Raw genomic sequence first — 72,089 nt, forward strand, 5'->3', positions numbered from 1 at the left:
ATAAAATTGCCTGTGAGAGAGTACAAGCTGCCCACACCTGACAGACATTTTGAATTAGTTGCAAAGGTGTGAGAACTAGCAGCTGTCTTTTGGAGAAATAAGTATGTAAACTTAATGACATACTGCTCTGCTCTGAGCTGTGGTTCATGGTGCATCAATGTGCCATGAAAAGAAATATGGCTAAGAGAAAAAAAAAAGTCATTATTTTCCCAAATCATTTTATTCATCACTCTGGCTCATAGGAAGACAGAACTGTTAACTATCAGACATAGAAGATCTTTTAAAAAGTCATTGAGACAAAAGTTTAATTCTATTTTCAAGGCATTATACAACAGTAGCTTGAATTCTCTGTGTTTTGTGTTTTCTTTCACATCCCTTTTGTTTTCAGCACAGGACTACAAGCTGTCTTACAATTCAATATTTGTTGATATACATTTTTACCCATCAGTAATACAGATTTTAAAATCAGTGCTAACTGTCAATTTCGTTGATGATGCACAAGACAGAATAAAGCACAGCTTGTGGTTTTACAGCTTTTTGTCAGCAGTATTGACAGCAGTAAAACCCTGAAGCAGAACCTACTCAGAAAGCAGATATGTGCACTAACAAGATGTTATTTTTAGAGTTTCTTTTCTAGCTCATAGCTTTTTACTGGCAATATTTTAATTGGTCCAATGCCAACATAAAAAAATATAACATTTTACAGCTGTAATCAAAGTACTCTTGGGAACTATCTGACCTAGTAATATAATTCCCCTTCTGTCTCAATACAAGTACACTTAATTAAATATACTTCAGTTTTGTCCCAATAAATGACATATTTCACCTCTGACCAGTCCATAGGCTGTACATTAAGTTCAGGCTTCTGACTATACAGCAAAAAACTAAAAAATAATGAGAGAAAAAATGGGGAGGTATTAATTTCTTTCTTCTCAAATTATATTTAAAAAGAAGTGTAGCAGTAGAAGAACACTTCATGAAGCTTTTCTTTTCTCTTATAAAATAACAGCTGCAACTTTCTTAACTTTTAACAAAAATACTGATGGTAATACCATTAAATTCTCATTACTGAAAACAGCAATTTTAAAGAATGAATGATGATGGCATCAGTTTTCACATACTTAATAACTGAATAACAGAAGTTTAAAAAGAAGGTATTTTGTGAATTATTAACAAATCTAACCTAGAAATTTTACCTTGTTGCTTGTGTCTGTTAAGCATTTGATCATACCTGGTTTAGCCAATATGAGAATAAAATAATACTTCATGATCTTGTCCATAACCCTGCTTTTCTCAAGGAGAAGGATCAGGCTCGTGACAAGTGTTGCACATTTTCGTGTTGTATTTCTAGGATTGCTTATGTGGGTGTGATAAGTCCTAGGATTCCTTAGTCAGCACTGCTGAGGCCACTCCAGGAGTGCTGTGCCCAGTTCTGAGCTTTTCAGTACAAGAGAGGCATGGATCTAGTGAAGGGAGTCCAAACAAGGGCCACAGAGAGAGTTAGGTGTATCTCTCCTGTGAGGAAAACCTGAGAGACCTGGAATTGTTCAGCCTGGAGAAGGGAATGGTCAGGAGGGAACTCATGAAGGTTTGTAAATACCTGAAAGGGAGGGTGTGAAGAGGATAGAGCCAGGTTCCTTTCAGGAGTTCCCAGTGTCAGGGAAGACACAACAGGCACAAAATATTCTGCAAAAGGTTTTCTCTGAACCTCGAGAGGCACTGCTTTACTGTGTGAGTGACTGAACTCTGGCACAGCTTGCTCAGGGAGATTGTGGGGATACTCAAAAGGACCTGGATGTGGTCCTAGGAATCAAGGTCTAGGAGACTTTGTTTGAGTGGGTGGGTTGGACAAGATGAAATACAGAGCTCCCTCCTTCTGCAGTTCTTTCCTCAACCATGCTGTGATTCTGAAGTTATAAATAAAGTTCTCTAATATCTCTCATTATAATTTCAATTATTTTTTCAAACCTCATGTATCAGGTGAAATTTTCCCTGTTGGGATATCTGTTCCTGAATAATGAATTTATAATAATAGTAACAACAATAATTACAACAAAAACTTATAACCTCAGCAGAAAAGGTTAAAGGAAAATATTCTGGCTTACACAGATGGGGAAAAAGAGAGAAACAAGGAGAGAGGGAGAGGAGGGAAAAAAGGGGGTAGGGAGGGAAGAAGAACTAATAATATAGTATAAGGAATCAGACAGAAAAACCCTTATCTTTTAGATTTCCTACAGGATAGAGGATAGAGCGTAATCTGAAAGAAACCCCAAGGGTTGCTTGGATGGCACAGAACAGGATGTAGCACTGTCTGATTTGTTAAACAGACAGATGGTGGCTGTTGAGAGCACACTCCAGAACAACTTGTACAGTACAGTAGCAAGGCAAACCACTAATCATATATTGCTCAGTTAATCAATCACTCACCTAAGAAAGAACAGATGGCACAATTCATAGAGTCAACTACAAGTGTACAAAAGGGCTCATCAGTATTTCTGTCCTACCCTTGTGATCTATAAAAGAGACTTGTTTGGTTTCTAGATTGGCTAGATATTCACTGTCAAATTGAATTCACTGGCATACTTATCTCTTCTGAAAGATAATTTTAAATGAATATATCACTAATAAATTAATTATCCATAAGCTTAGATGAGAATGAGAGTCAATAATTAACAATGTCAAGATAAATGAAATAAACTTTGGGAGTTTCTGTAAGAAATGGTGGTTCCAACAGCTCCTACAGTGATGGCACACAGTCAGTCAGAGCCTTAACTTTATATTACTGTCAGAGAGACAGCAAAGTGTAGTGCCTTGTGTGTGGTCCATCGAAGTCCTAGAAAAAGAATCAGGAGATTCTGGAATTTGTGTAGGTGCCTCAGTCCTAAGTGCACTCTTGTGAAACTTATTCAGACTCCTAAAGTCCTGGTTCCAAACATGTCCATAATCAATTCAGTTACACAAGGTACCCTATTACCTCTCTTTCCCTCATTATTATCATGTTTTACACCCTGCCTGTAGGTCTTGGTAAAACAAACAGTTAGGTTCCATAAAGTAAGCCCTCCAATAAAGTAGTGCCAAAGGTGTGACAGCAAGAAATGTTTGCCTTTAGTGTGACTAAGTGGTTGCTACTTCCCCTTGGGGAATTTTACATGAAGTAAACATTGGTTGAAACTTCAGAAATGAACAGGGAATCAACCACAAAGAGTGAAAGCTCAGTATTAATTAGGAAAGAGTTAATTCTTGTTCCTCCTCTTTATTTGGGAGAAGGAAAGCAGGATTAAGTTATTCTTCAAAGATTAATGAAGTTTTGCTGTGCAGAGAAAAAGAACAATCTTAGCTTTCTTTGTTAATGGCAATGGATCTGGACATCTCCTATTATTTTGCTGTATTTACTTAAGAAGAAGTATGGGTGGCACCAGTTACAGGGTAGATCAAGCCTTCAGGTTTAGAAAGAAATGTCCTGTGATATTCAGGAGATTATATGCAGCTTTACATCCTGCTAATGTCAATTAGCATAAAATCTGCCACTGACAGTCAAACTAGATTTAACCTGCTCCACTGCCTCATCTTGAACAGTGGCATATTAGCAAAAGTTGGTGGGATTTTTGTTTTCTTTTTAGTTTAGTTTAGTTTAGTTTGGTTAGTTTTCTTGTTTTGTGGTTTAAAGGCAAAGTCAATTAAATTGTCATGCTTCCCCTAGACTCAGAGATGCTCATGCTCTTTCAGCCCTGTGGTCCTATTAAGCCCATATGTCTTTCTCTGGACTTCAATGTATAACCTGCATTTCGGGTTATTACCTGAAATCTTTACAAGAAAGGTGGAAGGGGAGATTGAAACTTGAGCCATATAGTATAATCCTACTTCAGTACATGTTAGAGCAATTGCTCAAACCATATTACCTTCACTTTGGAAAAATTAGTTGAAAGGACTTCATCTAAAACCTGTGTCAAGAAGAACACAGACATATTTGCTTCATAAGTGGTTCATATTTCAACATATCTGCTCATGTAGTAAGTCTGGACTCAGTATCACTGAAACCTGAGTGAACCCATGTTTAGGAACCTAGTAATTCCAAATGTTATATGGAAACTACTAAGATGTGCCCTCCAGCTGTATATATTAAGACAAAAAGAGAGACAGAATATTTTAATATAATTTTTAAATTCATAAATTGCAAGGTTGCTTAATTCATATTCTCCTCCAAACAATTACCTCTAATTTGGGGATGCGAATAAATACAGTAGAGTAAAAAAAAGATGTTGACATTAACCCATAATGTAACTTCATGTGCCAAGTTATACTTAGATCAGGAATTTTTGTAGGCCATGTCTGAAAATATATTTTTCCAGAGCTTAACATTGCTCAAAAGTAATAATATCAAGGGGAAAAAAAGAAAGAAAAATAAAAGAATAAAAAATAATAAAAATAATAAAAAATAATTAAAGTGACTGTCGCCACCAGAAAAAAAGTAGCTAACTATTTTTGTGAATAGTTATTATATTAAAAACTGGTAGAAACTTACAATTAATGTTATTCAAATCAATGATTCAGCCAGGTAAAATTTGATTTGCAATAATAACTAATTTTGCAACGTTTGCTATTTCATGTAGCTCATTCACCTTAATGATCAATACTCTTAATGCTCATGAAACCTGTTAAGTTAAAAAAAAGATATTGCTGACATATCTTTGAGTGCATTTTAGTTGTAAGCATATAAAAGTAGAGAATGGAATTTTAAACTATTTTCCTTTTCTCATATTTTTACACTTCTTTCTTTTTCTAGGTGCAAGTACCTTCAATTGCGGATTTCCTCTTATGGCCTTAATGCATCTTCAAATCTCTCTCAATGAAAGCACAATTTTCAGTGGTTCTGTTACCAACTAAAATACCAATGGTCACTGAAGAAATTGATCAATAGTGTTGTTTCCTTCTGCCACATCAGTTCTGCTCACCAGGGTTTCTGCCCCAGAAAACTAAAGTGTTATGTCATTGCCCTAGTCCAAGGTCTTTACTGACTAGAGTAGAATAAATGGGCAATCACTCTTGTCAAATAGAAACAGATTTCTCATTCATTTTTAAACACTTGAACACTGGCCTACAGTGTTTCATTATGGCTTCAGGACTTAGGAAGACCAGCTTCTTTTGACTTCATACCCAGTAAGTTTTTAGGACTTGATCTGAAGTGGTTAGCCACAGTTCTAAATTTTTTAATACATTGTGGTGTATGAGTATGTGTTACTGTCCTTATGTGTGCTGCTGTAAAGTCAAATATTGGTAATTTAAAAAAAAAATGTTTACAACAGAAAAAAGATCAGCATAAAATTTTATTCTGGAATAAGATTCTGTTGTTTAACATTGACATTCAATTCAGGTTTTGCCTTACTGAAATTTACTGACATGGCCACTTGTGTTCTCTTTCTTCTGCATAGAGATGAATGAGAGCTACAAAATACTTGTAGAGAATTTACTCAATCCTTCTTAAGAAAAGTTGTCTCTCTTTTCCATTAAGGATGCAAGAAACGCTCTCTTGTGTTTCAAGCTTTGTTATAATATGAAACACATTTCAAAGAATGGTCTGGCCACTTTTTACCTCTCCTGTTTTAGGATGAGGGTCTGTACAGGCAAGAATACAAGTCTACTTATTCCAAATGATTTCAGGAATACAGTTTAGCAGTCGTGCTATAGATGCTATGTTCTTTTTAATTTCACATATCTCTGTCTCCTTTTTTTTCCCTGTATCTCTCTCCCCATTTTCCTCTGCCCAATGTAATTCTAATATCAATTGAATTCATGACATGCACTTTGATACAGCCATGAAATGTACTCTATTTCTGTCTTTTACCTCTACTTGTACTATATCTGAGTACAAACCTGGGAACCAGGAAAATCCACAGTCTGGACTAACCACCTGGAACATAGAAAGTGTTAAGCACGTAAGTACAGCCAAGATTTGGTCAGACTGGATTTTTCTCTCTAAGAAAGGTCAAGACATTTTCCATAGGAAGCTACATGGGAAAGATGCAGTGAATCATTCTGTTTCTTTATGGAACTGTTAATTATTGTCACTTCTATAGGAGATAAGAGACAACTTATTTACTTCACATTTACACAGTTTTTCTTTAGCTCCAAAGTACAAGTTAATGCACTCTAGCCATCATACTGTAACTCTTAACTGTCTTTTCAAGAAATACCTGTCTATTTTTCATTTGCTTTTCATAATGTGAACACCAGTTCAACTCATGGCAAAAACCTTTATAAGGCTCCAGGAAGTATGACATCTCTATCATGTTCCGTGTATCACTTTTTGTATTAAAACTTAATACAGTGTATATTTGAAAAACATACGCTATTGCTCACATATACATACATACATACATACATATAAATATATATATATACATGCTTTCTATTGAATGTGTTAGTTTACATATAAGACAGTGTAATACTTTAATAAACCTTTTTTATAGATACTTGCAAAAAAGGGTAGACAGTAATTCCCTATTTTAGAGGCCCTCTGATACTTCTTTTACCTTACAACTAGATGAATGAGAAGAATCCCAATTTTATTATTTCAGATTTTGTGCATCAGCTACCTTAAAGCAGAGAATGCAAGTATCCTAGACTGCTTCCTGCTCTCTAGTGCCTCCTGGGCTCTACATGACCATTTATGATGGTATTTTCCACATAATTTTTGCCTTAAAGTTAAAAAGATGTGTTTAATAAACACATAATAACTTAAAAAGTGACATTATCATTATTTGATGCAATACTGGTTTTGTCTATGTAGGCATATTTGCTCTGGGTGTAATTTTTTTTCTGTTAATTTTGCTCTTTTTTGAATTCTTTTAGTGATTTCTCAGCTTCTGCAGGTTGAATATCAACATCTACCACCCAAAAACCATAGCATCAGCATTTGACACCAGAACGCCAGAAACATGCTCTATGTGAAGGTGCTTCACTTTAAACTGTATTAAGAATGTAAAATATAAATTATATATTTTTGATGTTATTAAAATGGTTGTCTATTCTGACTAATGCATCTTCAGAAGGCTAAGAACATCATTCCTCCTCCAGTGTACCATAATAGAAGACACTTTTGCATGTTTAGTAGTGATAGACCAAGGTGCAAATGGTTCTTAATGCTTAAAGGCTATTTAGGTGAGGGAAAAAGTATCCTTAATACTAAGATCATCTATGTTTTCTTTTCACTGACTACTAACTAGTAGGTTTTTTTCTCTGTAGGCCATACTCAGTACAACATTCATATAAATCCTTCAGTTTTAGTGTGAAGATTTCAGAAAGGGTGTCCAAATTTCCTGATTTTTCAATTCATGTTTTGGCAAACATATTTATAAGGAGACTGAACTTAATTTCCTTAATGCCATGCATAAAGCAGAGTCTAAAATTAGCGTGATCTTACCCAGAAATGCACTTTAATAAAGAATGCTACTGAAATTCCAATTCATTTGAGATTTAATCAAGTAACACTCATTATATAGTTATTCATTATGTTGAAGTCACAATCCTCTCCTTATCTTCAATTGTTTTCTTCAGACTTTAAAAATTGTTTTAAAAATAATTCCCAAATTGCAGGTGTTGGGATATTTTCTTATACATGATTCCTTTTCTTAAATAGCTACCTTAGTGGAATTTTTTGTTTGTTTTTATTTTGGGTTTTTTGTTTTGTTTTGTTTTGTTTTGTTTTGTTTTCCCTGAATGTGAAAATTGCTTATTAAATACCAGTTAAGAAATCATAGATGTTGAAAACTGGTTGCACAACACACAATCCACCTTACAAATGCAGCTGTCCCTCAAGATATTTGACTTATGTTCCCAGTTCAAGAAATATATATACTGAAGGTTGCCTTTCTAACCACTGAATTAATCTGTAACCATAGAAACAGCAGAGCTGACCACTAACTGGGTATTCATCCTGATAAAGATCTCACATATTCTGCAGAGGCCTGGCTGCTTCAGGTTCAGCATTTCAAGTCCTCAGAAAATGTAATTGACACTCAATATTATAAGGTACTATGGGAAAGAAAATATATGTATCACCACACATTCTCATGAGATACACTCCTCCCATAATTGAGTTAAGTTTGATTTCTGCATTTTCACTTTCCTCAAGTATTCTTAAAGTACAACAAAGCAAAAAAGTACAAAGTTTGGATTATGAGAATTTGCAACAAAGGTTATATTCCAGAGTACTTAAGTTTGTGCTCAAAACTGTAAATTAATGTTTAATTAATTAATTTCTAGCAACATAGACATGCTTTCATTTTTCTAAGATCTTTTGCTGTTACCTAAGTGTCCTAGATACAGTATATGAGTGTATATCCATTTATATCTTCAGAACAAGTCACTTCTACATGTTCCATCACTTAGTGAGAGTTAAACATCTAGGTTTCTCCCCAAGTTTATAAAATTAAATTTGAACTTCTATTCAACTCAAAAATCAAAGAGTGCAATGCTAGGATAAAATCCCCAAAAGAATATCAACAATTTAAAATGCTGATTTTTTTTTTTTTTGGCCTCATACTTGGTTATCAAAAAAGGACTAAATTTTATCATGTGGCTTTACTCAGGGACCTTTGTTTTCACATCAAGGTAAAAGTCATGCACCTGATTAAGAAGCAAAAGATGTAAAATTAATTTGAGCATGAAGAAAATTTTGGAAAAAAAGCTTTAACCTGCCCATAAGACACAAGTTAATGAGGGACTAGTCCTCTGAAGCACAGATTTCTGTATATGTATATGCCTATGCCAGTAGATGTATAAAAAATATTGACTTCTTAAAGTAAGAATTTTTTACAAAAATTTGTTTGTTAAACAGGAATCATCAGTAGGGTTGAAGTACCCTAAACTGTCCGTGGTTTACAGAAAACTAACCAGTAGCTCTTCCCTGGGTATGTGTTTTTGAATGTGAATATGGGCACTTCTACAAATTCTGTTGGTTTGGGGATGAAGGAAAAAATTGGCAGAGGAACACCATGTTATTGAAAAAAGGAGTCCCCATAAATAATAAAAAATAAATACCAATGATATTTGATAATAAACTTGGTTTTGTCCTGAACTCTTAAGATCCCCAGAGTTATCTTGGTTACTACTATGAGATATAGAATTTGTGGGAAACTTCACTTTTGACATGAAGCTGTAAAAAAAGAATTACTAGGAGGCATTTGTTTTATCTGTGTGGGAGATATAAACCCTCACTGAATGATAGGCCTTAATTTGAGTTTGGCAATATGAAAGAATAGTCTCTAATACCAGAATGCATTCTTGAAATTTCTCACTCCCTTGAGTACTTTTGAAAGGGGTTCCATGAGATACAAAGCATCAGACTTGTTCTCTAAATCCGATCTTTAATTTGATGCTTTCTGTTTTTCTTATTCTTGTGATTTGTGATGCAAAATGAAGGCCCATGCAGGTCCTTTCCAAACATGTCACACCCTAATTGTCAGTCATAGGATGCTGGAGTTTGGGTTTTGGTTTGTTCTATTTTGTTTGCTTGTTTTTGTTTCTCTGTTTCTTTGCTTTGGTTTATCTATTTCTTCAGTAGAACCAAGAGAAAAATTTGCCCTTAAAAAAACAACCTGGAAAATATTTACTTAATGGTTTTATAATTGAAGTTATTAACTAAGGAAACAACCTGGTGTTTTTAATTTTCATGAAGTTAACAGTTCTATAATGTACAGAAACACAGAACATGAGGTCAAAGACTAAATTAAGTTCACCAGTTTCATACTGTATAATGGCTGGTCCTAAAATCAATCAGGACTGCCAAAGCTAAAGAAAGAAAAAATAAAAATAAAAAAAAATACAAGTGGAGCTGTTGTATAGGAACCTAACAACCATTCCACTAAAGATAGATATTGTTGGCTTATTGTGGTTGTTTGAAAGCTTCAGAATGCAAAGTGTGCAAAGAGCTCACCTGGTAAAAGAATGGAAATCCCACAGGATATATCCTCACAAGTAATGAACAGGAGAGCAGCCTAGACAGCCTCCCATGTCCAAAAAAAATCCTGATTATCCTAAGGCCATTCTTAGTAGTTTGAAAAAAAATTAAATTACAGTTATTATGGTATACATATCAAATGGAAACACTAAAATTTCAGAGTGCAGAGAAAGGGCTTGTTCCAGGATTACTTCCAGTAGTGAATTTGCAGGAACAAAGAGTAACCACAAAGAGAAAGAACTCCCTGTTAAATGCCTTATATAGGGTGAAATCCTTCAAGCTTCACAAAATCAGGCATGACAAAAAATTAGCCATCAGCATCTCATTTTGTCTAAAAGATTTGAATTTTCAGAGGGCAATCTATAAATTAAGAGTTAAGGCCTCAGCGAATTAGGAATTGTAACCTGTTACCTGATCATGGTTTGATATGCATTTAACTTTACCAGTATTTCTCAGCAGGTCTAAAATATTTCAGTTAAGTTCACTGTTTTGGAAGCATTTCAGACCTGAGTGAATGTCTGACATGTCTCTACTATTGTGCCTTCCTAATGTAATATGAACTATCTGAATGTTGCACCTTTTGTTTTTCTACTAAGTATTTAAAAGTAGATAATCTGTAATTCAAAAAATAAATTTTTAAAACAAGATATAAAAGTATTCTTGTACGGCCTTTGGTTGTAGTGATGTAATTTGTTCTCTGGACCTTCTTTATTTGATACATCAATTAACAGGGAACATCCTGACAGAATCACAGAATATTCATGACCATGCTACTCTCTCCTTGCTCCTACCCTCTTCTTGCAAGAGGTAGTCTTGGTCTTTACCTTTACAGAACTGTTTTGTTTTAATTTTCTTCAGTTTGGTTTGTTTTTATCATACAATATTGTTACCCTACTAGTGTAACCCTCATAGTTAGTAACCATTCAGAGCATGTTTCTCCCTTTTTACAAATATGAAATTGCATGAATAAAGATCCACAGGATAGCAGTCTTCATTTTTCAATAGATTTGCTATCAGGAAATAAGGAATATAGATTATCATCCTGTATCTGCTACATCACTCAAAGAATGAAATAGTCATTAAAAATCTACAGCATCATCCACCAAATCTGAAATTGATATAGAGGCAGTTTATCAGAACATAATTCAGTGGCTTTAGCTATGAAAATTCCCCATCTATTCTTACGTGCAGATCTTCCAATCTTGGCAAATAATTAACTGGAAATTCTATGGGGAGCAATAGCCCTTGCTATACAATAATCCTTCTGCTTTGTGCACTTAATGAGACCTGGTTCATCCTGGAAAAAAGTAGCATTGCTGAACTTGCTTAAACCCACTAGAACTTCTCTCTACTTCTCTAGGTGCCATCTTTGAGACTGTTATATATGTGCAGCTTCCCCTTTTTTTGCTTATTATTATATGGGTAAAGGCTGGGCAGGTTGTGATATGGTGATATAAATAGTTGTCTTTTCATGAGTAAAACTGCCAAAATTGAAGAAGCTACTGTCCCCACAGATTAGATCCTTCTATCTTCCAGAATTCATGTGCCTGTGGCTGAGTTGTATGTATCAGCTGTATGACACAACTTGAATTCATATCGATGTCAAAGCAATTACAGTACTTTTATCTTTTTAATTGTGGGTTCAGCTACTTGTCTACAGTAGACATTTAAAGGCTTCATTCATGGGACGGTTGCAAATGACCATGGGACAGTAATAGTTTCTGCAGATGTTTTAAAATTATCACAAATATGTGTCTTAATTTTGTGAATGAGAGATGAATGGTGAAGTACCTTTCAGAATGAGTTTTTTGGGTGGTGCTTACAAATTTTTTTGCAGTAAGTCTAGTTAATTCTGCCTGTGCTAGAAGCCAGTGATCAGCCTCACAGAACAAGAAGTGCAAAAGGGTACATTGACAAGCCTTACTCTCTACATCCTGTTCCTCAGCACTGCTTCTAGGTCAGGCACATTACCACACAGCTAAATGGTTTCCAGGTGCTTGAAAGTATCAGGAGATTGACTTCAGATCTTCTTGGAAATGAGTGACTCCATTCCACATGCTTGAAAAAGCAGGAGTCTTTCCTTAGATACCATTGCTGTCCTCTCACGTCCATTCCCTGCTGCTGAGTCTTCCTGCCACTTTTCTGGTATAAACTTGCATTCTCCAGCTCTTTCTCTAGCCTCTGCATACTCTGGTCACTGTGTCAAATCCTAACTGCTATCTATTTGCCTTTTATGACCTCCATATTTCAATTGGTGCAGGACCAATGCAGGCAAATGTTTTCTTCTGAACTACTTCTCTGGCTCTGTGTTATTTTAGTATGACTTCAGATCTGCATCCATGTCTGATTTTTCCCCCTCCCTATTTAAGAAGTTAAGAGAGTAAAATAAGCTCTTATTTCAGACATACTTAAAAATACTATTTTGAATATCTGATGGATCTCTTTCGACTTGTGGTAGCTGATATTATGCTATGGTATTAAAATTCAGATGTTTGGAGTTTTTTAAATCTAAAAAAGGGATTTCTTTTAGTCCCTATTTCACAGCATAAGGATGATAAAACTATTTAAAACCCTCTATACTGATGCTTTATATATATGGCAGACATAACTGGTTTTATTCAGCCTTGGTTTTTTTGTTAATATGCTTGAGTTATCTGAGTTTAAATGCATTGAATTTTCTTGTAGCATAACTCTTCCAGAATTTTAAATAAATAATTTTTAAAAAGTTAAACTGTGGCAAAGCAGAGCAGAAATTTTTAATATAGAAACATGCAATAAAATGGAAAGGGGGTTGCTAGGTTGCTAGGTTATCATGGGCAACATCTCTGTAATTTTATTTGTTCAAATAATGTGCTTTAAGCAAAAAACTACTAAAGTTATGGTAAATGAGAAATTTACATTTGATGCATATTTTCATATATGCATATACAAAGATGTCAATGTTCATGGAGAAAAAAAAAATACATCCAAACATCTCATATAAAACTATGGAGCAGCAAATAAGTTCACATATTTTTAAGAATTCATGACTTTTCTAAGACATATTAACCTTACTTTGAACTATCCTCAGAATTAATGCTAAAAGTTCATTTGTCAAGTAAATGAAGGAATTACATGTTAGATTTATTAGTTTTAACCCTCATCTATCCTCAGAATGTGAATGATCTCATTTGCAAAATTTAATCATTTTTGTTCATAACTAACAAGATTCCCAAAATCTCCTTGGATAAGAGCAGTAGAGTGATAAAGCAGAGGTTATTTTAACACAACCTCTGTTGAGTTCAAAATACTTTCTATGTAGAAATTGCTTTACTTCTCCTATTTGCATCATTTTGAATATATTTTCCTCATGTTTCTGTTGTAATTTTCAGAGGTCAATGACAAAAATATGCAAATTCCAGAAAACTGTGTTATTACCTCATCAAGAGTGAAATATTGAACTTTATTGCAGTAACTTTCATATGCAATTAAAGCTCAACTTTCCCAACCGGGTTATAGTATGTTCAATTAAAAATGAAGTTCATGATAGCCAAATACAACATATTAAATCAATGAAAATATCCCTACCTTGTAGCCTTGCCTTCTAAAGTTACTGATAAAGTACAAAAAGTAATTTTGACTTCTCCCTTTTTGTTCTTAAAACCAGGCAATTTGTTACTTGTTCACTTCAGGAAGGCTGGTTTCAGACTTAAAAAAAAAAGATCTGTATTATGCAAATAATACTTTATGAGTTTTGCTGTTGTTCCCTTTTTTCTACCAAGCGATCAAAGAAAATTAAAAAGGTGATCCATGGTCCATCATCAAACCAATTAGCATTAAATTAATCAATATTTGTCGAGTTATGTCTACACTGATATTCACAGCTGTTGTGAGTTAATCACAGAAGACATCTAAGCATCACCCAGTCACTCACTCCCTCCCCCAGCAGAACAGTGAGGAGAATCACAAGAGCAAAAGCAAGAAATTACCCATGGACCAATATCAAGACAATTTAAGAAAGGAGGAAAATCTGCACACACAAGCAGAGCAAGAAAGGAGTTCATTTGCAGTTCCCTTTGTCAGGCAGATTTTTAGCCATTTCCAGAGAAGCAGGGCTTCATATGTTAACAGCTACTCGGGGAGAGGTAAGCCATAGCAACAAACACCCCTGCTTCCTACTGCCCCACATTCTGATGCTGCCATGTGTCCTCCAAGCAACAGTAATGCTTATGTGTGTATTATATCCATAAGCAGATCACAGCTGCCTTCAGTGTTCCACCAGGATGGAGGGTACTTTGATTTTGTTTTGGTCGAATTCACTGCGAGAGAAGGTGGGATGACCCATGGGGTAAATGGTAAATCGTGATTTCACCTGGCACAAAGTGACTGGTGGAGCTGTGGGAGCTGCAGTGCACATCTTAACTCTAAAGTTCCAGGCCCTCAAAAATAATCAAAGACAAATTTAGGGGGCAAGCTATGAAATAAGACACGAGAGGATATCTGCATAGCACCACTCCCTAAGTAAATCTGCTATATTTGTGATTGGCTTGCACTGCCATTTTAAAATATCTTATTATAGCTATATCTAACATGTTCTAACATGAATATATTCTTTGAATGTTTTATGATGTCTGCTTCTATAGTCCCTCAGGTTGTGTACTTGGTGCCAACTATAGTTTAAAATCTAAAGAATAATGATAAATATTGCATATTTCTGGTCTGGAAAACAATAAATGTCTGCTGCACTCAGGCTGTAACTCAAGACAATTAACTGGAAGACAAAAAATTACTTTTTCTTTCCCCCTGCCAGAGCTGTAAACTCCTTGCCAAATTGCCTTTATAAGAATTTAACTTCCCTACTGATTAGTTTGACTCACATTAATTTAAAAAATACCTCAACTGTGACTTACTAGGCTATAAAAATGTCCATTTTCCTAGTATGAAGACAGCCTGGTTGTTATTTTATTTTAGTTCAAATCTTTTAAAAATGAGTAAATAGATTAATTAATAATTCTGAAATCCCAGTAGAAAGAATATGTCTGGTTTATTATCTTTTCATCAAAATATCCCTGTGGTATCTTAAGATGGTTTTTAAGTGCAAGATTTTTCACTCTCCAAAACCTGTTTTAGCTGCAAAACTTATGCTTACAAGGGAAGAAATTGTTCAAAATTTAAGCTACATTTTCTATTTCATTTGATAACTAAATCAGTCCCTTCTAACAATATATTTGTTTCCTACTTGGTCTTTTTTTTTTTTTTTTTAATTCCTTTTTTTTGTCTAATTTTTTTTAATTAGTCATTGACAAATTCCAACAGGCAATGGAAAAATGTTCTGTGTGCATCTTTGTGTAATAGTAATAATAAGTACTATGGAATAACCAGAGGAAAGACAATAGAGAAAATTCAAATCATAGCTCCTAATAAAGGAATATGGGGTATTTAAATAATTTGGTGATTTATAAATTATTTAACCGTGTCATTCCAAAGAGGTGGTAGAGGCACAGATGTATGAAAATTACAAGTTTAGACTGGTGTGGAAGGGGTTTACAGCTGGTCTGTGAGCCAGAGAGAGTTAAATGATAAGGTTTACTTCTGAAAGGAATTTTGCCAAGGCTGTTGGTATGGAGACTGAGAAGAGAAGAAGGAGAAGAAATATAGAAACCTACAGCTGGGAAAATGTTCTTAGAAAAGTTTTGTGAAAAAGAGTGGTGGAGACTGCTTTGCACCAATGAATGTTATGTTGATCTATTGTTACAAATAAATAAAGTGTAAACTTTTTGGAGTGCATAAAAGGCGGCATGCTGCTATGCAAAACAGAATTTAGCCTTCTGAAATGTAGTGTGTCCCTTCATACGTTACATCCACCCCAACAGTGACAGACTGGCATGCTAAAATCTTTGGAAATAGTTGAAGGAGGTCAGCTCAAAGGAATGCTGGACCCATTAGTTTGGACTGTAGGCTCAAAGGTAAGCTGGTGGCCTTGGCTGGAGCTACACTGCCAAGCGGAAGGCAGAGGAGGGAAAAGGGTATGAATGTGTTGGGGGACCACTGGAGAGCTGATAAGGACCATGGTTATTTCAGGAGTCCACCATGTAAGATTTTTTGTAGTGCTGTGTTAAACTGAGCAATTTCTTCTTATGCTGAAGTTGACGTGGTGTTAGCATAGCTGTTATAATTTCTAAGGACTACTTGGTTTCTTCTAGAAATATTACAGTAATAGATCCAACAGCTTCTCTTTCTTCTTAGGAGACAATGCAGTTGTTTTTAATGTCAAGCTAAGGTGTTTCTAAGAATAAAGCACAACATATTTTGTTGCCCTTTAAACATATTTTGACTGGTTTCATCATCCTGTGTATACTACTTATCAAACCTGACTTCCAAGTTCCAGTGTACTTCATCACCAGCGAAGCTTGCATAAATAAAAACCTTATGAGACTAAAATGATAATTACCACAATCTAATGAATCACATAAATCATTTATAATGAAGGGAAATAAACAATGACTCAGAAATGAACACATTAATAACTTGGGGTTGTTTTTTTTCCAAAAGCAATGAGTAGTTTAATTTATATGGTGTGTCCATAGACAGTATAAGTGGAATCCGATCATTGGAATAATTAGTAGTTAATCTAAGGGGATAAACATATCTAGCAGAGTCCAAATTAAAAAATGGCTATTAAAGCAATCATTAAACTAGGAACATTACAATAAAATTATAGTAAATGGCCAACATGATTATAAAGAAAATGCAAAATCTTCAAGAGGTCATTTACCAAACATAACATCTCTCAGTCCCTCATCAAATGCCCTCCCCAACACAATTCTTTCTAAAAAGTTACAAAATGGATAATGGAACATATTTAAATAAAAATTTGCATGTTTACAAGAGAGAAATAATAATAAAATTAAGCCCTGGGATTCTCTTTGCCTAAATTTTTCATTTAGGTATGTTGGATGAGTATCACCTGGGTATGACTAGAGATGTTGGAGGTTTTGGCTCAGGATCACAATGCTTCAGAGCAGCACCTATCTTCCTTAGTGAGATAAAGAGATGAAAACCAAATACCTACAACCATATATTGTAGTGATACTGAAAAGTTGTATTTCCATTTTTTGTGTATGTAGAAGAACTAGTTTCAATATCTATGAAATGGTGACTGGATTTTCACATACATTTGTGATTATTCACAATGAAAACATAAGGTAGTAGAACATTTTAAATATATCAAAATATTCTAATACGCTGTACAAGAATCTCTAAGCCAAGAATATCAGAAGATTCCTAAATTATTTGCAATAATGTAGCATATTATTTTAATTTATAGTAAGCAATAACGTTATTGTATATTTAGAACACTGAAAAAAAAATATTTTCTGATTCACTGGCCTTTTTAATATTTATGAATATATAATTTTAGATTTATTGTCTTCTATTTTAGCTATAAACATTAGCAACTTTCTATATATACTGCATGTTACCTTTACTTGAAATCATACATGAGTTACTGCATTTCCAGTTCAAAGTATATAGATGATCATAGTATGTGATTAGTAAATGATTAGGTTATTTATAGTTAAAATATACCAAATATTGAATAGTTTTTCTTTTTGCCTATTGCTTTGAAGTAATTTTAAATACTGGGTACATAGCATTAATATAAAAATATAATATAGGGAATGTTTTTCTTTTTCCTTCCAGCACTGGAGGCATCTTTTTTTGCAGTAAAGAGGAGTACAGAAATCTAGAATAAAGGTCTCAGCTTACAGGATAACTGAGCCCCTATGTTTCAGCACCTGGCAAATATCTACTGATAGATTAAAAGTGGCAGAGAAGAATGATTGGGAACATGTTCAAACAATTCATGAAATACAACAAGGAATGTCATTGTTTTTGAAATTATTGTGACTGCTGGATATCCTTCAGGTTTGCACTTGATAACTCATGGAAACCATTATATTTCTTCTGTTCAGTAAGAAAATATAAAATTGTCTTTACACTCACAATTGCCTTTATTAAAAGAAATAAGGATCTTTGAATCCTATTTAAGTGATTTTTGATATCAAGTAGCCTAATGAAAGCTGATTGTCTAATCAGATAATACACAGCATTTCTGATAATAAAGGCAACCATGCTGGCGAAAATTTAATTAAGATAAATACTCATCATGTATTCAGTTATATTAGTAGAAAAATTTTCAAAATAAAATGAACATATATTCAACACATCTCAAAATGGCTTAATTGTGCACAAAATAGACTTTCCATGAAACTTCCAAGGACACAGTTTATTTTTACCCTGATGAATTAGTACTCTTATGTCTACAGCTTACTTAAAAAACATGTTCTTCTTCCTAGTTTTTGGATAAATTAAAATTGTATTTAAATCATGAAACTAGATCAAACTCAAGTGCAATGATTCAATCATACTTTTTCTTACAAAGTTCTGTTACACCATCCCATAGATGAAATGTGTTAAAAATAAGTTCCTTCCTTGCCTTGTGACATACCATTAAAAAAAACTAAATAAATTGTATGGTACCAAAAAGCTGGGTGCCTGATCAGCCATGTAGTTGTCATGTTATTATAAATATATCTTCATTATTTTATTAATCTCTTTTAAAGATGTCTGTGCTCTAAAGAATACACACAGCAGTTCTGTAGTATATATTGTGGGGAGACACAATATATAAAACAAACTGTTTATGGGAATAAGAGGCATGAGAGTAGCTTATTTTGGAGCTTTGGATCTCTTTAGAAATTGCAAACATCTCAGAGTTTCTGCCACGTGAGGACCAGATGGCTCTGCTTTGGGATAGTAAGAAACACAATCCCTAAACAGCATTCAGCAGATGTCTAGGCAGCAGGTCCAGCTGACCAGACAGGTTTGCTCTTCTTTCACTTCACACAGACATAGCCAGGAATGATGCAAGACAATGAAATGAGCCACAAACACTATGGTTACTGAATGTAGAGAAAATTATGTAAGGACTTCAAGCAACAAATAACCACGTATAATCCAAACCTCAAATGCACCATACTTGGGATTTTTTTGGGGTGTAGGGAAAAATGGAAAGGGTTGGAAAACTTTTTCCCTATGGTGGCATAGGGAAAGAAGCAATTGGATTTTCTTTCCTAATCAGAGAGAAAAATGAATCTTTCGTTCTGATACAGGTGCTTATTTCCTTATTGACTACAATAACTGAATTTGATAACTATAACTGTAGCTTTAACTAGAAGTATATTGTTTATGTCCACACAGTGTTCTGACTAGATCTCCAGAAGGCCTAAATGAACAGGTGTACTGAACCAAATAGCACTTTTGGGTTTTAAACTATTTGGGGATCACATGATAGCACTTATAATTTTTTTACTATATGAAATGAAAAAAAAAAAAAAAGACTGCACTTTTATTTCTGGGACATTTTAATAGAAATTAGAACCTAAATAACACAGCACCTGGAATTGTACAAACATGAAAGAGAAAAAAAAACAAAAACAAACAAATCAAACAACTAAAAGAAGGACTTTACAGTAAAAAAAGACTGAAACACAAGGAATTTTATTTTACTCACAACCTTCTTGCCTTCTTTTCACTCCATCTCTAAGCAAGGTGTTTCCTTACTCTTTCCTTTTAGTTTACTGCTGGATGTTTATGACATAGGATGAGAGCAAAATTAACTTCAGTTGGATCAACATGTGTTTGTCCCTTTCCAAGTCAAGCTGTCTTACAAAAGCCTTGCTTCATTAAGCTGCTGTTGCTCTGTGCTTTGTGTCATGATTTTTGTGGAGAGACAACAGAAGAGCATCTTCCAAAGGAAATTCACAAAATGCTAGTCTGAATAAGCAGAGGAGTTGTGGCTTTGAGATTGCCTATATGATGATGAAAATGCTTTGAGAATGTTGATTGGAAATATGAGAGGGATAATATTTCAAATATGCCCCATATATTCAAAATGCAAGTTGTTTATTCTGACATAGAGTGTAATATTGTTTTTTTTCTTTTCTCCACGTGGAAATAAAATCAGAGAGCATCTCTGTGGCCAACCTTATTTTGTTGTCAATTGTACTGAAAAGCCCAGTGGTGAAAGAATAGTGATAAACCATTTTCTTGCTCATATAGTTGAACCTTCCACGATAGTCTGATTTTTTTTTTTGCAAAACTTCTACAAAATTTTGCAATTTCTATTGTCTTTGAGCTTCAGTTTTCTTTGTGAAAGCTTGACACAATTTGTTAGTAGTAAACTCTTATTTTCACATTTTTTATTTTCAAGAAAATTAAATCACTCTTGAATTCTATATTTTATTGCCAAATCATCTTATGAGGAGGGATCATTGAAGTCAGCCTGATTTCAGACTTCTAAGCCATCTGTTGTGAGTGGCATTGCACACACAGGATTTGAACTTCATCTCTCATGTTTAGACACAAATAACAACAGCATGCTAAGTTCCTAAATTTGAAGTTAACAACCCATCCTGACAGTTTACATCAGTAGATTTGAATTACTGAACCATGGCTGTAAATCCAGAGGAAAAGTGATTTTTGAATGGATGGCACCCTTACCAAATACATTTATAAATAATGTCTTGGGCAGAATTGATTGCTATCACTATTAATAGTGCATTTGAAATTCAATAGTCACAAGCTCCTGTAATCTATGTATATGTGTTCTGATGTAGTTTTCATCTGATTTTATCTGCTTAAAGACTCCCGTGGAACTCAGGAAATCTTTGAGCCGTATATAAAGAGTAAGGCCTGAGATGATAAATGTGACACAGTATTGTAATAAAAATAGTTATGTATGTATGTGGAACATTGCAACAACAATCTTCATAATGAATTTTCAAGGCCTGTGAGGTCAAATTTTTATGGGCAGAGGTCAAGCATAATAGATTTCCTACACTCACTATGTGTAGTTGGGCTTTTCACTTTCCTGGTAAATGTATAACTTTTTTGTCACCTGTCTTTTTGTTTGTCGTGATTCCTTCTGTCCTAGGGTCACTTTACAATGTTTGTATGCCCAGTTTCCTGTTCTGCTTCTGCTGTATATGGAGTTCTGCACCTTTAAGATTGGTTCCAAGAGCGAAGGGGAAGAGAAGAAGCACAGAGTTTGTTTGCAGAAACTGCATTCACTCATCCACATTCCTGCTCCTGGACTGTACCCTCTGCATCATGGGCTCACAGCAAGAGAGCTCTCCTTTGCTTTTAATTACTGTTTTTGGATAACTGTGGTAAAGAAGTTCCTCAGACTGTGGCTTTTCTTTTTCTTGGAACTTTACAGCCCTGTTCTGAACTGAAAACCCAGAAGGTCACACCCGTGGCTCACTGGAGTGCAGGGGTTTTATTGTTTAATATTGTTCATTTTTTATGCTTGTGAACACTTTGCTTGTCAAATAGCAGTTTTTTCCACTTTTCTCCAGCAAAATCTTTTTCTGAAGCAGATGGGCGCTTGAATCTACCTTCTGGAGGGACCCATTTGGAAGTTTCTTCTCATATTTGCTCTAAACCAGGGCTCCCTTCCCTTCCCTTCCCTTCCCTTCCCTTCCCTTCCCTTCCTTCCCTTCCCTTCCCTTCCCTTCCCTTCCCTTCCCTTCCCTTCCCTTCCCTTCCCTTCCCTTCCCTCCCTTACCCTTCCCCTCCCTTCCCTTCCCTTCCCTTCCCTCCCCTTCCCTTCCCTTCCCTCCCCTCCCCTTTCCTTTCCCTTCCCCTTCCTGTCCCTTCCCTTCCCTTCCCTTCCCTTCCCTTCCCTTCCCTTCCCTTCCCCCTCTCTACCTCCCTCTTTACCTCCCTTTCTCTCTCCCTCTATTATTAGAAGTCTGGAAAAACCCTAAATAAAACTGCAAAAATTTGGATAATTTGAAAAATTGATCATTATTGGTACTAGAAAAAAGAAAAAAAACAAGGAAATATTTTATTTACAGAAATTTGTATTCTGGCATTCACCATAGAACTTATGATAAAGGGATGCATGCTCAGTAGTCCTTCTTATTTTTTTCCAACAGCAAAACTGAGGCAAAAATAAGTACATAAAGAAATCAGTGTTGATTTAGCCTTGTGTTCCCTTAAGGAGTCTAAGATTGGAAGGCAGATAAACAGTAAAATAGGACAAGATCATATCTCAAATTATCTCTTGCCTTTCAAACAATGTTTCTACTTATTTCCTCACTTTTATAACCAATTTTATCTTTGTTATTATCCCTGTCTTCTCATATTTCATACGAACTGAGAAAATCACCAGTGAATTAATAAAAGCAAAGGAAAAGTTTCCAAGTAGGAAACAGTCATGCAATTTAAATCCTAAGGTAGTAGGTTGTAGAATCAGTGATAACCACAGATTTTGTTAGAACAATTTATTCTATATTATCTCCCAAAAGAATTACATGAACTATCTTTCAGGTTTATATGTAATATGAAGGATATATTAGAGTCCTAATGTACTCTTTGCAATAATAAGCTTCTGATCAATCAAATTAAATTTCTTCCCCTGTGTAGAGGATCCCTATAGCATATAAAGAGTAATTTAGACATCACTGGATTTTGATCCTCTCTTTACAAAATTTTTGCATTACTCTGCAGTACCTCTGTGTGATTGGAATCATCTGTAGTAGGAGAGGCAAAGTCAGGTGCCAGATTCACCACCATGAGAAACAGTCTGATTGATACCATGGGGTCAGCACATACAGAGCTCCTAAAGGGCAGGCAGTGCATAGGGACAAGGACATCAGAGAGCTGCTGGAAAAGGCAGGGCTGCCTCTACACTGAGAACACATAAAGGGCCAGGAGGAGAAGCTGCAGCTGAGATGCTGAGAGCATGGTGGGAAAGCAGTGACAGTGTGCTGGAGTTGCACTGACCTCCCAAACATTTAGGGTTACATGAGTTCCATTTTAATAACTTGAAATTAATCAGGAAGAAATGGGCTAATTATGATGACTGGTAGTAACTAATCTTGAGTTTAAAGATACATGCCACTTAGCTCAATGGCTTTGTTCTGGCACAGGGTGGCTTTGAAACAGTCAAAAAAACCTAGATTGCATCTTGCTGGCTGCTAGGTAATCTTACAATAGTGAATTAAATAATTAATATCTCCTTGTGCATTAAATTACTGAATATTAAGTAACTTGATTTTTTAACAAATATATTTTCACATACGACCTTCTTTCAGTCACTAGGGCTTCTCATATTTTATTACTTTTTCGTCTTTGTAGGACATAATTTGACAGATCTTTACAACAAATTCAAGCCTCATGTTGCTGACAAAATTCTGAGATAGGCTTCAAAAGACATTTTAAAAGTTTATCAACATTTTAGAGCCCTCCAGTGAGTTTCTTCCAGATGCAGACAGGATATACTTCATTTTTTTTTTTTTTAATGAAATCCTGATGGGAATAAAGATCTGAAAAGGAAGAAAATAGATTTTTGTCTCAACTTCAAGGACAATCACGGCAGAATTTTGAAGAGCTCTTTGGCAATTCAGCAAGAAGCACTAACTCATTTTATTAAGATTTGCCTGTTACAAATTGCAGTTGGTTGCCAACTTTTGATGGCATCAGATAATTTCCAGACATCTTTTCCAACTATAACAGTTCTGTGAATCTGTGATTTTGTGACCTTCAGGTGTGAGTAATGTGAGATGTCAATAAACTGCATGTATCACTTGCCCTTTTGCCAGATAATGCTACAAGAGTAATTCATACTGTACCAGAATGGGAAATGTTTCCCAAGCCCTGCTGAGCAGTGGGCTCTTTTTCTGGATAGGGTGATATTCTTCACAAACACAATTCCTGGAACTCTCAGCAAAGATGCAAGTAGAGGCCAACTGTTAACACATATTTTATAACTTTATTGTTCACTGGAGCATGAAAGATCTAACAGGATGCAAATGGTCATCCCTGTAGATAAGAATTGATCAGAAAGTCCACAACTGGAGAAATTGCTGGCGGGAAATTTTTATACAGTCATTGAAACCAAGTGAGTTTTGCTATAAATGAGCAGGATAAGAAATACTGGGCTTTTGTGAGAGCTAAATTGCATTGCATGGTAGTTGTCAGCCTGTCAGTGAGTGAGATTAAAGCAATTCCTATAGTATGGATCTGTCCAGAAACATAATCTAGAAGAAAATGCTTAGATGAAAACTATAAAAACTGCAGTTAGACTGTAAAATCTAATCAGCATTGATTTGTTGAAGGTTTAGGTTTTCAGCACAATTTTTTAAATTCTTTTTTGGTTTAACAGATCTTACAATAGGATTTGAAAGGAGTAAAACCACAATCATCATTGATTTGTTTTTTTTTTAATCTAGGGCCTGCAAATATTTACAGAATTATGATTACTTTCTTTTTTATTTGTTAATAATTATTTCCTTTCAAGAACTTCTTCAATACCAGTATGCACACACACTAAGCCTTTATACTCTTTATATAGCTAATATTGTCATATTTCTGATTTAATTACATTTACAGGCCAACAGTTTTGTCTTAAAAATATTTTTAGAAAGATTAATCACAAAAATTGAAATATGATATTAATAAGGGAACATATAGATGTCCCTTTATGCATGGTTTATACTTACCAGTGAAGTGGATTTTCTGCAAAACAACACTGAGATTCTAAAAGGCTTTCAGGAGTAGGAAAGCCTTGCACTTCGTGGATTTTAAAATCATTCTGAGTTTGTCATACTTGTTACATTACACAACTGACCCTTTATTCCAGTATTTTATTTGAAAGTTGAAAATTCAGTATACAAAAATCAGATATTATCCTAAATTAACAATAGAACAAATAGACAATTTCCCAAGAAAAAGCCGCTAATGCAGACTTTTCATTGACTCCCAAGGTTTTAGAGGTCAGGCTTTGACAACTAAGCCAACCAAGTCTTGGGGCATGAGGATAAGCTAGTTGTGTTTATCATGGCCTGTCACATATTTAAACAAAAATAAATGCATAAGTACTCCATTGTGTTAGAAATGATGCCTGTACAGAGCTTTGGACAAAACTTTCCTTTGTCTCCTTCACTGAAGGTGTTTACCAAAATGCCAACGCAGTTAAGTGAGAATTCAGAGGAGCTCCTCTTTACAAGGAGAGGATCAACACTAAATTTTGATCTGGAGTCTATTTTGCCAATTTAAAATCTGACATCTGATAATATTGACAAAGTCTTAAAAAATTCTGATAATGAATTAATTTAATCTATCCACATATAATAAAATAAGAGAGAATAATAGTTATTGAGATACACCATAACTGTTTTTCTGAAGTCTTTCAATCATTCCAGTAAAATATATAACAGAAAATGCTCATTCTGTATTTTGTTTTTTACTAATAAATGATAAGGCAGTCTGCTGAAAGTAGGGAAATAATTTTCTGCCAATATTATTGTTTTTCTGTATGAATTTTCAATTTACTATATTCCTGCTGTTTCAATGCTGAGCCACACATGGAGAGACAGAAAAATCTGAGGGAGTCTGAAGTTTCATCTACACATTGTTATCATCATGGATTACTCATTAAAGTGCAGTTTCAAATTTTGGGAGAAATTTGCTAATGAACTACTTAGGCCTTATACTGACATGAAAAACTTAAAATTAAGAAGTTAAATCTATTTCAGATTATTAGAAATAGGGAGACATTTAAAAGTAACTGACACAGTAGCAAAGGTGAGAAATTCTCAGAAACCCTCTTTTAAATGTGGTTTTCTAGCCCTAGTTTACAAGGATTCACAAGAAGGTGTTACAACTGAGAAGAAATGTTCAAAGCCATTTGTAGTCATCACAAAGCAGAAAAGAAGTGAACACTCAAACCAGGTAAAATGTCCTCTTCTACTTGAGATCAGATTCTTCAACTAGAATAGTCAGACACTAACTAAACATAATATGCCTGAGCACTAGCACCAGGAGATCAAAATTAATCTCCAACACAATTTGACACTTTAAAAATATTTTTATAAACCCTATTAACAAAAGGCTTTTCCACCGGAGAAGAAAACAACCACTTCCAAATAATAATTATAGATGCCAAATATAGTAAAGTTGTCTATCCATTTTCCATTGTACCTCGATACTATCTTCCTTAGCAATTTATCAGAATAAATACCCTTCAAAGGAAAAGCAGATATGGAGAGGAAAACAAAAACTTGCTGAGATTAGTCTGGGGTCTCTTTCTATTAGTAACAACCAAAATAAAAACAATGCTGCCAGAATTTTTGTGAGCTATTCTCCAGTACCAAAATACAGTGGAGTACTACAGATAAGAAGACATTGAACCCATGAAGTGCCCAGCAGTAGTTACTGTGAGTTTCTCAGCTGAGTTCTGCCCATACATTGTTAGCACTTCCTATATTGCTAGGGTAGTGTCAGACCTCACAATGTTCTTTGTCCTGAATTCCATCACCAGAGAACTATTTTAAGAGCAGGCTATCTGCTGAAATGCTCTAGAGAATAATGTAGTTCAGTTTCTGGTTTAGGCAGATATTTTCATCTATTCTTTCAAAATGTTTGTAAGACATATGCTTCTTTTGAACAGTCTGTATACCAGACCAGTTGTCACTACAAATAGACCAAAGTTTTCTTTAAATATTCTATATTTATTTCCAGTTTATTTGGGAGTCAGAGAATGAACCCATAACAAGAAAAGAACTTATGCTTCTCTGACTCTTAATTTCTGTGGGAGTCCTCAGATATCCATGGTTGGCAGATTACCATTTGGATATTTGTAACTTGAAAGAGGCTACAAGAAGTTGTATGATGCACATAAACATAACATATTGTATTCAGGAAATGATAATATTTGGGAATTTATTCAGATTCCATTTGAGTTTATACCTAGATACAAATAAATAATTAATTCCATTAATTAAAATAGTCTATTGGTTGAAGTTTTCCTTAACATAAAGTACAAAACACAGTGTTATTTACTAACTTTAATTTGGAAATTTTCCAGCAGCAATATGAAATAGGTTACGTGAGGAAGAGGGCAGTACTTCTTCTTTAATATAACTGCATGGACTTAGAAATATGCTCTCATTGGTACTACTAGATTCAGACAAAGTGGTGGAAAGTTCCTGCCACAGCAGATTAAGCAGCAGCATTCTCAGTTGATGAGATCTACCAATTGTAGAACCTATTTTTTGTGATCATTGTGACTCTATTGGTGAGTGTTGGGCATTCCAGTTTGGCAGTTTAAGTATTCCATTGACTGATTAATCAAAATTAATGATAACTGGCCCATTACTTAAAAGTAATTAAAATAAAGAATGTTAATTCTTCCTCTGAAAAGTGAAGAAAAACTGACAGGTGAAGCAATAAACAGCATTAAATACATTTTGACATATGGTCCTTGCATGCTTCTGAATATTACCTTCATTAGAACCTGCCCCCCCCCCCCTTTTAAAAAACAGTGGAGTTCTATAAAGGAGCAAGGGGTACAAGTTAATCTAAATTGGTAATGGATGACAAAAGTGTAAAATTATTTTGAAAATGCCATGTAGAAAAGAATATATTTTTAAAAACTGGCAGGAGTCAAAATAGAAAAAAATAGAGAGGTAAAGGAAATACCCATCAGAGATGAAAAATGTATGAAGGAAAGAAAAAGCAAAGAAATGTTCCACTGAGATTTGAAGACATCGGAGAAATGCGTGAGATATTAGCTTGTTAGGTACAAAGGCTGTAGAAAGGACAAACAGTAGTAGGAGGAATGGAAATCTCTCTCAATAAATAAATTACTAATTCACCAACTAGACTGAACCCTGGTTGTTGGTATTCCTCAGAGCCCTATTCCTGGAAAAATAGTATTTGCTGTTCGCAATAATTTCTCAGCTAAAACTTCATTCTGCAGCTTTGCTTAAACTTTGCTTTGATTTTTCATCAGTTGTTTAACATCTCCCAGTCTCAGACACCCTTTCTTTGAATAACTAGTCAACATGATTTTTACAATAGGTTAGAGAGCATTTTATGTACACAATAAAATAAATATTTCAATGAAATATTGTGAAAGAAATTAAGACTGGAGAAGCTAGAGGAAAATATCTTTGACTTTGCCTGTAATATCTTCTAAACAAGTACTTGCATTAAACTAATTTAAAATCCTTGACTATTCCAAGAGCTGTTTTTATAGCAATTTAATACAGCAGGAACTGGTGAATCACGACAATTTGTGAGCCATATTGAAAGGTCAGACCTTGTTTTCTCAAAGTTCAGGAGGAAAAATGCATATGTAGAAATGTGATATGTTTTAGGTACAATGGATAGTTCTTCATCAAGCTCATGGCTTTTCAAAACTCAAGTAGCTTGACAGTCTTAGGTCTCAATTAACAAAGGGAGCACCTGCTTTCAATGGAGTAAGGAAACTTCAGGCACTATGGATCTTTTACAAGGGTAATATCCATACTGCATGAAAAGGGGCTTTCTTGGGGTTGCTTCTGAAACAATGGAACTTTTGCTCTTGACAGCAAGTTAAGAGCAAAATATAAAATACAACACCCTCTATCTTCCCCACAGTAAACAGAGATCAGTGTGAACACTGTGCTTGTTCTATCCTCCTTCTCATAATCCCCTGAATATCAGAAAAATGAAAAAATAAATAGCATCTGGTATGAAAAGACAAAGAATAAGAATGCATGCATGGAGAAGAGTTTTGGTCTTCCATTGATCATGAAAAATTAAGAATACTAAAGGGGCATGTATGAAGGAGGGACGATGCTACTAAAGTTCTAAAATGTGTCTCTTTCAAGCATAATTTTTATGAGTTTTTGTTGGGTTGATGTGGCCAGAAATGTGTATTCTATCACCATCTCTTGAAGCCAGGTGGGGCAGTGATTCCTTATCTCTGTGACACATACTATCTGCTAATGGGCCATCTTTAACCAGGTAGGGCAATCATCTTTATCTTCTCCACAACCCATCCTCCCTCTATGAAGATATCATCTGCTGGTGGGCCTTTCAGTCCCACTGTATGACTGATAAAATTGCATCATCCCAATGGGAGATGCTCCAGCCAGGGGAGGAGCCAAGTCATTCCTACCTAGATAAAAACTGAGATTTTGAACAGCAAAGTACCTTTTTTCCACTGGATACCAGAGGAAAAGCTGGACTTTCCACATAGTCTCTGGACTTTCAGAGGAAAACTGCCCCCTTCTACAGGAGCACTGCTCCAGCTGAGCCACATCTGGAGGATGCAGCCACCATTTAAATGGGACTGCTACCAGCACCCTGACTGGAGTGTCAGGTTGTATTCTGACTCTGTCAGGGGTGGAATTGTTCTTTGTAATGCTGTATTTCTATTTCAATTTTCCTAGTAAAAAATTGGTATTCCTAATTCCCATATCTTTGCCTGAGAGCCCCTTAATTTCAAAATTATTATAATTTGGAGGAGGGATGTCTACATTCTCCATTTCAAAGAGAAGCTTCTGCCTTTATTGACAGACACCTGTCCTTCAAACCAGGAAAGAGTTCATTAGTGTAAATAAAAGTCTCCAATAACTGAATTTTTCTTATTGCTAATAAATTCAGAATTGTAAGTCTTTTATTAATGCATAAACAGAGACTCAAGATGGTGAAAGTAAAGCTTACAACCATCTTCATGTCCACACATAGTCCTTTGTAGGGTAAAAACACAAAATATGCAGTGGATCTGCTGGACTTGTAGAAAAGCCACAGCATAAGAGACATTCACAGCATGAACACAGCATCTAATGCTTATTTACTTATCCTCTAATGAGAAAGTTCCCAAACAGATGGTGTGACCAAGCCTCAGGAGACTTCAGTGAGATGTCTGGAAATTGATGGGGCTTTTTCTAGCTGGAAATAGAAAACCTAAGCAAACAGAAATAAAACAACCCTCCAAATTTAGTAGAATGGATCATAACCTTCAATTCCATTTCGCATGCCAGAATAAAATATAGGGCACTTCAAATAAACATAACATGACTTCAATTTTTAAATTGAAGAGTCATAAAAGTGTATTGATTTTATTCAGACATTTATAAAATTTTAAAAATCTTTATTCACATATATGCATATACTGTATTTCTGTCTTTTTCTAAACATGGGGTAAGTTGAAGCATCATTAAAACAAAAGTTGAAGTACTATCAGAATTTCCCAGGATTCTTTTAAAATGTGTTGATGTGTTTGCTTGCTGTGAATTATTCTGATTTTACTTTTCGTCAGACACAAAATGAAAATATACAAAGATTTCTTTTCTCTGGCACTTAATTTAAGCATAATCTTCTCCAGCATTCATAGTTCACATATTTATTATAACAATCCACCTGTGGCCTTTTCCATTCCTATGTTTAGGAATAGAGATAAGCTCACTACTCCTTTTGAGTCCTCATATTTCAAAGTATTTTAAAGCTACTCTGAGTCACTTTCTACAATGCATGAATCCCACTTGTACTTGTAAGCAAAAGTAACTTATGTGTGTAACTTATGTACACCCTTCAGTACTGAGACTGTTCCTTCCTAAGCCATTTAGAGACAAATGTGGTGCTGACATTTAAGTCTCATTTAACCTCTGTCTCAGTTATAAGCTTTTCACAGTGGTGTGACTGCACATAATTTTTGTCTAACTGAAAACAAAACCTTATGGTTTTGTAGCTGATGAAAATATAGGTGATGCCTCTGAGAGGACTGCTATCAACCATAAATGTACACTTGTTTATGAGATGGTAGTTGCCTAGGGCTTCAGTGAAAGAAGTGGCATTGTCTGCAGGGGCTAATGGAGTGACTTGAGAAAGGCAGACTATACTTTTAATTAGCCCTTCTGACTCCTTAAAGAAACAACTTTAAAGTTTGTTTTGTTTTGTTACTGTTCAGAAGGGAGTAGATCTTGTCCTTGTAGTCCAGCTAACCTGTGGTAGCATGACCTAAAGACTTTGGTGCTTTGTTAATAGCAGTTAACTCTCTAAAGAGTATACAGGATTGCAGAAAGCCTCTTAGAAAAATCTGAAGGACAAGACACAAGGTGCAGGGACACATTGAGAGAGGAAAACCATATAGCAAAAGTTATCAGATGATCCATGAAAGGAAGAGGGCCTAATGAATCCCAAATTTTATGTAGAATAGAGATAGAAATGGCAAATAAAAAGCTGAGATATTTGATTTAGTGCTTCTCCACCTTCAGAAAAATAAACACAAACCAAACTAAAAAAACCCAAACAGAACATGACTCTTTTTTTTCCACCCTGCACAAATACTCTGTCTGGTACAATGACCTATTCTGTCATAGTAAAAGGCTGACAGGTGAATTCTTTCATAATCAAGTCTTTCATCTCTGAAGAAAGCACATTTCAATATCCATGGCTGACAATTAGTTGATACATGGCTTATGTACACAGCCTTTCCACTGTAACAATTGAATAATTTTATTCAACAGAGCAGAATTATGCCTTGACTTTATAAAAGGCTTCTTATTGGTTTTCACATTGGAAGGAAAGCAAAGTTGATTCCATAATTCCCTTCCCCAAAATATTCTATTGTATGCACATTATTTTCACATAAACCTTGCATTTCTGTACTAAGATGATTGTCAAGAAAAGCTCAATTGTGAATAAGTGCAATATAGGTTATGCGTTACATTAACAATCTAGAACTTAACATTCTGTATTTATGTACAAGGCATTTTTAAACTCAGCTATCAGAGTTTAAGCATGTTTTGTCATTTCATCAAAAGATCTGAGATTCTGTAATGGATTGACCTTGACTGGATGCCAGGTGTCCACCAGGCTGCTCTTCAATGTTCCTGCTTATCCAGACAGGATGGGACATATGATAAAATGCTTGTGGGTTGAGGAAAGGACTGGGAACTCACTCACCAATTTCTATCATGGGTAAAACAGACTTGTCTTGGGGATAGTAATTTAATTTATTGCCAATCAAAAGTCAGAGTAGGTTAACAACAAATAAAAACAGATCTTGCAACTTTTGCTCCATCCTTCCCTTCTTCCCAGGCTCAACTTCACCCTTGCATGGGATCTTTCCACAGGTGCAGTCCTTCAGGCACAGATGGGATCCCTGTGGGATCACAGGTCCAACCAGCAAATTCACTTCAGTGTGGGTCCATCTCCCCATGGTGCCACAGGTCCTGCCATGAGCTTGCCTCCAGCACAATGGGGACACAACATCCTTTAAGCACCCACCAAAACAGGATGAGTTCAAGGAAGCACTTTGGTTTTGTAGATTAATGGCAATACTGTACTGTTATTTGGATAAACCATACTGCTGAAGAGTAAATAAGCCACTAACTCTCCTTCACTGCAGCATGGTGCCTTTTATCTATTTACTACTATCAAAAGTCATAAAAATGGTTAAAATTTTCCTGACAGAGCATTATATTGAAAGCCTTCCTTTACAGTTCCCCTCATTTGGGAGCTAGGTAACACCATTATCTAGTTGTTGAAAATAAACAAGTAAAATTATAACACAGAGACAAATTTCTGAAGAAAATTAATAGAGACTATATGGAATTTTCAACAGTGATACTGTCTTGAAAAGAGAAATCTGCTTGACATATGCAATGTCAATTACCCAGGTTCTTCATCTGAACGGTCATAATTTTGAGAAACTGTCTATGCAGAGGACAAGAGTACTGTCCTTAATTTTTTCAAAGCCAAAATCATCTTTCAGAAAATCTTGCTAGATATGTATACTTGTCTTTTTTTCTTAACTTTTATGATTTGAAGAAAATAGATAATTCAAAAATAAAAATCCTGTGGGGTTTTGGGGGGTTTTCTTGGTTTGTTTTATTTTTTAGATGAAACTCAAGGTCTTCAGCTAGATCTTAAGTACTACTGGAAGCACAGCTTTTGAGGATCTGAAAGAAAAAGGGCATTATTTCTCCAGGCCATAAAGGCAACTGAAGTCTGATAATCTGATTTATTAGGTCTCAGGCTACAAAGTCTGCTAATGCTTTATTTTCATTGTTGATGGAGACAGTGGAGACTTCAAGGAAATTCTGTCAAAGTAACTGACACTTTGGTGTACGAGATTCAATCAGAAAATTTACAAATACAACACTAAACTTAAAATCAGCAGACACAGGTAGAGCTTTGCTTTGTTCCAGTGGAATATGGCTCTTTTAGTAAAACTGAACAAGTTTATTGTGGTGTTCCATAAGTTCTACATTTTCTCAGATTTTGTTAAAAATCCTTTGAACATTGCTAATAACTAATGTATTTTTCCTTAATTCGATATGTACTTGAACATCTCTTGCTGAGTAAAGCATTCTGTCTAAGACTGGCACTTTATCTGGAGAGTTTTCCTTCCTGAAAACTGAATAGAAGTTAAAAATATTTTGACCTTTCATGGTAAGTTTGAGTTGGATGCATATGTATATTGTGGGGGTTTGAACTACTGAAAAGAAGAAACTTTAAAGGTGAAAACCAGCAACTTAACCTTCAAATTGGCAACTTTGGTGTTGATTTCAGGCTAAGAAAAATGAAAATAAGAATATTTATTTTTCCAGAGTAGAATACCTTGCCAAAGTTAGTCATAACACACATATTAATTTATTGCCCCGAGTAATTGATCTGTTTTTTGTATATGTAATGCTTATGCCCAATTTCTTTGTTACTGGTAAACTAAATGACAGAAATAGCTGTGATCTTTATAGTTACTTTTCATACTGTGTCAACAGATCAAAGCTCCTATCAGGCTTTTAATGAGGGGAGAGCTTAGAAGAGAGAGATTTGAAAGCTTATTTTCTGGTTTTGTGTTAGTGTTCCTCATGCATTAAAAAATGAGACAAAGTGTTTTACTGTCATGCTTCTCAGTTGAAAAGTATCCCACATAGTATTGCCACTCAGGCCTTTTAGCCTAAGGAGCTTAGATCTCCTTGTTTATCTTCTCATTATCCCCCTGCAATTTCACATTTTATTTTTCATGCTTTTATTATCTCACAACAACATTATTTGGGCATAGCAATTCGTAATATTATTCTTCTACTCATTATCTCTTTCTAAAGACACTTGCATATTGTGTCCTTCTTTAGGCTTAAGATTCAAAAACAACTATGTGCTGGAAAACAGTCTTCTAATATGTTGTTTAGATGTGCATTTAAGTTGATTAGACACATAAAATCTGCACACTTTATTTATATCAAGTCCTTAGGTTGTTTAGAAATCATTTCAATGTTATCTAATACAGTAAAATATTATCAGCTTTCAAAATGCACAGCAGCTAAATTGCAAGAGTGGGTGGGAAACATTTGTATAATTGATATGCATATAATATTGTATATCAATACATATATCATTAATATAGATTTTTTGTAATTAAAATGAGCAGTAGTAGTGTAGAACAGTTAAAAAACTCTTCTTCAAAGCAAAATAAACTCGTTTAGATTTAGATTTTTTTATCCTCTTCCGTGAGTTTTTAACATTTTCATATAATGAGTTTTGAATCTTTCCAGAGAGGGAGACTCTATTACCTCCCTGGGCAGCCTGTTCCAGTGCTCTGCCACTCTCGACATAAAAATGTTTTTCTTCATTTTGCTATGGAAGTTTTTGTGCTTCAGTTTATGGCCATTGCTTCTCATCCTGTTGATGGCCACCACTGAAAAGCATCTGTCACCATCCTCCTGACACCCAGCTTTGAGATGTTTGTATGTATTGATGAGATCCTCTCTCAGTCTTCTCTTCCCCAGACTAAACAGGCCCAGCTCCCACAGTCTCTCCTTATAGGAGAGATGCTCCAGACCCCAAATCATCTCTGTGACCCTTTTCTGAACCCTCTGCAGTAGCTCCTTCTCTCTTGCACTGGGAGCCCAGAGCTGGACACAGCACTGCAGATGTGGCCTCAGCAGGGCTGAGTAGAGGGTGGAATCACCTCCCTCGACCTGCAGGCAATGCTCTTCCCACTGCACCCAGCATCCCAAAGGCTCTCCTGGCTGCAAGGACACACTGCTGCCCATGGCCAGCTTGTCCCCCACCAGGACTCCCAGGTCCTTCCCTGCAGAGCTGCTCTCCAGCAGGTCAGCCCAGCCTGTGCTGGTGCTTGGGGTCATTCCTCCCCAGGGGCAGGACCCTGCACTTGCCCTTGTTGAACCTCCTCTGGTTTCTCTCCATCCAACTCTCCAGCCTGTGAAGGCACCACTGAATGAGCCTTCAGCTGTATCAGCCACTCCCCCAGGTTTGTATCATCATCATCATTATCATCATCATCATCAAACTTGCTGACGGTACATTCTATCCCTTCATCCAGGTCATTGATAAAAAAGCTGAATAAGGCCAGAACCAGCATTGATCCCTGGGGATGCCACTGACTGCAGTTCCAATTGGATTCTACTGCTTTGATTATGACCTCTGGGCTCTGCCATGCAGCCAGTTCTTGATTCACTCTTCATTCATTCAACATACGAGATTATCCATGAGAATCTTATGGGAGACAGTGTCAAAGGCCTTGCTGAAGTCGAGGTAGGCACCTCCACTGCTTTCCCCTCCTCAACCCCTCCTGCCATGACATAAAAACCACTCCATAAAACCAGAAAATTATTTTGGGCTGGTTTTCTTGGGTGTGTGGGACAAAAAAGTTTTGCTTTACAAATTAGATGATAAACACATTACTTTGCTTGTATCATACTTTCCCTTCATTTAAGAAAATCAGAAGAGAAAATGCTACCCAGTTGCAGTACTCACACACATCTTTACAAATACAAAAATACCTTTGATAATACACTTCAAAATATTCATCATATGGGAATATTTTCAGAGTAATTGCATCTGTAGGACAGAAAATACGTAGAATGTTGAATTGTAGCATTCTATAGATATTGATGCACAGAAGTGATAATAAATCATATGTAATAATTTTTTAAAATAAATAATATTTTGACAAGTCGCTAAATTATACAGTCATATCAGTCAAATGTTTGTATTGAACACTTTCAATGCAGCTGCTGAATGGTTGAAGAATCATCCTAGCTATTTAATTATAAACAAGAAAGTATTGATGTCTTTAGTTAGATCTTCAAAATTAGTTATAACTGTATAAAATGGCAGATTTTTTTTTTTTTTTTTGCTTTTGTCATTACTGTTTTGTCTTTTTGTCTGGACTTTTTCATGTTCATTGACCTAGATCCTCTTCTACACCTCCATGGATTTCTAAGGTACCCAACTGCATCATTTAAGATCCTATGAGGTTATTCACTACTAAGTTGGAAATATGAATAGGCATGAAAGAAGGGGAGGATGTCTCAGTCTTCTGCCTAACATGATTGAAACTTTGTTTTAAAGAAGATTAATCCTAACACTGGGAATTTTAAGCTTGCTTTTCTTTTGAATGTAACACCATAACATAAGTTGTTTCACTTCAATACACAAGCATCCATTCTTTATCAAGGAAAATATTGTCTCTACAGAAAAATGAAAGTATACATGCAATTTCAACACAGCTTTTGTACAGTCTTCAAGTTCCACCAAGTTATATAGAAGCAATTTCCCTGCAAACAACTGTCAAACATTATGTATTTTTGATCTAAACGGCAGCCACATATTAATGGTTCTGTTTCTGGTTTCTTCCCAGAAACAGGCATATGTAAGTTCATAGGACTTTCAACTAAGTAAACTAAGATATTAAAAGAATATACAGGTATAAGGAACTGGATGATTAAAAACAAGGAGTCCAGAGCTAGTTAAATTGCTGCTTGGAATTCACCTTTGTAAAATAAAAGAAAAAAATAACCCCAAAAAACAACCAAAAAAAACCCAAAAAAACCCAAAAAAACAAAAAAAAAACCCAAAACCAAACCAACCCAAAACCAAAAAGCAACCAGAGAATCATTGCACAGGAGGCACTAGTGAAAGGGTTTTACTGGTAACCCCAAGGTAGATGGAGAAAGAGAACCAAGGCATCATCACATATATTGTGTATTCTTACAAAGACACCTCTAAACCAACTGGATTAGTACTGCCATCATATCTCATGGCACAAATCCAGAGCTGTCATTTCTGAGCATGTACTCTATGTGGAGACAAAGGTGGAAGTCTGTTTGTAAGAAGTAAAAGCAGCCTCTATGGAAAGTCGTTTGAACCAGTGAACATCCCCTGATGAGCTGATGCTGTTGAATGTCTAAATCACCATAAATTTAAAGTCCTCAGAATTAATTCCACAACTCCTATTATTTTTATAATTGTTTTTATATTATGATTTGGCAAACAATATTATTCTTCTTAAAATACTAATGTGGAGTATATTCTATCATTAATATTTTGGTCTAGTGTATAATGAAGCTTCACATTTTAATTTTGGCCACTAGAAAAAGCAATAACAAAAATCCTCTTTCCTTATTCCCAAAACTTTCTCACACAAAGTATTTTGTCAAAAGAATAAAATTGAGAAGTGAAAAAGGATGTTACAAGGAAAAAAATATATCTTCCAAATTCAAGAGTCACCATGAATTATGTGTTTTATGCTTCCCTCACATTCTATTGGTCAGACTTACAGACTCCCCAGGATGACAACTAATAACCTCTGAGTAATTACCTGGAAGGATCAAATTAGTTAGCAGTTGTTTCTTTCTGGCTGCAGCTCCCCCACCTTGGTGTGTCTTCATTCCATTAAGAATCTTAAGTGTGTAAATCACCCATAGCTCCTATGACCTTTTCCAGTTGCCTTATTTCAAAATTCTCTGCTCCTTTATGCATCTTCATTCATACTGTGTGACTTATGCTCTTCATATTTTTCTTGCTGACTTTTATCTTTTCTCCAGCTTCTATATTTCAGTTCTGTTAATCCAGTTCTTTGTACTCTGTCTCTTCTTTAGTTAGTCTTAATTATTTTTGCATAATTTTGGAGGTGTTATTTGATCAATAAGCAAGTGCAGTGTATTTGAGAGAAGGGAAAGACATATTTCAGTACAAGTCAGGAAAACAAAGATTACAGAAGATTTTTTTTCTGAGAAAACTCAGTTTTTCTCTGTGGGTAGAGATGAATAAATTTAGAAAGGAAATTTCAGAAAAAATAAGAGTAGGTAGTCAAATGCTATTTGCCTTTTTGCATTTCACAGAGACAGTATTTATTCAGTAACAAAAGAAGTATTGCAATGAGAAAGGAAAGGAAAGGGAAGGAAAGGGAAGGAAAGGGAAGGGAAGGGAAGGAAAGGAAAGGAAAGGAAAGGAAAGGAAAGGAAAGGAAAGGAAAGGAAAGGAAAGGAAAGGAAAGGAAAGGAAAGGAAAGGAAAGGAAGAAAGGAAAGGAAAGGAAAGGAAAGGAAAGGAAAGGAAAGGAAAGGAAAGGAAAGGAAAGGAAAGGAAAGGAAAGGAAAGGAAAGGAAAGGAAAGGAAAGGAAAGGAAAGGAAAGGAAAGGAAAGGAAGGAAAGGAAAGGAAAGGAAAGGAAAGGAAAGGAAAGGAAAGGAAAGGAAAGGAAAGGAAAAGGAAAGGAAAGGAAAGGAAAGGAAAGGAAAGGAAAGGAAAGGAAAGGAAAGGAAAGGAAAGGAAAGGAAAGGAAAGGAAAGGAAAGGAAAGGAAAGGAAAGGAAAGGAAAGGAAAGGAAAGGAAAGGAAAGGAAAGGAAAGGAAAGGAAAGGAAAGGAAAGGAAAGGAAAGGAAAGGAAAGGAAAGGAAAGGAAAGGAAAGGAAAGGAAAGCCTAAGGAATATGTTTAATGTTAAAAAATTTGGACATATTTTTTCAAAGTGGCATTCTATTTAATGGTGATAAATCTTAATATTATCCATTTTGTAATCCTTGGCTACACTGTTAAGACCAGGAACTGAACTCTTGTTCTTATTTTCAATGGAAGAAGCTAACAAGGTGATTGTGTTCCTTCCAAAAAGAGAAAAATCACCACAACCTAGGCATTATCAATGAGACTGCAGATGACATTGCCTGTTGAACTATCCATCTTGTCTGAAAGGAATATCAGGTTTGGGTGCTTTAAAAAACCCGCCTTCCAGAAATGGTGAAATTTGAAAAGAGCAGGTTGTGAGAGTCTGAAATGTTAATGGTAAATGACTCAACTGGCTATTTGCAGAAGCAGCAGGTGCTTTGATGGCAGTGTGTGAGGTAACAGCCCAGGGGCATCTCTGGAGGCTGAAAGTGGGGTTTGAGCCAGATAAGGAAACAAGCTTGTAAAAAGTGGATACTGTGAGGTGGAGTTGTGCTTTTTATCATGTCAATGTCCTCCCTTACACAACTGGCTCAGGTGTGAAAACTCCCCGGGAAAGGTATCCAAACCTGCACATGAAGGCCTGAAGGCATTTGTCCCTTCTGATGGTGCCTAATTGGCTCAATTGTGATGATGTGAGAGGCACCTGTCATGTTTTAGAAGGGGCTATAAACCATCAAAGAGCCCTCTCAAATTCCCAGAATAATTTCTGGGGCCTTCCACCAGAGGACTGTGCATGATCCACTGGGTTGCAATAGATCCACAATGCTGCATACTCTCACCCCCTCCCCGAGAGGTACCTGGGCATTCCACCTGAACCTGAGCTAATATTGACCCGCTAAAATTCGTGTTTCATGGGCCTTCCCCCACCCCAATGGATCAACAAAGCAACCATCACTTCAGCCAAAGGACTCAAAATTGCAAATATCACGTCTTGTCTCTGGATCTGTAGCTGGTGATATCTTTCTACTCTTAACCTTTTCCTCTTTCTTACATGTGTATTTTCTTAAGTGTTATTTGTATACTTTTATATTGCTATATTTCTACAGACAAAAAAACAATGTGAGTAAATAAATTTTTTTCAGTTGTTAATGAAAAATGTTTTAAAATTCTTACATTTTAAATATATATAGTATATATATTTTTATATCTATTTATATACATTTTACATATATACACATATATTTTTACGTATAAATGTATATATATATATATACACACATATATATACATACATATATATAATATATACCTACTAAAGCCAATGATATATTCAATTTTCCCCTTTTTAAATTAGTTTCTAGAATAATTCTGTTGTCAGCATCATTTAATTAAAAAAAGAGCAACATTTTGCATTTTAGTTTGCTGCCTTATATGTCACAAAATGCACAGTGAAAATTCTGGAATGATAATAATAATCAAAGCTTCTGAAAAACAGAGCCCATTTTAAAGTCTGAAACAAGCTGGAAATTAAGTGATTCATTGGTGTAGTTGCTTGTTTTGAGGGTGAGGAAGAGAGTTGTGTAAAGCACATAGAATAATTTTGCAATAAAATGACCTGAGTAGTCAGTGTCTCATTTTTTTATCTGGGCAAAAATTTTTTCCTCACCTCTAAGCAATACATGGGATTCCATTTAGGTTTTATTATCCCCTACAAAGATGATTTCATGGAGTCTCCCTCTTTAAACACATTTGAGAGAAATCTGGAAATGTACCTGGGAAAATGGTTGTAAATGGACCTTCTTGAGCATAGTTATCGGACCCAGTGATTTTCAGAGTTCTCTTCTATTATTAATCATTAGGTTATTCTGTATAAACCTTTCATACCTGTACTTAGGAGTAACTGCTCTGTTACATTTAGAATCTAAATATAGAGATTACTTCTGCCTTTTTGTAGTGACTACAAATGGCACGTTAGGAATAATGATTACAGACTTGGTATTTCAAGTGTTTTGTCCAAACCGCTTTGCCTTTTTTGTCATTATAAAGAACTGGACTTGTCATAGATTATCAGTTTGATTTGCTTGATTGGTTTATTCTTCTACCTCAAATGCCTGTTAAAAGTCTGTACAACGATTTTAACTTCCTGCTCATTAAGTTTATGTCTAACTGAATAAATTATTCTTGAATGAATATTAAATTATCCTTTGGATACCTGAATAACCAAGAATGTAAAATCAAGTTTAGTGTTTGCAGTGGGTGACTTGATTAAAGGCTTATCTGTGTATTTCTATTTTATAAGTGAGCTCTATTTTTTTTGTTTGAGATCTTGTGTAAAGGTGTACAAAATACTGAACAATGGCAACATCTTTTATGAATTGCTTGAAATAATAACCCACCTATTGAAACAATAGCCTCTAATATTTTCTGCATTTCTTTGACATGTGTCTTCAGATATCTTCTAATACAGATTTAAAAGGAAAAGTAAGTCGTTAGAATGCTGACAACAAAGAACTCAAAAAAGGAAATTCATCATAATTCCATGTATTTGTTTACATATACTTTCATAATAATGATGTATTTTTATGATCAATTCCATAGTAATACTATTCTATCATTCACAGAGATATTTTTCAGGACTTATGTTTGTTCTCTTCTTGTCCTTTTCACATATTACTTTGCTTTATATAAACAACTACAAAATACAACATGACTGAGTCTGAGGTTTTGTGATGTTTGGTTTGGTTTTCTTTATGATAACTGTTCCTTAGGTGCTTCAACATCCATGCTCTTAATCCTTTCCAGAACTCATCTTCAGAACAGCCATATAAGGTGAAGAATTATTATTCACATTTTCAATAACAGAGGAATTATATCAAAGCAAGTTTAAAGCTCAAATTTTTAAAAGTTCCTAATGACTTTGAACACAAAAGATCCAAAGTAGCATTATTCAGTACTTTGTGTTTAAAGGACAGCTTTCAGCTACCAACATCAAAGAGCAGAGTATAGTGCATATCTGCAAGTTATTCTGCAGGAATCTCAAATTAAATAATGGCCATTTGTCAAAACATTTTACATGAGTTTATATCACAGAGGAATCCCACAGAAGACACACCATTTTTCCAGAATTAGATATTTGTATAATGCAATCCTTTCACATGGAGGCTACAGTTTCCATAAGAAACTAAATGAAAATATCTCAATGGAAAAAAAAAAATTTTCTCAACCCAGATGAATTGGGAAGATTTATCCTCCTAAGAGAAAAGAGGTATTCTCCTGAGTGATATGCAGACTCTGAAAGGTGCTTTGTATCATTTGAGGGCAACACAGAGGAACAGAGGGCAGAAAATGAAATTGGAAAATTTCCTGCAATCTACTGGTTTTAAACATATTCTTGATTGAAAATTAAACAGAAACAATTAGATATGAGCACTGAATTTCTACTCATTCCAACGATTATTCTTCCTCTGCTTGTTGCACTTTACCAAATACCCATGTTATTAGCTAATGAAAAAACTTATATGCAGAAAAATGTCAGACATTTCCATTTTGTATGAGTTTTCTCTCATCTGTAGGTCTGCCCACAGAATGGTGACAATTAATGTGTGCTCTTTAGAGATTTTTTCCATGCTTCTCAGACCTACTCAGCCTTCACTGATTTTCTTGTCCTCATACTATCACAGACATGCAATGAAATAACATGATATTGTTCAAAACAAGATTTCTCTATGATCGTTGCAATTGATTTGCCGCCCCTGACTGGGGCAGCTTGACATTTTTTATCAGTGGCTTATCAGTTCCTGCTTGTTCCAGGCCAACTAGGTTAATAGCAGCGAGCTCTCATGCTTGGAGAGATTTTCTTTGTCACAGTTCTCAAATCTGAAGAGCAAGTTGCTTACCGCAGCTCTGCTAGTGAAACAGTTTTTTTTTTTCTCTCTGATCAGAAGGCAGCTGGTACCTATCTTCTGTTTTGGTTTTGTCACTGATGAATTACAGATATCTTAATTCTTGGGGTCTCAGCCCAATATTAAAAATCTGATATGGTGTGAAACTGTCCAATCAATACTATTCTCATGTGCTTAATAATTTCTTAGCTCTATGTCTTTTCTTACAACAGTTTTAAATTAAATTTGTGGTATAATTTGACATTATAAATTCAATTAATTTGGAAAATATGCAGGACGCATCAAATGCTTGTAAATCGGTGTTAAAATGCTGTAACTGCCTTAAAAAACACCAAATGATTTTCCCCCATCCAAGAAAAGCTATTACTTCAACTCTCATGACTTGAAAATTATTCTCATGGCTGTCATTCTCTGACCTATAACTGTTACACAAAATCTCATTATATGCATGCTATCAACTTGTTCAATGGGTTTATGCTACTTGCAGCTTGGTTTAATCTCACAAGTTATCTATTGGTGGTTAAAGCTCTATTGTTCCATCCATGTGAAAGCTGTTTTACAGAGAACTGCTCACTGGCATTAATGGAGCAAGCAGAAATACAGAGCAGGCAAAACAGTGTCATTTCTGAGCTGCAAGTGGGATAGTGGTAGGAGTGTCTACATGAAACCTTGCCTGTTCTGTTATCTGTTATATTTTCTTGGGCATTTGAACATCAGAGAAGAGGCCAGAAATTTTGTTCAGGTCAAGGGAGGAAAAACAAAGTGGTCTGGAATTAACTGTCATAGTACATTAATGATGTTAACTTTGATACATTGATCAAGTGTAAAGCCAATGAATGGAATTAACTCTTCAAGGACATTGACAAAACAGAACTGAGAGAAGAGTCTTTGTTACCTGTATTTTTTCCATATATTTTCAGCCTTTTTTTGAAGCAAGCATTTCTTGCTTTATTTTATTACAACTGTTTAAAAAAATACTTTGATTTTTTATTTTAATCTATTGAGAAAGAATGCTGTAGTTTATGAAAAAATAGAAGTTAAGGAGTATTAAATTTAAACTGTGAAAAAAAATCTTTTAAGTTTTTTCCAAAAATTACAACACAGGTAGAAACAAAGCTTCTTTTTTTACACAGAGGGTAAAACCAAACATGAAAGAAAAAAAAGCTTTAGTTGGAAAAAACCCCAAATTACTAAATCAAATATTCAGACTTTATTTTGCCTATTTTTTATGCTCTAGATGCAGGGTAAATTGAAATAAAACCTTTTTTTTTATTCATTTAAAGAAAGTGGAGTAATTAAAAATTCAGTTTATTTGCACAATCCCAAATTTTTGCGTTGCATTTGGGTTTAAAAAATTCCTTGAAAAATTTCAGTGGTTACTTTAAGAGTCAAGGACTTCCCAAGGCGTGAATCCATCTGCTGCTCTCTAATGAAGCAGGTGACATGCAAGATGTTTGTGACATCAAAAAACTCAAGTATCTTTCCAGTTTATAAATAAAATGATTGGTTTTACTTATTACAAAATTTACATATCACAACTTATTGCAATTATTACAATTGGAGAATTGGTGTCCTCCTTAGTGTGCCAAGGACAGCTATGGGAAAATCATCTATCATTTATGTGGGAACCAAATAATTTTAGTGCTATTATAATTGGTCTTTAAAAACAACCTTCCCAAGATATTTTGTTTCTTGATGAAGGACAAGAATGATGTCTGAAAGATACTTATTCTGAGATTTTCCCAGGGACTACAGTGAACTGGTGAGCCTCTTGTTTCCAGAATCACCCTGTTGTACCATTTTGAGAATGGATATGGGATTTGCTTTTCTTTATTTTTCAGTGGCCTCTGCTACCTTCAAAGCATTTTGAAGATGATAGATTGAGACCCTGTAAATACATTGGCCATACTTCTTGGAGCTTACCATGGGTGTCTTGCATGGGTTCAAATCTCTGTTGTAACCCCTGATGCAATTCTCATCCATGTCTGGTCATCTCCCTCCTTAAATTCTGCCTCTGGTCTCAGGCACCTGTGGCATCTTTTCTCCAAAAGCTCAGGCAAGGAAGACACTGTGGACCTCAACCTAGTCTATGTCCACAGCCACTAAATCACCATCCTCACTGAGAAACGAGCTTCCATTTTCCTCAGGTGTTTGAAATAATGCAGTGGTAGAAGGTCTTCTTGTTGCTCACATTGTCACTTACAAGTTTAAATTCCAGCTGAATTTTGACTTTCCTCATTCCATCACCACATGACCTGATTTTAGATTCTTCTTTATACACTGTCCCTGCTCCTACCACCTATAGAAAGCTTCTTGTGTTATAATTGAATAATGAAATTCCTGTCTAGGCAAAGCTGTGCAGAAGGAATGACCTACAATGACTGTTTTACAGACTGATATTTCCCAGATGTGAAATACAATAAAGTCATACTATCTTAAAATCTTTTTTTCCAGTGTCTTTCCATTCTTTCTTCACTTTCAAGGACAATTAACTATATAACATGAATTAAATTCAAATTTCATGTCTTGGTTAACTGAAACTAAGAGAGTTATCATTGCCTGTTAAATTTTATAGCCCTTTTCTGTAGGAAATTACCCCTAAATGAAATAGCAATTAAATGTATGGTAAAATGTTAGGATTAAAGTAGATTTCGTAATGACACATAGAATAGATATTTGCCAACAGATACTGCAGTCCCTAAATGAAATAGAAACACAGGCTCACTGCAGTACTTCTGGAAACCTAAATCTGTATAGTTCCTGTCTTTCTAAAACAAGACAAAGAGCATCATCTATAGAAATTGCATTGTACTAGTTGAAAGGTTGACAGACAGACATAGAGATTAAATTTTCAAAGCAAATGCTGTAATCCTATAAATTTAATGTACGTGTCATGAAAGATACATTTCCTACTTCATAGTCTGCAGGACACTACATCATGTGCTGAAAGTCCTTTTCATTGCAGTATTTTTTACTGTGTGAAAGTATTAATTTACAGTGTGCAAATTGATGATTTTTTTTAAGATTAATATAGTATGTTTTAAAATTTAAACACCCCATGCAGTTTTGTAGTACCAATGCACAGATAAAATATGCAAAGAAAATCAAAATATCATCATGCCAAAGCAAATTTACTTACTATACAGTTTGAGTGGAGCAGCTTTAACTGTTTGCCAACATTTGCTAGCAAGCTGGCAGTGCTGGAATGCTGCTACCATAACATATTGAAATCTTAAATATGCACTACCAAACAGTATCATATGTTTATGGATTTCATGTTTGGTGTAGTATCCCAAATCTCAAATTTGGCTTTCTTTTTTTCTATGTTTTGGAATAATTCTTGCCCATGTGATACACATAAAAGAGAAAGAAACAAAGAAAGAGAAAGCAGTAAAATTTTATGAAAAGAAAGAAATAAAGAACATTTCTTTGATGGCAACCTACTTTTTTCTTTATATACTCAGGGAATGCTTTCTAAGTAAGGTCTTTCAGTTGGTGGCTCTATGGTAAATACATATCCACATGACCTCTTAGAATCATAGGATCATAGAATATCTTGGGTTGGAAGGGGCCCACAAGGATCATTGAGTCCAACTCCTGGTCCTCCACAGGACACCCCAAGAGTGACACCATGTTCCTGAGAGCACTGTCCAAACATTTCTTCAACTCTGGCAGGCTGGTGCTGTGACCACATCCCTGGGGATCCTTTTCCAGTGCCCAGCCACACTCTGGGTAAAAAACATGACCTAACAGCCAACCTAAACCTTCCCTGACACAACTTCAGGCCATTCCCTTGGGTTTTGTCACTGCTCACTGCAGAGATCAGTGTCTGTCCCTCCTCTTCCCCCCACAAGGAAGTTGTAGACTACAATGAGGTCTTTCCTTGGTCTTCTCCAGAGACCAATTAACCTCAGCCCTCCTTGTAAAAATCGGAATTATATTTCCCTTTTCTCAGTCTCCAGGGAAATCTCCTGACCACCATGACCTTTCAAATATGATGGACAGTGGAAACAACAGTGGTTTGGAAAAAGCATCAACCTTTACTTTGGGATGCGTCTCATTAGGCCTCTAGACTTGTGGCTACTCAGCTTCATGAAGTGCTCCTTAATTTGCTTTTTGCTTACAGTGAGAGGGACATCACTCCCCCAACAGCAGCCTAGTGGTTCAGAGACTCGAAAGATGCAATTATAAATTACATTTGAGATTTTATTCTGTAGTAAAGCTTACAGAATATGACCAAGGACGCAAAGTAATTTAAATGAAATGCAGAAAAACTCTAGAAATTAGGAGATAAAAGTTGGAAAATTAATCATTGTTATTTGCTTTAAATAGTTCAATTTAAAGGTCAAGTTCTACCTACTTTTCTCCTTAGAGGAATGTAAGTCATGGCTGCATTTTCTTTCCTCTTCAAATGTATGCTGCATTGCATTGGCAAAAGTGGGAATCTCATTATCTTCTTATTTCAAGATTAAGTTAGCAATATGCAATGGAATCCAAGAAGGTACCTGGAATGTTCTGGAATTGGTGTAATTCACATGACAATTGGTGCAAGGACAATTGAAACTACACAGTGGCTTTTGATAAGCTTTTCTTTGTTTATCAACGCTTTAATTTCACAGTTTACATGACACAAGTTTGTTGTAGAAACTTGTAAACACTTGTTTTATTTAGAGTAAAATTTTAGCTTTTGAATAATTTTTGGTCTCTTTTTTTATTATTATTTATTTGAAGATGAAGACAACTGTTCCGGTTTTTAAAAATTAATACTAATGTACCCTTATTTAAATAAAAAAAAAGTAAATACTGTAACAGAGATTAAAAAAAAAAATTAAAAGTAACTACTATCTAAGTCTATTGAAATTTTTTTCATCATTCTGAAAAGACAAGTCTGATGCAGTGAAACCAAATTTATTTTTTGCCATCATGTTCAACATGAAACTCATCTTTCTGTGAACTGCAGAGCACATCTTGAATGTTTGTATTTTTTTAATAAAATTCAGATTGTATTGTACTCTCCTGTAAGTCTAAATAGTTTTTTTTTCAATCTTAATTTCAAATAAATTTTTCTTGTCACAAATCAATGTTACATTATTCAGGTAATTTAATTAATTCAAATACTTCCAATTTTCTATTATTTCTTTGCACACTTCACTCAGGCCTCATCAATTTGTAGGTAATTATAATTTATCAGTTGTTTTGCTCTTTCTGCATTTGAAACTGGTTTGGAGCACGTTTTTTGGGATGCCAATATCAGCATTGTACTGATTTTGAAATATTATGGTGCTGTATAATTTTATGAAGCAAGCAAATAAATGAAATAAGGCACTTTGTCAAAACTTCACAAAAAGTTTTCATTTTAGTATGGTGGGCTTGTTAATGACTGTAAATATTTCTATGACAGACGGTGTCATATTTTCATAGAAGCAGATTGTCCTTCAAGGAAATAAAAAAAACAAACAAACAAACAAAAGCACAACAAAACTTTGGCATGTGGGGGTTGCTGTCAGAAAACCTAGTAATTGTATTGTGCCATCACAAGCAGAAATGAAAAATGGCAGGTTTATAAGCAAGGGGCAGTATGATAAGGTTGTTTTAGTTTCCAAAGTTGGTGGTAATTCATGCAAATGAGATTTGCTTTATAAAAATATTCTGCATTTGAAATGACAATTGTTTTTGCTCATTTTTTTTCTGATTTAGTAAAATGCAATGCACAAAAGTAGAAGGCATTTAAAAATGTGTCACTGCTTTGAATGTACTTAGAATGTACATTTACAAAGAAATGTTTTCTTCTTTTTGAGCATAGAATGTAAGCAACTTCTAGTTAGGGAATTTTTGAGAAGATATTCTCTAGAAATAGTTTCCGTGTTGCCCCTCTATTGAATATAAATGGAATCCCTGGAATTCTTAGCATCTGAGTCTCAGATTTGTTCACATCCTCTTACCATTGCCACTTCTCTTAAACATCATTCCTACATGCACAGAAGTGACTGATAGAGCAGATATGAGATGCTTATGCAATAATGAATGCAAAAGCTGTCAAGATAAATCAAGGATAAGGTGTTTATTAAATTGAGAACTCAACAACTTTTCTGCAGTTACTGACTTCCACTGAATGCTGAATATGGCCAGATTTCTTCTTATTCATTTTGTGTTTCCATGCTTTGGATGAAGTATTTCAATATGCATTCAGAGAAGGGGAGGTTGTTGGGGGAATGGGACAATGTCTTGACGACTGTTAATGTTTCATTTTTTTAGATTTTGATGTTGCTGCTTATCAGAGTGGTTACTGGTCACTTCTAACCCAAAATCATGAATAGCTACCATCGCAGATTTCTGCCCCCTGATACTGACCAACAGAGAAGTAATTTATTGTAAGGACTAGATGTGAGGTATTTAATTCACTTTGCTTTTGAAGTACCTAAGTAAAATTTCTACTTCTGTCTACTTTGGTTCTATGTAAGCCCTCTAAATGGTATAAATTTTCTTGGATTTATTTGTCAGCAGTGTATTTCAGGATTCGTAAATCTTGTTTAAAAATCTAGCAATGTAAATCACAGCCTGCATTCTCAAGAAGACAATCTCCACTAGAACACGTGTTTTGACAAAGCAACCTATTTGTTAGGATATCAGTTAAATGCACAATGGTCCTTATTATCAGGTTCACTAGTCTTCATATGCCAAAATTTTTGTCTTAATTTTTACTATCCTTTTGAATTTTGAGAATGATATTTTTTTCATTTTTATTAAATGGCATGCTGGCAATGAGACTTGTATTTACACCAGTGCCACTCCAATGAATTTTTTCCAATGATTTTGTCAATTCTCAAAACAGGCTTGTGAGACAGTAGTTGTGTGAGTGTTCAAATTCACCTCACAGACTGAAATATACAGTCCCTGATAAAAACTTATTAGAAATAAGGTGCTTAGGTACTCAGTTTCCATCAATCTGTACTGATTAAAGTCAGGGTTAAAAGGCAGGGGATCTAAACTTTGTTTTAGAAATCTAGCAATGCTGAAAGTTTCCTAGTGGGAGTCTCATAATGCCCCCAGCTCCTGTCAATTTCAATGCCAGTACTATTTATGTCTCCACATATGCATGTGAAAGTTGGAAATCCACCAAAGAGACTAGCTGATATACAAACATATCAAAGAAAATGGATGAGGAAAGCATGAAGTATTAAAATGGAATTGATTTCTAACAAATGCCAAAAGCCATCAGAGAGGTCAACTCCTTTTCTCAGAGTTAGGTTGAGAAGGGAGTAATTGCATTTGATAATGTCGTAAAAGCAGAGCTCAAGTATGTCCTGCTGCAGAAGGGCTACTAAAGCTACTAATCAACAGCAAAGAGGTCATAAAACACCTGTAGGAACATACAGACATTCCTGACTGGAAGAGCTGTTCACAGAGAAGCTGTATGAGAATTTATAACAGAAGAATATGAAGAAAGGGGAGGGATGGGAGCACAAAGATTTTGTCTTCATTTTTTCTTTTTTTCTGACACTATGGGAAGGAAACGGATTTATATCCAAGGGACTAATAATAGCAGGATTGTTCCAGCCCTGACACTTCTTCTTGGTACAGGACAACAGTCTATGCTAGGATCAATGTCATGGAAAGCTTAGTCAGCTCTTGGTGTGGCATATCACAAATTGTGTCTTTAGGGTGGTAAGGACAGAGGAGTTGAAGGGTAAACTATGACATAGATAAATCACTAGTAGTTAATGTTAGATAGAGTAAACTGTTTTACCTTTCCACACCAATCCTGCTCATAGTTTCACAAAATACGTTTATTCGATTTTAGGCATATGATCATAGCCACAAGGAGCAATCCAAAGGGAAAGAGAAGCTAAACTGGTAGTATAGAAATCATCTACAGGAACTTCTGTTCTCCAGCTGTCCCAAGGAATGAGGTACAGACTGCATAAAATCATGCTGAATCCATTAGGTTCAAACAGAGCTGGAATTTTTGTCATCACAACAGTCCAGTTGAGTTTAACAGAGTTTTGTCTTCAGTGTTGAGTTTTATTGAAAGAAAACCAAATACAGCAAAATAAAAGTAAATATGTTCATACACATTTATGCACCACATAAACAAGTTATGATGTGACTTGTAATTTTTAATATTAGCTTTCATTAATAGATACCCAAAAATAAAAATTATCATCTTTGAGAAAATTATCTTCCAAATCTTGAATGATGTTCTTTGGATCCAACACAGTAAAGCTTCACTGTAAATGATAAACCTTAGAGCAGAGTGACAATTAAGTTCACCAGAATTTAATAAAAAATAGAAATTAATAAAAACAATTCTAAATTTTTATTATTGGGAAGCCAGTTTACTCAAAATATTTTACATAAAAGTTAATTTTAAAAAAATTTCCTTTATGGTTTGTCTTGTGTCAAAGAATAAACTCAAAAAATGGCCATGAAAGATAACTGGCTCTAACAATAGTTGCTGTAAAAAAGTATAGATTAGAAATGGAAAAAGTAAGTTTTGCTCCACAAACACAAAAAAGAATTAAAAGACATGATCAGAAAAGAAAGAAATATGGAGATATGGAGATGAATCTGAAAGAAGGCTTCTACTGGAACAGGGTGTTTGGAACAGGTAGATAGAAATGACTGGCCACAGCCTGTCAGAGAGAGTCAGGACCAGAAATCAGAATTTCTGTTCCTCCTCACAGAGTGCTTTTATTTCCATTTACTTGGCCCTTTACACAAAGACAAGTTTAACAATGCATGTACACACATACCACAACAACCCACACCCAAAAAAAAAAAAAAAAGAAAGAGAGAAAAGGACTTTTGTTGGCTTTTCCACTCTGAACTATGGCAAAGTTATTAGATGTGGTGTGCTTTATTGCTGAAATGTCGTACATCAAAAATTAAGGCAAGTAACACCATATATATTGTGCCACCAAGCTCATTTATCTCCTGCTAAGCCATCCGAATTATCTACTGTCAAATTATATTAGTGATATTTTATTGACAAATTGACAAAATAAGAGATGTCTGACTGAATTAGAGCAATACACATTTTTTCACCAAAATTTACTGTACTGAGATCTATTCTGGCATAGACTGGGGAAGCTCTTGGTGGATGTACTACAATGTGTCTACAATATCTCTCCAACTTCTGCAGTTATCTCAGAAATATAACTGAACATAAGAGTAGGTTCTTGAAAAAATATATGAAACACAGCTGTGTTATACTGACTAAATGCTGGATTGAGATGCAAATATTTTAATTAAATATGTTACTGTACTAATTATATTTTGAACTATGAAGTGGTTTGTAAGGGACTTGCTGGGGACACAGAAGGATGGAGGTACAGATCACTGCTCTGTCAAGCTCAGGTTATTCTTTAGTCCTCAAGAGTTGTAAAAGTTTCTCTTAATTATCCTTATTGGAGATAATCTGCTTTTTGACACTGCTTTTGCTGGTCTACAGGATAATATCTTAGTATTTTATCTGGAAAGTGGAGAGTATAGTATATAGTAACCTGTGCTGTCTTATCCAGATGACTGCTGACTTATTTAGAGTAATCCTTATTGGGGACACCCACTTGCCCACTGAATGCCCTGAATACCACTTTATTAGGTGGTTTAATGGGCATTCTGGGGCTGAGATCTTTCTACCTCTAAGAAGAAGTGGCAGTCCATTATTTCACTGTAATAGAGTCTAGAAAAACATGGGAATTTAGAATGCTGTCATAAGAATGCTAGACACTATCTGTATTGTAGTATATATTTGATATATGTTGTCTTTTTCACTACTGTGGTAGGCAAGAGATTGAGTCAAGAGATGCAAGAAAAACAACTTCACATACAGATTTCAGACTAAGTAGGAGGGCTCACATCAGCACTTTTAGGAAATGACAAAGTTCTCACTTGTCAATGTGTGCAGCGACAGTGAAAAATCCATCTGGCAGATACTAACTGTTAGAAAATGGATTTCATAGTTTTTATGAAAATTTTAAACGCTTGCTCCCTTCAGACTTTAAATAATTTTCAGCAGGGAATTATTAAAGGAACTGTAACAATATGATATATTTGCATATATGGTTGTAGTGGTTTGACCCTGGCTGGATACCCTCTGCCTACCAAAGCTGTCACTCCCTTCCTCAGATGGACAAGGGAGAGAAAATATAACTAAAAGCTTGTAGGTTGAGATAAGGAGAGGGAGAGGGAGAAACCTCTCACCTGTTACTGTCATGGGCAAAATGAAGGGAAGTCAGTTTAATTTATTGCCAGCCAAATCAGAATAAGGAGATGAGACCTAAAGCCAAATACTGAAAGTACCTTCTTCCCACTGCTCCCTTCCTCCTGATTAAACTTTATCCCTAATTTTATTTCTCTCCTCTTTCTCACTGGCTCAGGAGGATGGGGAATGGGGATTATGGTTAGTTCATCACATGTTGTTTCTTCTCCTTTTTCCTCCTCAGAGGGAGGAATTCTCACATGCTACCCCTGCTCAGGCAGATTCCTACTACAAAAGACAGTCCTCCATGAATTTCTGTAATTCGAACTTCACGTTTGCCTTCACATGGTGTGCAGTTCTTCACAGAGTGCTCCAAAGTGTGTCCCTTCCATAGGGTGCAATCCTTCAGGAGCAGGCTGCTCTAGAGTGAGTTCCCTGTGTGGTCACAAATCCTGCCAGTGAACCTGCTCCAGTGTGGGGTCCTCTCTTTGTGGGTCCACAGGTCTGTCAGGAGCCTGCTCCAGCTTGGGGATTCCCACAGTGCCACTGCCTCCCTTGGACAACCACCTGCTCCAGTGTGGAGTGCTCCACAGGCTGCATGTAAACACCTGCTCTGTGGTTGATGTCCATGGACTGCAGGAACATAGTGTGTCTCATCTGTCCTCCCCAACATCTGCAGGGGAATCTCTGCTCTGGTGCCTTGAGCACCTTCTGCCCTTCCTTCACCAGCCTTGGTCTGCAGGGCTGTATCTCACATATTCTTACTTCTCTCTTCAGCTGCAGTTACACAGCAGTGTTTTCCTCTTCTTAAATCTGCTATCTCAGAGGTGCTACCACTGTTGCTGATGACCTTAGCTTTGGCCAGCAGCGGGTCCATTTTGGAGCTGCAGAAGCTTCTGGCAGTTTCTCACTGAAGCCACATGTGTAGATCCCACTACCAGAAACATCTGGAATAGTAACAACAGCATTTTAAAATTTTTAAATTGTGTTTCTGATATTCTTTTAAAATTTCCATCACACTCACATTTTTGTCCTATCTGAAAATCCTTCCAGAAGCTGCTGGCTCAGCACCCCGATTGAAAACTACTCTTAAGACATCTTGCCTCTTTGTACACTATGATCTAATTCTTTCATCACACCCACTTTCAGATTATTCCATCTCTCTTCAAAACTGTCCATTCCTGTGCCTTGAACATTTGCCATATTATTTTGACACCTATATCACACATGTGCCCCTACAGTTTCTCCTCTATGATGAAAATCTGCATGCAGTACAAGTGAAAGGCACCAAGACTTCTCTGCTCCTGGGTTTCATGCATGACATGCAGTTTACTGATCTCTCATCTACTCTCAAGAGCACTAGAAAGTTTGTGGAAATTTTCTGTATTCAAATACTCAGTCTACCGTATAGAGACTCATATAGAAAATCGGAAGAAATGTTATAGAGTGAGAGGTGAGTTCATTTTCATGACTAACAATGTGGGCATCTTTGTCTTAGCCTTATCCACTGCACAGAATTTTCTGCCTGAGACTCATTTGGTGGACCAGGAGAGAGTTAACCAGTCATCCTGTTGCTATTATCAATGCCTTTTTAAGTGATTCTTTTCAATTTATTTCACTAATAAACTGTGAATCAATTTAATTAGTTTCCCATTGTTTCAAGGCATTTAAGGCACATGTCTACCTTTAAGCACATGATTAACTGCATTACATTCAAAGGATGACTAACCACTTTAAAAATGTTTAAATACTTCTTTGAAGATAACCTTAATTTTTACACTACAATAACAACTGTAAGGGAAGACTTGAGACATCTAATCATCAATCTTTTCTTTGTGTTATCAAAAGGAACAAGATTGTTCTTAGATCCTACATCTACACTGAGTTCCTGTGACATGCAGCTGCTTCGAGTCTAGTATTTAATTCTTGATCCCTGAGACATTCATATCAGTGTAGTTCTATAACCAGACAAACCATGGCTGACTGCATCTTATCTTAAAATTCCCTTTAAAATGTTAGCACCACAATGGAGGAAAATTTCAGTTAAATTTACAAAAAAACTGATAATATTCCATGCCTGCCAATTAAGTACTTGTACCATATGAAACATCATCCTACATTTCATGTTGCAGAGCAAGAAAAATAAGAAGTAATTTAGTCATGCACATAGAGACACAGAAAGGGAGCTGCACTGACAATACTGTAAGTTTTGGAGGGTTAGGATAAACTTTCTGGCTGTGGTGACAAGTAAATATTGTGATTTTATTTTTGTTACAGCTATCCAAGAATTCCAGTCTCAGTACATGTGAATCAACTGGTGGAAGCCAGGCCTGGTGCCATGCAAATACAGAGATGCTGCTTGCCACTGCAGGAAGAAAATTCATATGGCCAAAACTCAAGCTGAAGCTGCTAGAAGTGTAGGGAACAATAAAGATATATACAATACAATAATGGAATAGGCAGTGTAAAAACAACATCCGTTATAGGATGAGGATGGTCATCTCAAAAACAGGGACATAGGCAAGGCAGAGGTATTTAACTCATTATTTTGCATCTCTATTCCACAGCTGTATCTCTAAAAATCTCTGGGATCTGGTGGTATTTGTCTAAGAATCCTCAAAGTACTGGGTAATGTAATCACGAAACCTCTTTTGATGATTTTTCAGCAGTCTTGCTGCTGAAGAGCAAGAGGTGCCAGCTGACTGGAAGCTGGACAGTGTTATCCTGACTTTCTAGAAGAACAAGAAGGAAAACCCTGGAAACCACAGGCTTGTCACTGACATCTTACTTCAGTGCCTGGTAAATTTATGGAGAAGATTTTTCTTTGAGGTATTGAAAACACCTGAAAGACAATGGACTCATTGGTCACAGCCAGCACACTTGGGGGAAAGAAGGAAGGAGTTGTCCACTGACTTCCTTATAGAGCAGAAAAGATTGTGGCAATCCATTTATTGAAATATCCATGGTCTATGGTGAATGAAATATCCTTAACTACATATCAGGTATTGGATATGTTTGGACTCCTGATTATATTAATTATTCCATAGAAAATAAATAAATAAACTTCAAAATGTAAATACACGATTTTACACATTTTAGATGAGTCTCCATCCTTTTACTTCTAGTCACATTGATTTCAGCAAAAACAGAATTGGTACCTTGATAATTGGAGGTCTTGATCTTCCCACTCTCCATTTGTTTAATATATAACTAAAATAAGGTTGCAACACCTCTGTCCCACCTCTTTCAAACTAACTGTTGGGACAGGTGATTTTAGAAGACATTGGTTTATAGTTCATAAACATTTATTCCTTCAATCTAAATTTTCTTTGTAAGTTGATCATAATTATTTTTTTCCTGTGGAGGGAAGCTGGCCCACAAAGGCTCCCAGGAAGAAGTTAATAATCTATTCCCTTAACAGAAACTCAGGAAAAGCTAAGTGAGGTAAAAAGTCTGCCTGTGTTTATATAGAGCTAAAATACACACACAAGCACAGGCACTAATGCACACAGCATAAATAACAGGTATGTTCTGATCTAAAGTGTCAGAATGACAACCTCTTTAAATTCCTTTAAATGCTTCATAGGAGCAGAACCTGCCCATTTAGATATTCAGTGGCATGAAAAGTGCTATTTGTTGGACAGATGAATAAGATTCATGTTGACAGCTGCTTATAGCCCTTTTGGCTGCTATTTATAAAGTGGGGAGGTGGGGATACAAATCTGTCTATGTCAGCCTAGATGTTTTGATTTCACTATTGCAGGTGATAGCAGTAACCTATTACATGTGGAAGATGCTCTATAAATTAAGCACAGTGCCATCACCGAGGGGTACCTGCTCTGTTATTAGTGCAGACTGGGTGAAGCTGTTTTGAGGAATGTGCTTCACAACCATTAGTGTTTTCTTCTGTGGTTTTTGGTTAGATCCTGACAGTTACACTGGAACTGTCACGTTCCAGTCCATCTCCCACAGTTTCTTACATCAGCTTGGAAAGCATGTGTCAAAAATACATCTGAAAAATATTTATTTATTGTAACCTCTTGCTTTCAGGATTTGCAGAAAACATCCTGATAGATTTTCATTTTTAGAAAAGTGAAATTCAGTGATGAAAAGGATCTAAAGGTTTCTCTTCCACAAAGACCTTTTCCCAAAGTAGTATTTGCTGAATATTTGCTATCTAGTATTTACCAATGTCTTTTCTTCTCCTATCTGTTTTTAAAATGTGCCAGAAAATATGATTTCTGAAACTAACTTTAGGTGAATATTCTACGTCAAGATATTTTCACTGACACCCAGACAAAATTTCTATTATTAATATTACTATTATTACTGCTATTATTTTTCTCTTTGAAATTATGTTTTGTGTTACAATAAATAGATCCCTCTCTCACATATTTGCACCCCCTGACATTGCTAACCCTAGTGAATATAGAGAAAACAGCACAGAGAGCATCTGTTTTCACTAGCAAATTGGGTCAGTTGCAATGGGCATATTCTCCACTTGTGGAGGATGAAGTACCTTTCTTTTCCTGTGCTCAGATATATAAAATCTGAATGTACCAGCAACAAACACTATCAATATACAGGGCTGCCATGAGTTCAGAAATTGTTATGGGAAAACATCTATATTTTTAAATAGGAAATGGCCATTAAATTCTATTCTTAGTCAGGCATATGCAAATACTTAATTTTTTTTTCATATTTTATTTTTTCATTTACTCTATTTAGGTATTTTGCACAATATCAATAATCACAGGATATCAGTGCTTCGAATTTTAATATCTAACCATTATTCACCAAAGTCGTGTAGGGACTTACCACATGAATAATTTTCTCCACCAAGTCCTCATGTCCTGGATTTCATATTGGCTAGTGATGTACTGAACCAGTGAAATAAAACCACATGTACAAATAAGAGGATTCGTTTGCATAAACAAACAAAACTAAGAGTAGCCTGGGAAAAAAGCAATAAATGTGTAATCACAACAATAAATCAGGCCAACCACATTTTATGAAGTCTTTTCTGATTTTTCTTTCTAAGCTATATTATATCATCTTATAATGCCTTCATCTAAATCATCTATCTGAAGTCATTTGTAGTAGCTTTCCACAGAGAAATTTGCTGCTCAGTGCAGCCAGTGTGCAGTGTTAGAATTTGGCAGAAACCTTTCTTGCTCAGCAATATTTATTAGCAACGGGAAATTCTAAAACAAGTGAGGGAAATGACTGTGTGTAATCTCATGCAAATGTGACCATTTGGAAGAGAGAAATGCCCCTCAAAATTAGAAAAAAAAAAGACGTGGGCATATGGATTTTTTTTTTTTTTTTTTAATATTGTTCAAATGTCTTTGCAGTGCAGGCTAGAGAACTGATCTTATAGACATACATAGCATGGTTTATCAGTAATGGCTCTCAATAGTCAGCCTGGAACTGGTTAAAAGGCCTCAATACAAGGAACTGCCTGACACTGTCTTCATCTGGTATTGTGCCAGACTAATGCATTTATACTGCTTTTGAGACCCAAATTGCACAGTGCTATCTGAGCTCATTAAGCCATCTGATAAGCTCCTTGGCCTTGATACCTCCATTTCACAGGGTAATCAAAGCTCTGAAACCAAAAGGTCAATTAGCACAGAAAATGGTGCTTGAATGGCCATGCGAAATATTGACTTGTACTATGCCTTTTCTAAGTAAAAACTGCATATCAATTATAATTTTTAATCTTGAGAGTAAAGCTTCAGTTGTGTGCAAGCAGGTTCTTCCTAACAGGGTAGCACACACAGCCACAGGCAGGTGTTTCACCTTTTCATTGCTTGGCTGCCAGTTTCCAGACCCCAGACACTGTGGGTGGCAGCAGCCCTGTACACCCAGCTGGTGACCCGGGAGGGATGCCCTGGTGACTTGGGGCAGCTGTCACCAATGTCACATACATCTCTCTGGCAAACCTCAGGATTCCAGGGAAGGCCATGCAGGCATCTCCATGTCAGGCCTGCTGTCTCTACACTATAAGAGGCCCATGTAGGTACAAAACTAAAAAACTTGCAAATACTCAATGCTTAATCCTAGTACTTCCAGTTGGTTCATAGATTCCAGCATAAATACTTCACTGAAGGAGTCTACACAATGCATGGGCATATTCCTGCCTTGCTTTTGTATTGCTTTAGGCCCACAAGATTAGAGCTACATGTCTTAGAGTAAACATGGGAGAAACCATGATTATAATTTCAATTATCTGTGTAGAAATTTGATGTTGACTAGCCAGTTATTCATGATCCCTCTCTAGCAATCAGTGAACACCCGTTCCCTGAGCATATTTAATCCAATCCTACATTTTATCTAAATTATAGGACTTTTCTTTTGACTCCAGATAGACTTCTGCTTGGATCAAATCCCAACAGTTAGCTGGTAATTAGGAGTGTAGAAATAAGTGATTTAAACTTTCCTCTTGTACATTTTTTGTTGGGAGCAATTAGAATGGTAACTCACCACCAACTGGAATTTCAGAGTAAAGGATGATATTATTTGGAATTAAAAAAAAGTAATCTAATTTGATTTCATGACAAGAACAAGGCAATTAATTAAATCTGAAGAGTTGCTGAAGACAAGTTAAGAGCTATAAGCAGTGAGTTAAATAAAATCTAGTGACAAGGAGTGTGTTTATAGAGAACTTTAATCCTATGGGGAGAAAAGAATAAATAATATTTCATGTAATTTCTTTTAAAGTATCCCAATTACATGCAGTGGCTCTTCCTCTCATCCCCTCTGTCAAATTGCACATTTTTTAAACCATTATTGTGGTATAGTTTTATAGAATAATTTAGAGTGGAAAAGAGTTTCTGGGTTCGTGTGATGAAAAAACTTCTGCTTAGGCAGGCAGAGCCCAGCCTGTAATGCCCCATGGAATTCTTCAATCTCTGATGCAGAACTTTACTTTTGCCTCCACTAAGGTTCAGTTCACCTAATTTTTCCAGCTTGTTGAGACTAATCTGAACGACTTGTTTTTTGGTTTGGTTTGGTTTTATTTTTGTTTATTTGCTTTGCTTTTGTTTGTTTGGTTTGTTTGGTTTTTTTTGTTTTTATTTTCCCAGTTGCATTCAGTCTTTTCCCAACAGTCCTCATTTCTGAGAAGTCATGAAAGTCAAAGCCCTGACTTCATTATCAGCCATGGAAACATATATTGACCTGCAAGATGATAATCTACCATCTACCATTACTGAAGTAATATCTTTTTCACTATAAAATATATTGAAAACCACACATAGTCTAAATTTTGGTTAAAGGGAAAAAAACAATTTTTAATAATATCCTGGTATAAATCAGTGTTTCTTGAGTATTTTTTAATTAAGAGGGTTTGCAAATTTTCTTATGGTCTGTGAAGCACCTTGTTGCTTACCACCTCTAAAGGAAAGGTGATGACAACTTTTTTGGCATTGATAAAAGATTATGGTGGTAAAAAAACTGTATTTTGACAGACATTATTAGAAGTCTTTTCAATGAGCCATATCAATATTGTTTCCACAAGTGTTTGGACTTTCATCTTTTGCAAAAGTTTATAGTAATGTTTATGAGTTTTGAGTAGGCTTTCAGCTGGACATGAAATATATATCTAGCAGCTCTCAAGCTCCAACTAATAGTTCTACTTTCAGCAGTGTTACTTGCTAAGAATATAGAAGTGTGGTTTTAGAACTAACTTTGTAATTGCCTTGGGTTTGTGCAGATCAAGAAATATATTTATGTTTAATATTTACACAGTCATCTTATTGCAAGAATATGTGAGTAAATTTTACCAGTGCTACCCTCTACCACAATGAACACTTGATAAACTCCCAAATCCATAGATGATGGCTGAGTTGCAGGGGTAGGTATTTTAAGCAGCATGGTTTATTTGCTCTGTGACAGCATGACATTAACCAAATCTGTGTGAATATTTTTTGTAGAGTTTTCCCATTAGCTTGCTAATTTTTGGCATAGGGACTGACAGTTTAATAATGTCTGTCTAAATAAATGCATATTTGAATAACTTTGAAAAAATAGAAGGTTTATGTTTCCTAGATGCACATCACAATTTTCTTCATGGCAATCTAATAGGCTTGGAAATGTCAATTAGCATGTAGATGTTCCTTTGTCATAATAGCTACTTGTGTTATCATGTATTGCATTGTGATTGATTAGGCTTGAGAGACTGTCTTGTGTCAGTATAAAGGGAGGTTTACAACTCCTTGTCATTTACTTGTCTTTAGTTATAACTCTTTTTTTCATTCCTGACTCGGAGATATCACTTTAGGAAAAATAATTGTTCTCATTCTCATTATTCAGTATACTCCAAGAACAATAAGCATTATTTATGATGATAGCTCATGCCACTGGTATATAATTAATCCAATTTATTTAAAAAATAAACTTCTGCCAGGCACTTATAGTTATTATTTCATTATTCACAAAATGAAAACTGTACCAACTCAGTATATACCTGTCAAACTCTGCAGGAAAAGAAAGCAAAACATATTCTGCCCTAAAACATTAAGATCTGTCTCTAAGTTTTACTTTGAGCTCTTAATTTTAAGGAGAAATGTAAATGTATTGTGGCAGGATGTCTACCTCCACCCCACCATTCTACCACAGTGGTGCATAAAGAGAAAACTTGGGATGAAAGGCCCAGTGAGGGCTCATCTCTGGCTCAGACCTCAGCTGAGAATCACCATCTTAGTCTGGAGACCTGATATGGAAAGAGATAAAGGAAATACTTTCAAAAAGAAACACTGTTTTACAAACTATAAAAGGCACACGAGTTATCACAGAAGCAGAAAGTGTGGGAGACCTCTCCCCAGAATCCTAAATTCTATTATTTCTTTGTTAGCTGTAACATTAACAGGTACCTCAAACCTTGTGATGTATATATCTACTGGTAGTCTCTCTTTTTGTCTTTATTCCTGTGTAGTATTAGTCTAAGTCTTATGCCTGTTAGTTTTCTGTCTGTTGAATAAATAATTCATTCTATAATAGATCGAATCAGCCATTATTAAAGAACTTGCAAATGATCGTGGGTTTCGGGGTGCTGGCCACCTCTACAAAGATACTCCCTGCTACCAGAGGCCTGGGAAAAAGGCAAGGACTTATCTAGACTCCCATAACATTTTTTTTTTTTTTTTTTTTTTTTTTTTTTTTTTTTTTTTTTTTTTTCAGATACCATCCCAACGTTCTGGTCTATTTACACATCTCCTCCAGTGTTTTGTAGAAATCCCTTTTATGCATGCATAGAAATTGCATTTGTTCCCACCCCAAATTCTCCCCTACCACTTCCCAAATTAAATAAATCAGAGAACAGTTTTTCAGCAGCACATATTGTGTATTGACCTTAATGGTACCCGGGATTCTGGTATGGCACAGGTGAGGGAGACCAAGTAGGTGCTGCTGCTTTATCAAGCTGGTAGGCAGGATGAGGGAGGATGGGGTGAGTAGGTTAAAAATAATCAGAAAACAGCCTGGCTTGATGTTTTCCTGGTGCTTTCTCTTGTCTTGGCACAGATGTAACCTGGGTTATTGTGACATGTGTAGAAAACCATGTCCTCCTAAAGTGTAACATTTTAGGCGTGTTTGTGCTGACCCTACCTATACTAAGTGAAGTGACTAAAAATTGGTCAGACTCTGTAGGGGAAAAAAAGAACAGAAACGTTCTTTGATATCAGGCATTTTAAGGGAGCTTGGATTCCCATATTTTTCCAAGGATGGGTCACAAAATTCTTTCCTCATCTGTTTTATAGGGCCAACCTCACTGCAAAAAAGATTTTGGAGGGTTAATCGTATTCTTACTGTATGAGTAAATTATTCTCTCATAATGTCTGTCTTTGTGCATTATGGATAACTTTGCCAAATCTTTCAAAAGGAATATAAATTTGACCAAGTGCAAATCATATTATTCTAAGTTACATTACCTGCGTTACTAACTGGCAAGTGTCTTTCTCTCACTAAAGAAATGTTATTAATTAAAAATAAAGAACTCAGATTTAATAAATAAATATTGCTTTTGGTCTTGCTACAAACTCTATAGATTTAGCAGCTCTTTCTTTATGTTGACTAGTGTCTTTTTGGATGTAGCCTTTTTTTGGATGGACTATCTGGACAGAAGACCAGTGTCTTGTGTTCGGCCTGTCTTGTGAGACAGAAGAGTCACTGTGCTGTAAGGTTGATGGAAAAAGGGCTTCTGCAGCTAAAACAAAGCAGTGTTTTTTTCTGTCCACCTTCAAATCTCAAGAAAAAAGAAGAAAAATACATACAAATAAAAAACTATTAATATTTCTAAATTTGAAATATTAATGTGTTCATCTGCTCATCTGCTCCAAATATAAAAGCAGTGCCTCACTAAAAAAAAAACAGCAAAAAACCCTCAGTGTTTGAGCATATGATAAACAGTGGCTAAAATAAGAAAATGGCTGCAGTAAAATGAAATTAAATTATAATGAGATTTCACCTTTAATATGGGTCTGAGGACCAGTTGTCCTGTATTAAGAAAATCACTTCCACACCACAGGTGAGTGAATAGAGGTGAGTCAGAAAATGACAAAAACCTTGCATGAAAATGGAGACAAAAGATTAGGGTCATTTAGCCAAAGAAATAGGTGTATTAAAAAAATTAATATTCAAAAATATGTGAAGCTGCTTAGGGCAGAATTTGCTTTCTCTCATTTTTAGTAGTATAAGACCAATGGGACCACATGGTAGACATGAGAAGTAAAGAAGAAAAAATTAATAAAAAATGCTTTTCAAAAATACACAGAATCCATTGTCAGAGAAAGTGATCAGAGCAAAGAAACCAGGGACTAGATATATGGAGCAATAATAGAAGATTGTCTATAGAGTTAATTGCAATACATGTAGCACTAATTGGTGGGGATTGCTAAATTCTCTTATTTAAATCTCCTGTCTCCCGTTAATTTTCAGGCTTAAATCTGCTGCTTAACACTGGATTGGAACTAAAGGTAGGGACAGACTATCTCATGCTGTCTACTAAAGGCTTCTTAGGCTTCCTCTAAAGCATCTATGGCTAGTCCTTATTGGTACAAGAAATTAGATCTGAATTTGAAATCTGGTCAATTATACTGGTCCTGTAATCCTGCCTTATATTTTTCCACTCTCAACTAAGACATTTGAAACTATCTGAGGATCTGTCTCTCAGAAGCATAAAGTTAAGGAACAAAAGACTAAACAGCCCATGCACAAACTTTCCAAATATGATTGATTCTTTTATAAGTCAACTAAAAGTCTTATGAGTTTGCTTTTCATTGCAGAAAAAAGATGGAATTTGAAGATTCTATTTTATAAAACCCTCTGAAGAGCATCACAGTTCTGTGCAATAATCTATAACTGTATTTTCATTGTAGATATCTTTTATTTTATAGTAGCATTTTATATTCTCTTGAGTCATGAATCAAGCACCATAGGCAAGATTCATCTACTGAAGATGAAAAGAAGCAGACAACATTCCCCTGGAGTCTGTAGTTGATATTCTGCTTCAAACATAGAAATTGAATAGTTAACTTTCCAGAATGAAAACAACTTATTTAGCACTATTATGAGCAGTTATTCTCTCTTTTAAAGTAAAACTGACAAACCAGTTTTTGTGAGTTCTTGTGAGATGCAGTTTTATATACATGTATGTATGTGTGCGTATTTTGAATTACTTTTTGTGTACAAGCAGAACATTTACAGTGAAGTATTTATGTTGTTTTAAATAAAGATGGTTTTATTTTTACTTCTTCCTCATTATTTTAATGCAGTTTAAATTAATATATTCAAAATGAGAGGCTTCACAAATCACTATCAGCTGTAGCATCAGTCAGATTTATTATAATTTCTAACTCTTGGTCAAAGAAATTAATGTTCCTGCTAATAGTTCAATGAATAGGCCTATCACCCCACGAGCATAGTTATTGGTGGTGCCTTGGGACCTGCAGCTCTCAAACCAGCTGGAAAAGGGGCTATCATACAGAAAATAGTCTGAGACTCTGGGAAAAGATAGATAGAGTGCACTGTGTCTTTGTGCTCCCCTAGCAGCTGCTCACAGAGTGCTGGTGCAGTCTCGGAGGAGCCTGCTTGCCATTTCACTCCTAGGGTGGCTGCCACTATCCCAGCTGCTTCATGTGAGATAAATGCACAGGAAGAGGAGGTACAAAACAAGTTAACCCTTCAGTGATGTGGATGGCAAAAGTGTAGAAGGAGACATAAAAAATGCAGAAGCATAAAAATACAGAAGGACTGTGAATGAACTAGTTGCCATAGGAAAGCAGTTCCCCTAGAAATATGTGCTAAATGATGATGTGTGAAACATGACGTGCTTCCAGTGCTTATTTATTTGGAGATACAAATTTTTCTTGATGTTTACTTACATGGTGGCTGGCATGCCATGTTTCAGTGTGACAAGAAGCCACTACAAACTGAAGAATTCATTTCAGCATTCCCAAATTATTCAGGTATAAAATGCAAATCAATCTAGGGGAAAAAAAACCAACATTAGCTTGAAAAGCTTAAAAAAAGCTTTTGGATTTATACCCTTTTCTGTAGAAATGATCACTGTCTGTCCTATATGCTCTGTACTTCAAAAGATCAGAGCTCCAGTGAAGTGCTTAATTAACAGATTTATTTCTATGGTAAACAAGCTTTCATAGTCTGTCATTACCTACTATGGAGAGATCTTCAGATTAAAAAATGAAAAAAAGCCCCCACTCTTATAAATAATTCCACGTAGTTTGAAGAGCTCTCTGTTTGATTTATAATGATGACCTTGCTGGAACAGAAAGCTTGGACTACTGTCTGTAACATGTTTTGTTCTCCAAATAGGACTCTAATGTACAGTACCAAAAATCAATTAGTAGAAAAAGTTGCTTGCATTTGCTAGGCAAGGGTTGTGTAATTTAAACCATTTCAACATTTTATGGGAAATCTTATTTTTGGAAGGATCTAACCATACTTCCCCTGCACCCAACATAATGCTAAAATGTCACATTAAATATATATCACGGTGATTCTTCAGAAGGCCAATAGTCATTCAAAGAGTTTGCTTCACTGCTGTTCATCTGCTATAGAAATAAACCTCAGTACATGCCATCTGCAAAACTCTTCTCAGTACTGCACAATGTGATGACCATAATTGTTTTCTTTACCATCAAAAGATAGTTGTTGTCACTATCTCTTTAAGAGTCTCAAACCTACTTAAAGTACCTGCCAAGGAGTAAAAAATAAGCAAAAATCCCAAATCAAGATAATTCCTTCAGCAGAGTTTAGATAAAAGACTGGGGAGATAAATTCTGAATTAAGCATTATTTGGAAGTATCCCTTTCCTTCTAGATCTTATCTGTGTGTGGGATTCTTTGTGTTTGACTTTTTCTAATTGACTTTTTCTTCTCCCTGCCCATAATAGCTGACATTCATTATCTGTAATCCAGAATCAATGGTTAAACACTTGTTTCTTCATGCTCAGGCATGCTGGAGATATTTCAGTCACAGACTTACACAAATCATTTGGAAATACTCAAAAGCTACCCTGTAATTGTTGATCAGCCAATTTTGATGAAGATATATTACTGAAATTTCATGCTCCATTGACCTGTTACACTGGGAATAAAAAACAACAAAGAAGACATTTATATGTGTAATTTTCTTTTTAATAATTATTTTTCTAACCTTATAATTTAATGGAAATAGAACCGTTTGGTAGTAGCAAGTATATTCTATTAACAATTGCTGGTAATCTTAAATGTGTAGGAAATGCTTTTGACAGATGGTGCAAACCTCTTTCTCCCCCAAAAAACCTGTTACTGAAAGCAAAAAGATTTAAAGGTCATTTTGTTACCACTCTCTCTTGTGCACCAGATGTCACAGTATAAGCAGAGAAAGTTACTGCTCCTTTTCTCTAGGACGGGGAAGAGACATTTTAAGGTCATGGTAACAAAAAACAGCAGGTAGACATGATCACAGCTGTACATCAGGCTGGAGAAGTTTTGCTTTTCCACCACAGAGATCCCCAGTAAATAGCCCTTCATTAAGGGCAGTTAGGATTTTCCTGTGTAACAATTACTCTGAGATCAACGAGTAGGAGTTGGACCAAGCCCTACAAGCATGTGTGGCTGCAGCTAAGGAGAAGGTAATTTCTGGACCCAGAAGATCTAAGGACACAGATTTTCACTTTAATACAAGCAACTGAATTAAAAATCTGATTTGTGTCTAAGATGTTCCGAGGAAGTCAGTGGAAAAAAAGAAGTATTACCATATGTATTGCTATTACATCTATGTTAATTACAGAACGTATGCAACATGTGTGTTGCAAAATAAAAGCCCATAAAAGTCTAAATGTTTTAAATCAATCATTTTCAAAATAGTGCTGCCAGGCTATCTCAGTTGAATTCTTGGCTCATATAAATTATCATCTCTTCACTGAAGTCAACAGCTTTATGCTTACTTAAACCTGTTGGGGATTTGGTCCTATGCCAGATTAATACAAATCACTTAAAGGATTAATTTTGGTTTAAAAGTGTCAAATATAATTTTTGGTTCAAGAATAGAGTCATGAATCTGACAGGTTTTGACAATAAAAGTTAATTACAAGCAACACATGATGAAACAGAAGCATGAACATCTGATTTCTGCAGACTCTAGAGGCTGTGCAGTTGTAAATGAAGCACAGTGAGAAATCACTCAGCTAAAATGCATAAGAGAATATCTCAATTATGAAACTAACAACAAAATCATGTCTATGCAGTTTAGTTATCAAAACAAATTAAGAGATTTAACTAAGGCACAACTGACTATTACCTGTTAACCTGCAATATATTGAAAACAACACTATATTCTCTGTACTGGTCCACTGAAATATTTGTAGTTACCTTCCTCGGGAACTTGAACATAAAAATGCTTTTTGTTGGTGCAGATGTTTTGGTCACACAGAAGTTAAAAATGGATAACTATTTGCTTTTGTGGAAGGAGAACAGAGGTAGTCCTATTTTCCATTCCCTACTATTCCATAGAGCTGAAACAGTATGTATCCAACCTGCCAGCTTTGAAAAAAAAGACTTAGTAGTACTTTTATAAATTAAATGTGTGTGTCTGTGTGTTTGTTATCTATAGAACTCATAGTTTCATGGCACTGCCTGTCAAGGCCAGCCCTAAGCTGATTAAAACCATAAATATGCCTTTTGTGTTCCCTTTTCAAAATTTTCAATAAAAGATAATTATATACCACAGTAATACAGTCTAAAATGACGATCTCAGCCAAAGAATGGCATTATGTCAATGCTGCTTAGGGGAAAATCAGCAAAGATAACCCTAAAAATGACCTTAGTACTTGTTTTCTTTGACCACAAAGCTGAGTCAGGGGAAGTTTAGGCTGGTTATGAGGAAAAAAAATTTCAACCAGAGGGTAGTCGCCACTGTAGCAGGCTCCCCAAGGAAGCTCCAAGTCTGCAGAGTTCAAGATGCATTTGGACAATGCTCTCAAGCACATGGTGTGACTCTTAGGGTGACCTGCACAGGGCAGGGAGCTGGACCCAACAGTCCTGATGGGCCTCTTCCAGCTCATCATATTCCATGTTTCTATGAAGTCTCAGGGCCCTGAGGACTTCAACAAGGCTCCATCAACCTGAGCAGGCTTGGTTGGGTTTCCCAATAGCACTGTGATCCATGTGGCTGGCAGCTCTACCTCCAGCTTGATGTCTGGATATCCCAGGATGACTCTGGACCTGATCATACCTCACCTTGTGTGCTGTCCCCCCCCGACTCTGGCTAGGTTCCCTGGCCTGATCCCTGTTTGATGGGGACGAGCCCAGCCTGGCTTCCATTGTGGAGCAGCCTCCTGCACCCTGACAGGAAGGCAAATTGAATGAGGGACATGCACTAAGTCCTCTGCACAGCACCCTCTCTATGTCAGAGGAAATACAAAGTCAGTTTTATGCATATCTTTTAGCAGATCTTTAGGGACAGTTCCTTATTCATACAAGACAGTCAGGATCAGAGATCAAAGATCCAGATACTAATGATTTTATTTTTCCAATCCAGAGTTGACATCTCTTGGAATATCAGGTTGGAAAGGCCAGAACAATATTCATGTTTTAGACAGTGCTAATTCTTAATTATTTTGCCATGATTCAAGCTCTTGAAAAAATTCTTTTTGTCAGTTTTCTAAATAGTAGGTGTTTGGAATGGTGTCCTTACAGATGTCCAGCAGTTGACAAAACGTGATTCATAATTACAGTGACATTGCATCTACTTCATCAGAGCAGCAGCCAGGAAATAAGTTTCCTCCTGTGATTCAAGAGTTATCACTTATATCCCAAGGCATAAAGTTATCTTCCTCAGCTGTTATCATTTTATGGTAACTGCAGATGATTCACATTTATGACAATGTCATGCTTACCTATCAAATTTATCAGATTTTTAAAGGCAAGCAAGTCTGTCATCTCTTGGCCATCTTATTTCTTTTTGCACATTGCTTACTCAAAAAGAAGAGGCATTTTCTGTTATTTCTTTATTTAAATAGAAAATCTCTTACTGAATTGTGAACTAACTGAATTACTTCACAGTTCTGTGGAATTTTCTGTTGTTTTCTCTCTAATCTTTCTGAAAAGGAAAACCTACAGCAGAATATGGTGTGTTTTTATTAGAACCATGCTCTAGGCCTATTATTTCTTCATTTATGCTTCCATCCTTGGCATTGATTTGGAGTTTAAAGGGTCTTAAGTAGAGGACAGATATTGAATATCCAATAACCTTTCACTATGCTAAAGCAGAGTGTTTGATTCCAGTGTGTGTGTGTATATATATATATATATTTACAAAAGACAATTAGATGTCATATGCCAAAAAAAACCCTTGTGTTCCAAACCTTTTGGTTGGAAAATATAAAAAATTATGTACTCCTTGTAATAATATTAATAAAATAATTGTAAGTGCATGAAGCCAGTAGGTGTCTCATTCTTTTCATGGAGTGGTCACCAGAGTGGGAAAATTGTGACAATGGATAGTACTATAATTCATCCAAGAAACTCTAACTTTCTCTAAGGAATTATTTCCCAACCTATAAAAAAATTGAATTTCAAATTTTATTTTTCATCTACAGAAATCTGGCTGAATAAGGAAGACTAGTAGAAAGAGTGATGTTTTGTGAAGCTAAAAATCCCAAAAAAGGATCTCAGCAGTGTCACACCAAATATTATTTAGTTATTTATAAGAAGTCGCAGTGATAGACTAATTTCATGTCTAAAAAAGAATAAAGATCTTAAATAGAATATCAGGAAGAAGAAAAAGGTACCTCCTGTAATTCAGCCACAGCTTCACTAGAGTAACATCTCATAAAATGAAAAAAAAGAACAAAATAACCCAGAAAAGATTGATTGCTATAGATGAAGCCATATTCACTGAGTTACAGTGGCTACATGAGTTATAAACGGCAGAGCTACAAATGAATAAAGCAGTTACTGTAACTATAAAACCTACGCTACCATTACAAGACACTCATTTTATTTATTCGTTATGTATAAAGTGTAATTTTAAGGAGAGTTTTACTGTCTAACATTATTCAGCAGCATTAAAAAAGGAACTATCTGTGAATAGAAATGTGTCATGAATGCTCATTAGCTCATAAGTGCATTCCTAGAATGATGCACCTAGAATGTATTAAGTAAATGTTTTTCTGCATCTCTTGATTTTGAAACACTGAGAGTAGGTAGGAAAATTCTTTTGTGATACTGGACCTATTGTGCAACCTATTCCTTAAATATTCAATACAGTCAAGAAAGAAAATAGGACTAAATTTATGGGAAAAGTCCACCTTTTATAAAAAAGAAAAATGTTTCTCTTAAAACTTAATTTATGTTGTTATTGAAGAATAAAAGTCTCACTCATACTGTCTCCCAGGCTTTTAAAAATCTTCTCCTCCTGTGTTATGTGAGCTGTGTGACAGAAGTGGAGGAGAGCAATATCCAAGCTGGTTCAGGCATGTCCCTGCAGTGGCACAGGGAATGCCACACACCATTCACTGACATACTGAGAATATGAGTCACATCAGGTTACCTCTCCACAGAACACTACCAGGCATCTAATGCTGAGGTTACTTACTGCTGTAGTGTGTACACCATTTGAACCTTTTTTTTTGTTGTAGGATGCTTTCAACTTCTCCCCCACTGAGTGGGGGGGAAAAAAGGGGTTGATTCTGACAAATAGCCAATTGATGCTGCTGTCACTGGGATGCTGGCAGGGAAGTTCGGATGTGAAGTTTAACTGACCATTAACTTTTTGTACAAAATTTCATGTTTCAGTCTATGGATTTTTAGTTTTTTGCTGGAACAAGTAATAGTTTTTGTAGTGAATAACACTTTTTATTTGCCTTATTTATATGACAAAATAAATAAATGGAATACTGAATGTACAAAGTTCTTGCAAACTGAATACTTTTCGAGTTAAAGAGAAAAAGAGCGCTTGGAACTAACACTGGGCCTTCAGAGTTCGAAGCCAGTGCCCTCTTGGCTGAATCAACCTTTTAACATGCTTCTTCATATTTCATGCATATGCTTGATTGACTGCACAGCCATAGATCTTTAAATACCTGACTGGAATGGGATCCTCAGAAACGGGGCACAACACTGAAGGTTTTCATTGTCTAGATAATTATATTCACTGCTCTAGGAAGATTGGGAATGCTTTATTTTATCAGATCATTCAATATTTCATAATATTTGTACTTTACATGTTCAAAGGAGTTGTTGCACTGACTTCAGTTGCACCTTGAAGCATCCTTGTATATTTAGTAATTAAATTGCCATTGTCTCAAATTAGGTACTCAGTGCCTGATTGTGAAACTTCTGCTTATATGGCAAGAATTTCAGGAAGCAAATATGTTTTCAAGGTATATTAGCCCAGGAATTTGACTTTTTCAGTTTTTTCTTTTTCCTAGCTTGAAAGTGAGAGCAATAGTGCAATGTAAGAAAGCACATGCCCTTAGAAAATACGATGAATTGGTGATCACCCAAGAAATAATTGGAAGAGGACTTGAGAACCAGCTAAGAGAATGTACTGTGGGAGAAAGTGAATTTTCAAAGTTCATCCTAAAAGTTAACTAAACCTGGTAGATCTACAGACCTGGCATGGGAGTATGTGTCAGTAGTCAAGAGCGTACTGCAGTGACTGAAAGTAATATCTCACAAGGGAAATCTCACATACAGGTTATATAACATTTGACTTCAGAATTCAAGTCTGATGTTTTCTTGTACAGTACACTCAACATTTACATTAATATGACAAGACTAAGTCTGAATTCCACCTAAAGCTGTTAATCATTTTGACAAAGCATGATGCCCAAATTGTTGGTGATAATATTTCCAACATGTTTCATGTACCTGAAATAAATTTTCAACTCATTGTGAATACATCAGCATCTTTTTTATTCCATTTACTCTGCTTGTCCATGACCTTATCTTCCTTGATAGCTATTATGATAGTTATATTTTCATTTATAGACATTTTTAAAATC

Source organism: Erithacus rubecula (genome assembly GCF_903797595.1).
Source record: "Erithacus rubecula genome assembly, chromosome: 3".
Classification (NCBI taxonomy): domain Eukaryota; kingdom Metazoa; phylum Chordata; class Aves; order Passeriformes; family Muscicapidae; genus Erithacus; species Erithacus rubecula.